This window comes from Platalea leucorodia, assembly GCF_965183815.1.
Source record: "Platalea leucorodia genome assembly, chromosome: 1".
NCBI lineage: Eukaryota > Metazoa > Chordata > Aves > Pelecaniformes > Threskiornithidae > Platalea > Platalea leucorodia.
In genome coordinates, this window is record NC_138823.1 from 95805064 (window position 1) to 95877152 (window position 72089).

General features: G+C 37.6%; 1 protein-coding gene across 4 annotated transcripts; it reads right to left on the reverse strand.

The window, feature by feature from the left end:
* Positions 1 to 6757: 6757 nt before the first annotated feature.
* SLC35B3 (solute carrier family 35 member B3) lies at positions 6758 to 34700 on the reverse strand (the record flags this gene model as incomplete). Of its 4 annotated transcripts, none has more annotated exons than XM_082313540.1 (11): positions 6758 to 7215; positions 13723 to 13792; positions 16911 to 17022; positions 17440 to 17532; positions 20395 to 20492; positions 24527 to 24634; positions 26189 to 26343; positions 28265 to 28386; positions 29754 to 30032; positions 33864 to 34040; positions 34536 to 34615. In XM_082313540.1, 10 exons carry the CDS (start codon positions 33993 to 33995, stop codon positions 7161 to 7163), a joined length of 1224 nt encoding a protein of 407 aa, XP_082169666.1. In that variant the 3' UTR covers positions 6758 to 7160. The 4 variants fall into 4 exon arrangements, with proteins under 4 accessions (XP_082169666.1, XP_082169664.1, XP_082169663.1 ...); XM_082313538.1 differs by lacking the exon at positions 6758 to 7215 and adding an exon at positions 8097 to 12601; XM_082313537.1 differs by lacking the exons at positions 6758 to 7215; positions 33864 to 34040 and adding an exon at positions 8097 to 12601 and having other exon boundaries at positions 34536 to 34700.
* Between the last annotated feature and the right edge of the window lie 37389 nt (positions 34701 to 72089).

A 72089-nucleotide genomic window follows, 5' to 3' on the forward strand; every position in this document is an offset into this window, starting at 1 on the left:
GTAAGGAACAGATTCTCAGGTATTGATGCTCCAGCTACAGCACTGGGGAAATATAAAGAATAAAATTGAACAGAATCATTTGTAAATGTGCTGATTCAATTTCATCCTGTAAACCTGGTAAGATACAACGCGCCGTTTATAGAATACCTATATAGAAGACCTAATTCTATTATTTCACTTCTCTACTAGCTAAAAAAATGCCCAAGTAGATTGCATTGTACCATGTGGTGGGTAGTGTCCCTCCATCTTTCCATCCTCATATTTGAACCTACTCTATAAATTAGTATCATCTCTGGCGACATTACAGCCTTCTCAAGAAAAAGGGACTGAAAGAGACTCCAGCAGTCAAGATGACTGGGCTGGTAACTAGACCACTGGGTAAGTGTCTCCTGTTCCAGCACTTCTGTCAATCCAGTTCTTTGTTTCTTTTGGCTTTTTAATGGTATCATTAACTAAAAATGTAACATCTCATCTTAGATCGAACAGTATTTTCCATTAAATGCAAACTGTTCTTCCTTGGGTTTTGTTTTTCTGGAGAAACCTCTACCTCTCCTACCACCAAAATGTTCCCTACGCTTTCGCTAAGGATTCAGTCTGCCCTCGGCCCAAGCCAAATATTATACATGCAATTGCTTCAGTTTGGCTGTTGAGTTTGAATGAGTTTAAATTGCTGAAACTCAGCCCCCAGGAGGAGCTGGTTGATCTGCTCTTGCAGTAATCTGTACGTTTTTGCTCTTCAAGAATTTCTACAAATCTCTGTATTCACAATTTCTTTAAACATGATTAATTGTTAGTTATTCTGCATAAAACCCTAATTTCATGCATATTAAACCTATGAGCTCATAGTAGTGCCTTGTCCTTCATTTGCAAGGAAAGGTCACAAATACTTTCTTTTTCTTCAGGAAAGGTGTTCTTTTTTTGGCAGAACAGAAGCACTAGCTCCTCTGTTTCAACAAGAAATTCCAAAGATGTGAGATTCTGTTATTCTGAGGTTTCTGTTCTCTGAAATGTAAGTAGCAGTTACAGTCTTCTTGCAGTGAAATAACAATAGATCTGCAGTCCATGCTGCTCCTATGTGTCAACAGGCTTTATGGTACACTGTGCAATGCACTACATTCAATAGAATTTGTACGAATTTGTAGTTATTGCACTTCTTGCAAACTAACAATATAGATTTTTATAGACAACTGTGGAGAAACGGGGAGTCGTGACTGAACAGAACTTTATTAATCCATTGTTTAAAAAATAATCTGCAGTAGTGTCAGCCTCAGACTTCTGAGTAACAAATCCAAGTAAATCACTTGGTTTGCTTTTGGGTACCAGCATTCCAGAGGCAAAGAGACTAAACTAAGTTAGAGTCGTAAGTGTCAGTTATTCCACACTGTCAAAACAGATCATCAATTGACTACACATATTCATTGAGAGTTAAGAGAGCCAGGAGGTAGCTCACACATTAACCGAGATGAAATTACACCTGTTAGAAAAACGTGTTGTTTTTATTTATCAGTAGGGTAATATAACAAGTATAAATTCATGCTTAATATTAACTGGTTTAGCAGAGATATGGTATGTTCACCCCTACAGCAGTGTGCAACTCGCAGGCTACTGGAACTGGTGTTTTGGTAGTTGGATATTAATAGATTCTACAAGCAATGGGACTTTGCTATGATTTTCCTTCATCTTTTCTTATAAAGAGAGTTCTGAGGTCATGAGGCTACACGTGTGTTCAAGGAAGTCTGGCTGCGTCTCTCTGCTCAGTCCCAGATTTACTCCAGCTTCTTGCAAAATATAAAGGAGTTCAGATCACAGACACATGAAAGTTACTGCAAGATAGGGAAGAATGTGATCTTATACTGTCAGCTATTCCACAGTAACAACCAATGTGCCCAATACATACGAGATAATTTATGGGTTTTTTTCAGTGAGAAGTGTGCGCACATGGGCAGTTTCTACTGAATTTACTGTGTGTCAGCTTTCTGAGTCTCTTGTCACAGAAATTTGTGGACACAAACTCTTAGGCATCCATCATCCATTTAAAGGAGCAAAATGTTTACATATTTTTGGGGGTCTGGTCCTTATTTTTTTCAATAATTCAAGACCTTCTTTGCATAAAGAAATAGTACATATACCCTTGGCTCAAAAGGATAACAAAAGAATAGGCTTATGAACGCTCAATAAGGTCATAGTTGTCATGGTGAAAGGAATGCAAAACGATAGAAAAATTACTTGCATAGTATAAAACTAGTAACTAGGATGACAAGTTTTTAACTGGTATTCTCCAGTTAGACTACAGGAATGAAACAATGAAAAAGGTGAGGACAGAGGAGCAAATATGGAGATAAAACCATAAGCAATCCAGTGTGGGTTGCTCCTCTGACTAACAGGAACAACGCTCTCCCAAAGGCACACGTCCTCATGTAGCTGCCTCAGCTCTTTTTCTGTTGCTGCCCTACAACATCCACAGGCAGAAAAATTAAGCTTTCTGCGAGAAATAACAGAGGTAATGGATGTACTGCCAGCCCTCCCTGCTGTGGCAATTTGGAGAGGATGATGTGTTATGCACCATCTTATTTGCTGTTGTGATAAGCTTCAGACATGTACCATTATTTACTACATGAGGCTGAGAAAATAACATAGGTTACCAATTCTGTTGAAGAGAGATTACAATAATAGAAATGAACACAGGGAAGAAGAGGTGCAGACAGCTCTTACTGTGAGTCTCAATAAATAAACTAAACAGAGAGGATAAAAGGTCAATATTGAAAATTACCTATGAAGAATCCCCTGCACCACAGATTATTAATTAGGAAAAATACAAAGAAAAAAAAATCAACCTGAACCCCCCCAAACTGTGCAAAAACCAAGTATCCGCGCTTTCAAAAATACACATTTTAACACTGTAAGTCATTACCAGAAAGAGAACAGTTAAACTGATCCAACAGTCATAGCTCTGGCAGAAGAAATCTAGCAGACCGAAGGAATCGCACACTAAATCACACACAGCTCCCTTCAGCCACCTGCCTATCTACCAAACGTAGTTTGATCATTTTCGGTTTGGCACAGCTATTCTCAACTTTGAAGGACCTGCAATGAAGATGACTGACAGGAGCCATCCTATTTCCGACCACGAAGTCTCAGCGTACCTAAAAAGAGCGTCTTTGCCCATCATTCAAGGTATACATTGGAGATGAATCTGTCTTCACAGTGGATCTCCACAGACAGCAAGGGAAGCTTTGCACAGAGCGGGGCAGTCTAGTGCTCTTCTGTGGTGATTGAATTTGGTATTTTCAGAGCAGTAAAGCAGTTAAGGCTCAACAGGATTTCGATTGTCTTCCATTGCTTTGAAAAATCCCTGTCCCCAATTCTTAGTCCAACTACTGAAACCTGCTTTTTATCTGTTGCATCCAACACTACGTAAAAGAAAAATAGGATAGCCGAGAATTAACACTATTGCTGTCCAACGCATCTGGATTTTCATTTCTTTCCTTTATTGATGTTCTTTCCTCATCCTACCACAGTGCACAGGGCAGAAATATAATCTGGTAAAAGATACCACATTGCACCTTTCCGCTACACCGCTACACCAGTTCTCCATACAAATTTAGCTCTCAGTAGGAAAAAAGCTAGCTCTCCCAACTAGTGACATTTCTATGTAAAAGTCAAACATCTCTCATTTGTACACAGTCTCTGCTTCAACTTCTTGGAAAAAAATGAGCTCTTATCTGAGAAAGAATAGATTATATTGAAGCTGTCTTGCAATGCAAAATTCACCAAGTCTAAGATGGTCAATTCAAGCTGCCTTTACCTATGTGCCTGGGGATCCAAAAGCTTTTAGCAATAACTGGTCTCATCCCTGGCAAGCATGATTGCTTAATCTCAGGCTGCTTTAATCCCAGGAAAGATGGAGTTTGCAAATCAAGCTTGTACAGCCAGGCATGACTCGTTTATTAAGGATAAGGAGTCTAGGGAAATCAGGTGTGATTCATAGTAAGGATTAGCTACTTTTAAATCAGTTCTTACCTATGTAGTTATGTAGAATTTGTTTTCTTTTGTTAAACTCGAGGATGCTGTTGTTGCCTAACAGCAAGAATACAGTCTTCATTTGAAGAGGCCAAGCACTCACATCCAGATTTTACTATTAGCTGCACTGCCCAGGATGATGTAAACTAAGGATAGAATACTACCAGCTGTTAACTTGAACTGCTTATTAAGGGCAATTTTTAGCATACTTCTCACTAAAATGATTTTCCAGTACCAAAATTCGGACAGCACACAAAATAAATAATCCTAACTTTAGGCTAGAGCAACAAAAGATTAAAGGCATGTTAAAGCCTAAAGAGCTTAAATTCTGCTTAGTCGCTGCCTGAAGCCTATATGAACTCTGCTTTATACATTAAAGCCTTTCAGGGGCCCCAAATCCTCTTTGTGGACATGTCCATGATTGTCCAAATCCTGTGGCTGCAATGTCTATCTCAAACTGAAACACCTGTCAAGTTCAAAATGAGTAAGTGTACCTTTACCTGTTTGTAAGCATAAGCAGATTTACTGGATTAGGCATGAGACTATTCATACAGCAGGCTACATTTACAGACCCAGTGAGCAGAGAAGGCATTTCCATCTTTAAACAGCCCTGTTCATCGTTGGATGATGTGGCTTTTCTCTCCTCAGCCACAGCAGTGAGAGCCACATCTCCCCCTCAGCTCTCTCCTGAAGGGGTACTTTTAACTTTTAAACTACAGGTCATTCTGAAAGTTGAGATGGGGCACTTCCAATTAGTATTGCTACCACTGTTCTGCTCGTGAGGGACGACTGTTTAGCTGGACCTGGTCATTCAAATTAAGGCTGAGATGGGTTCGAATAACTCACCTATCTGCAAATTTGAGTCTCTCTACGTTCTATAGACAGCCCATAACATAATCCACTTCCTAAGCATAACCTGTAGCGCCCTTAATTTTTTGTGCTGGGGGCTCTTTAGTCCTGCAAAACACTGCGATAGTTCTCATGTAATGGAACTACCACGAGGGCTTGCAGGTTTTGAAGTCACGGAGAAGCATGCAGCGAGGAAGCACCTCTGTGGCGTGCAGCCAGCGACATCCCGTTATACGCGAGACTGGGCTGTGGAGCTTTCACAACGCTTCATCACCAAAATGCCACTGCTGCGTCATTCCTGTTCCCCGGTTGTGGACAATAGTGTGAAAAAGATCATCCTCTTCAGAGGTTTTATTATATCCATAAGCATGTTAGCACTGGGGGCCAACAGTTACTGTCGTGCTGTGGGAATAGAAAGGAGTTCAGGAACTTAGAATGAGGCAAAGGTGAAGAAATAGGAGTTCCTGTTCCTTGTCAGGAAAGATTCATTCTTCTACAAATGCTACCAGTAAACAGATCCTATGAGTGTGTCTAAATTGTCAAAGATGATTTTGGGATTTGGGGCCTACTGAAGCACTTGCCAATTGCTTCACAGACTGAAACTGAAACGATAACCTTTCTCGTATAACAGCACTGTGTTTGTCCTTCCTTGGGAGAACAGGGAGAGCTCAGCCTATTCCACCATGATCTAAAAACCACCTTCCATTTTCTTACGAACGCTAGAGCCTTCTGGGATGTCTACATTTCCTCCAGACGTAGACGTCACAAGAAGTAAGCACAAGCACTCTTCTTAAACCATGTGTACGACTTGGCTTGGTAAATCCAATTTACTGCCAGCGCTACCTAGAAAATTCAGCAAGCTGAGGACTGATAGACTTGCTGTCTTAACAGAGAGCAACGCAGACGTGCTGGCAGCATGGAATCAACCAGACCCAGCACATAGCCAAAGCCTGCTGTCTTGCAGCCCTCTCCCATGCCTGACTGGGTATTTCACCCAGAACATGTTGTCGCCAAGTCTATTCCAGGAGACAGTTTGCAGCAGAAGCCAAACGTGCAACGCTCTGCATTCAGGTGTACCATACTAACAGAAGCCCAGGGGATATTTATTTGATCCGTTTTCCCTCTACTGCTGCAGTTACAGGTAAAACAGATCACCATGTGACCGAGAGGTTGTACAATGGTTTACAGCAGCATTTATTGTGCGTGTGCATGTCCCCGTGCTGGTGGGGTTCAAGTGTTCAACCTGACATAGCAATTTTTCTTCAGTTTTCTATGGAACTACGACTGCTATACAACAGAGATTTTTGCATAGTTACGCTTGCATAAATGCCTGATACTACAGAGCTGTATTTATACTTGGGTTTTGAACAAGTAGGATGGCATCCACCACAGCTGACCACGTTCACGCAAAATGCTGAGAACTAACAGGCAGCAAGCGGTGTGGCCACACTTCAAACAGCAAGCTGAAGATCAGATGCTGTACTAACACCCAATAGCATGGTAAGAGCTAAATGCAGAAAAATCGAAAGCAACTTTGAACTCCTTAATGAGTACGTTCAAATAGTTCTGTGTTAACGGCATCCATTTCATCTACCAGTTTCTAGCATTTGCTCCAAGAGATTCACATACTCTCATTTTGCACTGAGCAGCCGTTACCAAATGAAGGTCTCTCTCAAGGCAATTGTGCTTTGAAGCTACTCACTGTTCACCTAGAATCACACCACCGGGCATTGTCAGCGTGCCTTCTTCAGCTTCAACGAAGTTGCTGTAGCCAACCCAAACAGACAGAGATACTCGTTTTAAGTATGTTTATTAACGCTTTGAAAACAGGAGAAAAAGTGGAAGTATTAGAATCTGGACAAAGATCGTAAGATTTACGATCACAGAATGACGGAGGTGAGCAGGGACCTCTGGAGGTCACCTGGTCCAACCCCCCCTGCTCAAGCAGGGCCACCTCCAGCCGGCTGCCCAGGACCGTGTCCAGATGGCTTCTGGGTATCTCCAAGGATGGAGACTCCACAGTCCCTCTGGGCAACCTGTGCCAGCGCTCGGTCACCCTCACAGTAAAGAAGTGTTTCCTGATGTTCAGAGGGAGCCTCCTGTCTCAGTTGGTGCCCACCGCCTCTGGTCCTGTCACTGGGCACCACTGAAAAGGGCCTGGCTCCTTTCTGCACCCTCCCTTCAGGTATTTATAGACATTGATGAGATTCGCCTGAGCCTTCTCTTCTCCAAGTTGAACAATCCTGGTTCTCTCGGCCTTTCGTCATAGGAGAGATGCTCCAGTCTCTTCATCATCTTTGTGTTCCTTTGCTGGACTCTCTCCCGTAGCCCCGTATCTCTCTGGTCCTGGGGAGCCCAGAACTGAACACAGTATTACAGGTGTAATGAAAATTACACGGTAAAACTTTACACTCAAAATAAAAAAACAAGAGAAGAAGAAGCATAAAACTGAGAAATCTAACAAAAAAAAAATGTTTAAGTATCCAACTGTAGAGAAGCAATACATTACTATCACACCTCAAGAAAAAAAAACAGCAAAACAGCAGAAATTGATCCAGATATAGAAAAGAAGGGGTAAGTCAGCATTACAGTCTAAGCTGAGTATTTGTGCGTGAATGTTACTGTCTTTGCTTCTCTACAAGTGAATGGCAAAAAGATACAGATCGGGCATGACATCGTTACGCTCAATTCCTCACAGTTTTCCAATGGCAGCAGCTTTTGACCAGTAGCAAGGTGGACTAAATTCAGCCCAGCCACCTGAAAATGAAGGGTACCATGCTTCTCCTCCGACCGTTACTCTCTCTGGCTTGTTTCCATAGCAGTCTTCACAGAAAACAGAACAAATCAACAAGACAATAACAATGCACACAATGCAAAGAAGCTTCAAACAAAATGCAGGAAACCTGTTCTATGGCTGCCTTAATTTCACTTTAAATTATGCTAGTACAGAACACAGAACAGAAACAATTTAAAATGTCTAATACCAGCGTAAAAGAAAATGAGCTTGCGATGGTACTGTTTTCTTTCAGGTACAAACGGGCTCTGCTAGACTTGGGGCACAGAATAACTGAAGGTATTAACATCTATTCCCTGCTCACCACAGACTTACTAAGGCAAGTTTGGGCAAGTTACCGTCTCTGCTTCATCACTGAAATGGAGATAGGATTTTTCTGCCTCATAGGCAAGACTAAAATTAATGTCTATAAGCTGCCTGAATAGTCAGGAGTTTTACATTAAATATTAAAATTAATATAAAGATTTTTAAACAGGTAAAAATGTAAAAGAAAAGAAACCTTTCGCTAACAAATTCTGAGCTATTACCCAAACCATATATAAAATCCCTCTAGAAAGAAAAAAAAGTATGAATCCATTTAATTACTTCCTTAACTTGTGAAGTTTACTTATTATTTCCTGCCCTCCAGAGTACACATGCAATTCTAGACATCTTTCCGGAACAGCAAAGAACTCAAGAAGTTTCCATGACTGAACAAGCAGTGGTCAAACATAAGAGACGGGCTTGTTTGTGCCTGGGAGCATGGGAGGCAGAAAGAAAAGAAACAATTAAGACAAACCAGTTTAGTAAGGAAGGCACTTATTAAAGAAAAAAGAGCACTTGCAATAATTTATTTCGTCTTCCTTTAGTTCTCAAAGGCAAGCAAGGGAGAAGAGTGATTTTCTTGGAAGATGGAATGAGGTCAAGGAGTTAACTCATCCATGTACTCATCGAGACCTTTCCAAAAATAATGGAAAGTATAAAAGGAAATATTTTTTCACGGCGAAAAAAGGATTTAAAAGAATCATCTAGACAGTCATAACTGGTATGAAGCAGAAAATATGGGATGTCACCAATCTGTAATAGTATGACGCAAGCCCTTAAATGCAGGAGTAGAAACTTGAAACAATGCATAGTGCATCAACTATCCAAAAAGTAAGATAGGCAAGTAAGGAAGACAAGTAGGAATGACATATGCCTGTTTTAGATTAAAATGTTTGGTAAGTTCAAAGCATGAGTGGTAAAACAAGATTAAGAAAAACAGTTTAATGCAGTATCAGGAACCACTGTAGGTTTAGGGAGTGTTTCAGAGCATTAGTTCTTCCACACTTGTATTCACATACACGTGTCTGAACAATTAGCAGTTTGATGATCCTGATGTACTGAAATACTGAAGAAATCCACTGCACAGTCAATTACTTCGGTATTCAAGTGTGCCAAATAAATGAAAAGATGTAATGTGAAAGCAACTGCAAATGCTTACTAACTTAGGAAAACAGAGCTCCCTCAGTCCTCCAAAGGAGGCAGAAGTAGAGGGTGTCACAGAGGTAGATTGCTGACATCAGTGGAGACCTTGGGCAGCCTTAAATTTTAGTGTGAACTTCAATCCCATTGTAACTAATTCTTACATCACAGTTTTTCTATAGAGAGGAGAAAGTTGTGTAGCATAAGAATAAGAAGCAAATCATTCACATTATATTTAGGTAATAAATTTTATGGTGACAGAATGAATGTTTTTTTCTGTAGTTTCATAATGCCTACTGTAAAGAGTCCAGGAGCCAATGAGTATAAAATGCAGAGGTTATTATGATCAGCCTACATAGCAACATTAGGAAGGGTTAACCAACACCCCAATATAAATGCTCTTACACGAAAAAGAAAGAACTTACAGTTAGTTTGTGGACAAGCCCTTATTCATATTTCATCGACAACACAAAACCAACATACAGATACAGTACAGAAGATGCTAAAACAAAATTTTGTAATACGAACACTTGCACGTTTGTAAGGTTCTCTTACTTGCACGTGCTATAAAGCTTACTAAAAAAACCCCACAAACAGCATTCATTGAAATGAAGGTTTTCTTAACGTCTCAATGAAAGCATGAAACTGCGCAGACTATGACAGGTGGCAAAATATGAACTACTCTCACTTGTGTGTGCATTTTCGTTAACACGCTTACATATTGTTGATTAGCAAGTACTAGACTCACAGCTCTGAAAATAAAAATCTGACTCTTAAATTTATGCTATTGACACTAAACCTACAATATTCATTTGTCTATAAAAATCTTATTTTAAATTACACCTGTAAAACAAAACATACATTTCTATAGTTAAGGAAAAGAAAATTAATAAAAAAATAAATCAAAACTTCCCCTAATGTGTGCTCCATTAACTCAGTCATGTATACAATAGAGAATAAATTAAAAGGTGAATTATTGTGAACACTACGCTCTCCAAAGAGAGAAAATAGAGACAAAACTGGATTATATGAACAGTTCGGCAACCTACATACTACATTTGAATTCTAGTCAGAAACTTTGGGAGTGACTTCTCATCTATTTATATAAAACAGATGTCAAAAAAATTATATTTACTATGACTTTCTGCATATATGGTAGCTTTCACATAATTTGGTTTCCTGAAGTTCAATAATGTTTAGCAACAGACAGAGTTTACAAACGGCAAAACTGAGACTGAAAAATTGCCAAAATGATGCTCAAATGCTAATTACCAAGTTCCACCAAGCCAGTGAACAGAGCAGTAAATGCTCCATAATTACCTTCTTTTCCGTGGTTCAAAAACTGTCCCTCTTTTAAGCTTGAAAGGTAACTTAACCTCACTGGAAAGGGCAACTTCATTTAGTGAAAAGAATGCAAGAAAATATAAGAGTTAATAAATATTATGAGGAAAGAAATGTGTATCAAGCCCCTTGACTTGGTCAAATGCACTCTTGCATGAAATTCGAAACTGTAACCCTTTTTCATATTTTATCATAAAACTTTGGCTGCAACATGAAAATGGATAGCCATGGCAGGCCATCCTTCTCTTTCAAGGTGTATCTGTTCGTCAAATTCACACCCCTCTACCTTATCCAGGACACAATCACGCAGCAGCTGGGAATTTAAAAAACAAAATTGTCACACGCAATAAATTCTCATAACTTGGCAACACTAGGCATACGTGGGTTGAAAGGCTCTGCTGACACACCAGAGTAGCTTGAGTGCTGGCAACAGTGCAGTTAACGTTAGTGCAGCTCTCCACTCCACCTATGTGTCCCATCGTGCTAAGATGGCTATGTTATTCCATGTTGTATTCTATAACATAATACGGCATACGCTACCTACCAACTCAATAAGCAAAATTTAAGGCACATTTTGTGTCTGTGCTTTGATTACGAGCTCCTTGGAACAGCAATTCTTCCTAAATGTCGGAAAAACATTTTGCACATTTTGAATGCTTTCATAAACCAGTATTTTTAGCAGAAGGCAATTCTATGAGATATTTTAAGTCTTTGTACATTCTTCCTGACTATACAATTCTACTATTCAATTTACTTTTGTCTAAGTTGAAAGAACACACATCAAGATGCATCTAAGGGACACAACAACAACAACAAAATCATGGCCACGTGAGAACAATGAACTGTACGGTGATTAGTATTTTTAAAGTGCTATTGTTAAGTATATAAAATGAAAGAGACGGGAAGCGATTCAAAAGTGAGTTGAATATGAAAGTAAGAGAGATAAATGGACTTAGTCTTCCTAAATCCAGGATGAAAAAGACACACTGGTAGTACATTGTCTCCTCCTGTCATTAAATAAAGAAAATTGTAATCTGTACCCTAATCCTCTTAAGTTCATCACAGGACCACACAAAGACTGACACAATACATATTCCAAATACATTAGCAGATGCTGTTATTCTTCACTCCAATACTGAAAATGAAGAGTTTTGATTTGATGATACTAATTCAGAGGACTTCCACGCCTCTTTACACCACTATGATATGGAGGGCCCCAGGCCACTAGAAATTTTGTATTTCACCACAGAATAAGCAAATAACAGCTTCTTACACCATCGTTTCAATCACGACTTTTTCATTCTGTGTTCTCACCCTGTTCAGGCCTAAAAGCCCATTACCCCCTTGTAAAAGCATGGGTGTCAAACACAAACTCAATCTCATTTTTGTTACTTGCAAGCAATAATCAAAAAGAGTAACACCGTAAAATTTCCATTAAAATTTCAATTATTACAATAAATACCAAGTTCTGTGATGACCTAATCAATAACTTAAAAAAAACCCGAACATTTTTATTTAGAATGAACAAGAGTGACAACATACCATATTCTAAACCTTCCACCTTTAAAATAGCAATTTGGTCAACCAGTTGCTGATTAGGTTCCATTAAACGTTAATATGGTACTACATTTAAATTACCCTGCCTAGACAATTAACAAAGAACCACTAATCTCAGATCAGCCACATGGCCAATATTATTAAAATGCCCAAGTTAGTCTTCTACTCTGTCCCACTTGGAGTGCAGCTTCTCAGCAGTCTGCCAGGAGCTGCTGTCCTTCATTGCCTGATAATGCCATCTGACAGTGGCCTACACCACCTTTTATGATGAACTCAAGTGCTCTGAAGAAAGGGCTCACAAAAATGTGCATTTCTAGCAATCTGCAAGCAGACAACATGCCTTCAGCTCCTTTGGTTTTAATAATGTTCCCTTTGGAAAGTGAATCAGTTGAAGACTGTTCCAATAAAATAATAAGTCATAGTCTAGACAAGGCATAAACCACTGCCTATACAGTTTGTGACAACGTCCTTGTTTTTCTTTCTTCCACACTTTTTTTCCAAAGACCATGCAGCGAAGGCAGTTTGATTTTATCCATATTTTTACTGTAAACATTAAGAAATATACCAAGGACAACCAGTAAGCCTGACCACACGTACCTAAAGGGGAGGGAGAGGAACAAAAGTTACCATTGGCACTTTATCTGTAGCAATTACATAGCAATATTTGCGGATTAAATAAAAATAAAGCCCCTACATTAAGGAGAGAAGAGTTTAAGGACTCCTCCCTGCCCCGCGCCCCCCCCCCCCCCCCCCCCCCAATCAGTGGACTCTCAGAATTTGCTTGAATCTTTGTTATTACTATCCTTCCACCCTTCTTTTTCTCGTCCTGGCTGGAGAGTTTATGAAGGCACACTTATAGTTAAATAGTAAGTAAACAGTAGCTGTTCTTTCTCACATGAATAAAGTAGTCCTGAGGGGTTTTACTATGTTTTTCCTTCCTATGGTTATGAGAGCTACACTCTCTATTACTGGTCCAAAATGTGTTCTCATTCAGTGCCTTATATCCATACTTCCCCATGTAAGCACATTTTTGTTTCAGCTTTCCATTATTTTAAGCCTCAAGATTTTTAGCTAGAGTAAATTCCATTTGGGCATTTGGCTGTAAGCTTTGTTCTTAAATCTCAAACAAATTTACACATAGCAATAAAATTGAATACTATTCTGTTTCAAACCAGAAGCAATTAGGATCAATGCAGCAACTTAGCTGCATTTTTCAATGTAAGCTCTTCCTTGAGATTAAAAAAAGAAACTCAAACTCAAAAATCTTGCAATTTAATATATCGAGATCATAGAAGATTGTAGTTATTTAAAATGGCTAACTAAGAACTCAAATCTGAGCTCATAAAAGGGGAAACAATACTGTAACGGAGAAAATGCCTTCCTTTAGCCAAATCTTCCTCCACAGAGAAAGTACTCAAACAATTTATTAAGTATCCTAAGCAATAGGTACTATGTAAGATTTTTCTTAAAAAAAAAAGCCAACACATGGAATACCTTGTCTTCCAGACCTTCAGAGAAATGGAAACTATTTTCTCTAGCATGATTAGCATCAACAAGCCAGTCAATATTTACAGCAGATGGCCAACATTTGTAGACGATATGAAATGAAAAGCATTAAAGCCTGAATATGATTAATTACTGTTGTTATATTTCCATGATCAAGAACATAATTTTTTTATAAAACATATAAAAACCCATTTAAAACTATAAATACTTACTGGAATGTGAATGGCTTTGCAAAGAACAAAAAAGAAAGCACAATGGTCATTGCTTTTCTTCCTGTTGTTACTGCAGAGGAAAACAAATAAATTTCTTTAAGAATTCAGTTACAGCAAAAGAACATAATATAGTCGCCAATATTAGTAGATAAACTCATTACATAATTAAGTGTCTGGCTAAAACGATGATCACCCTTGGTGCAAACACAGACTGCAGATGCACCAGTCCAGTGCAAAATAGCGCTAGAATCGTATGCTCTTTGAAACCAGTACATTGCATCAGTAGTATCAGCTCCAGTCACAGTATCTGCAGTAGCGAAACTTCCAGAACAAGACTTGCTATTTAATAACTTCACGCTAATCAATTCACAATAGCTGAAAGCAACAAACAATCCTTGCAAGTAACTGATGATATAACCTAATCTGTTAAAGGAGGAAAAAAAATGGTATCACTATTCGGATACATCAAATATCTTTCCATTTCTACCTCATGTTATTACAGTTCAGTGGTGTTTTGGGCTTTATTTTTAAGTGAAATGGGATCAGCATCTTGTCATTCTTTTGAAGATACTGAAAATTTACCTAACAGTGTAGAGAAATACAATTTTGGTTAGAAAACCAAGAGACCAAGGATATCTGACTTCAGTGATTATGCATTAGGAAGTTTTCACCAAAACCATTAAGAGACCTTCTTCTACATGTGACCTTATGACTAGAAAGAATCAAGGTAGCAAGAAGAGTTGAGAACACAGTGCTGTTACCAAAAATGGAAGTAAACTATCTGTTTGGGTTATTCTCAAATTAACTATAGCTCCAACAATTATTTGAACAATTTCAATGCTATCTGCTATGAAGAAGAACACAGTGTTGCTAGCAAATTGTGTACTGGGAAACCTATATAGTTTATCACTGAAACAAAATCAATAAATGAGTAAAAGTTATAGAAAATGTTTAAAAAATAAAGTAACAATGCAGCCAGGTGTACAAGTTTAGCTGTGAAGGTTAAGGGCCTGAGAAGGTGTTATATGATAGTGCAGGCTTCTCACTTAAGAAAGACGCCAGGTACAATTGTCTGCACCAGAAGAAAACTATGTTTTGTATTAACAGAAAATATTCTGCTTACCATGAAGTACCTTTTACTATACCATACTGGAAAGCCCTACTGGTATAACTACATCCGCATTAGTCTTACTGTAACATACTGACAAAAGTAACCAATGACTACTGCTGTATTTTCATGCTGTTATGGCTAGTAAAGCAAGTTTTGCTCTCCCCAAGCCTCCCCCACAAACAAATATTTACTTAAAAGCATCTTTTGAAGTGGAAGAAACAGCCTTCACCATTGCTTTATTGCCCCCATCTCAACTTTTGAGTAACAATTTTCTTTACATTTTAAGAAATTTATGCGCATCAAATAAAATTATTTTCTATTACATGAAAAATTAAAGGAGAATGAAAAAGAAAATTGAGTTTTAATTAGAAAACAGTTTACAGATGAATAATTTAAAAAATGGTTAAATTACTTCATTTTTTCTAATTACGATTATTTCTATTCTTTCAAATCAGTTATTAATTAAAATATTTATGTAACCATTTCCTTCTAAATTAAGTGCCTTTTCTTCTTTTTCCCAATTAAGTCTGATAATTTCTCATTCTGCTAATAGAAATACAATTTTCATTAAACTCTTTCACCCCACTCCCCCCTAAGAAGGGGGAGGATGGATGGGGGGTGGGAGGGACAGTAATGAATGTGGTGTTCTTCCAAGGCACAATAAACATTTTCACATTGCTACAGGCAAGATGGAAAGGGCTCAAGTGTTAGGATTGTCAAGGTCAGGCATAAGAAAACCTGGGAAGGTTTTGCTATTCCACAGCATTTTAAAACATTTTTTAGCACAGTAAGACTTTTTTTTTTTAAAGAGATATTTTAATACATGAACCAACCCTCTCATCTGGGCCAATTTCCAGTCAGGAAACGTACTGAGCTTTGTTAAAAACAAATGTGAAACAGAAGTGCTGCAGAAGCAACAATTAATAGGAGAGCAGAGCATGCAATCCTCAGGTCAGAAAACAACAGTCTGTATTTTCCTCTCCACTACGGTGAATGAAGTAGGGCATCAACTGATGGAAACCAGCTTTTAGGGACAGAGGGAAGAGAGGAAAGTAGCTCCAAGGCATCTTGCTACACCTTCCCCCCACAGGCCCTTGTGACTAATGTTTGTAGTTTTAAGAAAAGATAACCTCAGGAAGGAACAAGCCTCGTGTAACTGTTCTTGACAGACTACTGTAATGACTATATAAATAATAGATGTAATAGGCAATAACTGACCTTTGAAAAATACACTCAAGTTACATTTTAAGTTTGGAAGCAAAAATTTTCTACAGACAATTTTATGTTCTATAGCAGCTGCATATAGTAAAGAGTAATAATTTTAGGGACAGCCTGAAAACAGGTGTACAGGAAGATGCTGAAAAATGATCAAGTGTAGACTTTTCCTTGAGTGTTGTTAGATACATAAAAAATGTTAACATTACAATTAACTGCTGTTAGAATGAACAGCAGGGTCATTTCCCCTTATTCGAACAGTTGAGGATATTCGTAAACACTTCAGTCACTTGCCTGTTTTACAAACTGATAATGATACAGGTTAAAAGCATTCACTTGTAATACAGTTATGTCATCACTTGCCAGCACAGTGCTGACACTCATTGTGCTCGCTGGCTTCCTCATTCATAGAGAGCCAGACAATCTCAGCTAGCAGGATTTCAATCCCTTCGCATGATTTTTGCAGGTGACTGATTACTCAACATGAAGAATATGTCCAGTTGCATACAGCGTAAGAGTCAAGTCTGAATATCTACAAAGGTTGAAAATCTATAATAGTTGTGACTGTCTCTTCCTTCATGTCCTCCTTTTCCTCATCCATCACATACCTGCAGTATGTCAGCACAGATAGGTCTGACTTGCATTTATTGCTAGGAAATTATTATATCACTAGGTGAGAAGGCCACATCACAGAAACTTTTTATTTGTGCGTGAGCTATCACAGAAGCAGAGAAGATGGCATTTGGTGACTTTCTTAGCCTGGAGAGGATTCCAGTAACTTTTAACATACTTTAGGGACTTATATTGTTCCACATTCACCTGCGGCTAGAGACACAGCAGTGACACACATATTTGTTCATACCTGTTACAGCCAGAAGGGCACCAAAGATTTTAATCAATGCTAGAACAAAGGATATGCCAAAATACCCAGTCAGAGAGAAAAGGAATGCATAACCGTAAGTCTGAACTGGATGCTGCAACAACAACAACAACAACAACAACAAAAGCCTGTTAGGAAAATGCAAAACAAACCCTGAGGTATTGCAAAATGACATAAGACTACACACTTTAATCAGTTGCTTGAGCAATAATAAGCTGTTCAACAATGCATTCATGCAAAGATCCTTATTTAATTTTAGTTAAATAATGGAAAAAGAATAACGAAATTATAAGCTCATAAGTCTGGTCCTATGATTTTATTTTTTTTTTAAAACATTACCCTATCTTATACATCAAAGACTGTAACAACTTGCGTAATGTATGAATTATACAACTCAACCGGTTTACATGATGAAAATATAACCTAGAGAAGTGGTGAGATTTTCTAAACCATACAGAGCAATGTTTTTCAGTGAGGTTGTTCATAGAGAAAAGGAAATCTTTACACCTACCTTTGAGCAAAATGTTACTGCAGGGCTTAATCCACTAGTGCATGTTAATCCAAATAAAATATACACAAAACCTATTGAATAGGAATATAAAACCTAGAATAGTTCAAGAGAAAATAATTACCAGGTGATACTATACAAAAGGACAAAATTAAATGCTCTCAAATGTTTGGCCCTGTTAATATGTTCAACTTCTCAGAGTTGAATTTGCCGTGTTTGAGGATATTTTTACTAGGATTTCTATAATAGCTGATGTACAGTGAAAGGTGAATAATAAGTGTTAGAGACATTCTTCCTACCCACAACTACATAAAAAGTTTGTATGCTAGTCAGTTAATAATATCCTGAGGTCAATGTTGACTGTGGTAAATCCTTCAAATTCAGGATTTCACAGCCTAAATAAAACTTCACACAACTATATAATTAAATACTTTGAATAGTATGTTAAACATATTTTGTTCTCTGCTACTTATCCTGCACAGTAAAGATCCATATTATGTTACATGTGCAAAGGGTAGCACATAATCACTATCAACTGCCAGAAGAAGCGTCACATAAGTTTCAACTGTGTCACTTTAGTTCACGTACATGGCGCACCTGCATTGTGGTCATAGGATACAAGGTTTTCACATATGACCAGCTCTAGCCTAGTTCAGTACTCAGAACTCACTATATGCAGCAAACAGGCAAGCTCTTCATTTTGTCTGTACTCTTATTTAACTCATAGCTTCATACAAAAGCAACAAAAGAATCTTCATCCTATCTTTTTCCACGTAGAGGAAACAACAGAAACTGGAACTGCCCATCCATACATCCTCCCGTGCAGTGGGAGGCATCCAGCTGTTTGGGTAACATTTAGCAGCCTTTTCTTGTGAAAAAGGGAGACGGTGAACAGGACTATTCTACACATTACCAGCTAGAACACGCTGATTTACTACACTTTCAAAACTCAGTGTAAATTACAGGCCTACTTCTTTTGATACAGGTTTCATCAATTGTTTTCTTGTTATACTAATCTCAATCATTCACAAAAATAAATCTATTAACAATTGAGAACAATGCCATGAGATAACAAAATGCTTATCACTGCTCTACAATAAAGGAGGATGAATATACATTTCAAGAGCAGAACTGCTTTCAACCTCTTAAAACCCAGTGACCTGATCTTCAGAGCTCTTATTTTACAGTGTTTATACACACAGAAGTTAGTCTCTAGTTCTTCATTTGCCTCTTCATCCAGCTTTTCTCCCAAACTGCCCAAAGACCTGACTTTTCACAACAGGAATGAGCACCACATTGCTAGTTCCTTGTTAGGCAGTGTGACAGAAGTCACTTCCTTAGAATCACACACAAGGCAAAATCAGGTGTAACCTTCCAGAGCAGCGGTTACTATTTCAGCCTCAAGAAATCTTTTCGCTTTTCAGAATTGTTTAATCCAGGGCAACTTCCAAATTCAGCAATGAAACAGAGATCCTGTGGATGACAGGTTCCTTTACTATGCAATTTTATTTCCGGATCACTGTCCATTAAACATGATCTCTGATTCAGAAGACCTCTTAAATTTTCACCCACAGTCTCAGGTCTGGAAAAATTATTTCTGAAATTCTGCTTGTACTTCTGCACTGAATTCTCCAAACAAAATCCTGGAGTGTAATCTCTAGGCCTCAAACAAGCAAAACCTTTATATCCTTAATCACTACACTGATTCTCTGCAAGTAGTATGAGTATGCAATATGAAGACCAACATATGTCAGACTAACACAGAATAAAAAGCAAAATTCTGGAGATAACAGGAGCATCGCAGGTGAGGCATTTAACAACCGTCAGATGATTGCTGGCAACATGCAAAGTGAGCAAGAAAAGAGTTACAGGTTGTACTTTGTTTAGGATTTCAGAGATTACAGCTATAGAAGACTGCACTGGGTCAGGTGAGGTCCATCTAGCTAAGATCTCTGCCTCTGGAAGCAGTCAACAGTGAATACTAAGAAAAAGTGCAAAAATAAAAAACAAGAATACAGCGACACTTTTCAGGTATAGTCTTCCACTTTCCAGAAACTTGCAGCTCAAACTTCTTGAGCCAACCTCAGTCACTTTCAGTTATAAATGAAGCTTCCTTCTAACTAATTTTCTCTCCATTTATGAAGCTATTCTCATAAATGAGAAACTAGATTTTCCATTTAAATGTCAAATACATGCCAAATATGCAAGTTAAATTTCAATAATTTTTTACTTGTGGCATATTCAAATGTCTGTTATAATAAAAGATTTTCTTGTATTTACTCTATTTTAGAGGAAAAGATGCCAAATTCAAATGTAAGTTTTGTCTAAAAAGAAAAAAAAAGTCAGACCATATGAACAGGTAATCCACATTCCAAATAAGTATGTAAAAAATACTCAGCAAGAGTTTTTCAAAATCATGTATTTCAGTGAATCAGGAACACACACATTCACCCATTCCAAAAGTCAGAGTTTTACTGATTTCAAAAGGTTAAAAAAAGGCTGCCTCTCAAATGGTAGCACACTCTAGAATCGGAAGTCTAGCAAAGTAAGAAAAGCAACATGTTCCACGCAACACATGCTTATCTATACCAGAAGAACAGTATATATTTTTCAGAGATTAAGTGCATGATCATACAGAAAACACTCCATTGATTTCAGGCCTGCAGGGTAGACAAAGAAATTGTTGCTAGAATAAGTGTTTTTGTAGCTGCAGTATACATTTGAAGTTGCACACAGAAAGCAGCACACCTGAAAGGTTAAAAAACAAAACAAACTAACAAAAAAAAAAAAAAATCACCAAAAGCCCCCAAACAAAGAAACAGAAAACCCCAAGAATAGTACACCAAGAGCCCTTCTTTACATATGCAAGAGAAAAGCAGATTAAGTTTCATGTTTTGTCATTTTATGCCTTGTCTATGATAGAACGTGTTCTTTTAAAATTGCAAATCTGGTATTTACCATTTCTGAATTAGAACCATTGTGCAACTTCATAGCTTTTTCCTGTACATTTCCTATAACTGCATCTGCGCAGAGGGCAAGGGATATTAGGACCACACCTAATATAAGAAAACAAACAAACAAAAACCTTTTCAGAATATTTATCAGCAAAGCAGAGCAGTGATGAAAACCACTCTGTACTTATCCTGAAAAACATAAAAAAATCTCAGGAATAGAAAAATAACAATAAAACCTCTTCAAGATCATATTCTAAATGTCAGCAAAACTATTTCATTATACTAGTATAAAGCAGTGTCCACCCCCACTCCCTCAACCAATTTAAGCCCCAAGCACTGTGTGTCCCTAAGCTTGATAGAAACATCTGGACATTGCTATGAAGAAGCTACTAGCTGTAGTTTTTGTAGTAACAAGAGTGAAAGAATGTCAATTGCATTTATTGAGGTATTTTTGATGAAGATAAATAACAAGAGAACATATTCTTTTGAGTAGTTAATCCTAGATTATTTTTCCTGACAAAGGCAAATAGAAATGTTAGATGTAAAATGCAGGAGGATTCACAGTGGAAATATTTCATTGTTGAAACATTAATTTCAAAAAAACTATAGTTCAAGTACAAACCCCATGCTTTTACGTTACCATATATGTTCACAACAAAGTCACTACACAGCCAATAATGTAATCAGCTTTCTAATAACAAAAATTAATAACTCTTTATCCATACCAGTCACAATTCATTTCTCAACCTCCAAACTTCCATTCTTTCATGACTGTAGCAACTGTTTTATTTAATGTTGCAAGAGTTAGAAATTAATGATGCACACAGGTTGAAATACCACTTTTCCTAAGTATACAACATTACAGAAGATATCACTCATCAAAATAGTATTTACTGTCTGCTCTAGTCTTGGTTCCTTAAAATATCGTATCAGGGAAGAATGAGGAGTGGAAGACTAGAAACAAGCAGTGTTATATTTTCTTAATATTAAGTCCTTACTATCAGAGGTCTCAAAACAGGCATTCTGATGGACCAAATGGAGTATAAGCTCCTGACAGAGAAAAAAAATCCCAGCTCCTAGGACTTTCAGAATTGAAAGATTTAACATTTTTAAGACCAATGAAGTTTAAGGTGGCATCTCCTTGGCCAACTTCTGGATATATGGGAACTTCCAAATCAGCATTTTTACTTTGGGAACCATTTCCTTTCCCAGGCTAGACTTATGCAACCGGAGCAACAGAAAAAGACTCTTAATTTTTCAAAGTTATCAGGCATTGGAAAAGGTATGAGTCAACAGAAATGACACGATAACCTGAATAATATTGGTTATGCTAAAGACCACAGTATAGAGATATTAATTCCATGGATTCAGCTCTAGTCCGAAGGTATAATAACACCTCCAGCTCAGCAACAGCCTTGTTGCAGATCACTTCTGTGAAGGGACTAAGCATGTCTTCCTCTGCGTTCAGAAGTTCACGCTGGCTCCAGCAGTGCTTAATGGCCCAGGCACATCACTGGACAAATACATGGGTTCAGTACTGGATTGAGATGAAAAGGTTACCTGGAATCCGAAGCGCAAGTGCGCACGGAAAGGAGATATGTAGGGACAAGACACATGTTAACATTATGTACATGCAGTTTGGAGTATGAAGAGAAGAATTGTTCCACTCATTGTGACAGCACTGCACCTGCCGAGCAGCAGCAGCAAAACCATGAACGAGACCAGTAACATGCAGTATGTAAAGCATGAGTAAAAATGATTGGAAGAACTGGTCCTAAATTAGTCCTGAAGGAAAGTAAACCTGGACGTCTTACACCAACAGGCTTAATTGAAACACTACATTACATTCTATTTTACTATCACTATTAATGTGATGCTTGAAGTCATTAAAATATTAACACTGCTTATACATTTGTAAACTATTGGATATTTACATAAGTTCCTCAACAATACATTCTCACACTGGCAACGCCCGCCATGCAAATGTGTTAGACGAGTGAGTTGTTTGGAGTTTACCTGCCCATTAAGACCTCCTTAATACTCCACATTTTAGAAGCCTGCCATACATAAAGTTAGAACACACAGTAGAGGTAGCTAAACAAGTAATATCATCTTAACAACAGTAAAGCTAATGACAAAACACCTCAGTCTGCAAAAGACTAAACTGCACCTGTACCAACAGTCTAGGGTGGAGGGATTTTCATGCAATTGATATTTTTACTGTGTCTTCACTGAAAATAGTTAATTTCCACTTACACCTGTAATGCCAGAACAGTGGAAGTTCCCCTAGCACCAATGTTTCAAGACCGTCTCCTTCTGCACACCCTTCTCTTCTGGTTTCTCTTTTGGAAGTCCTATATCTAATTATTCACAGCTATTTAGGATATCTACCACTACCTCTCTAATCTGATAATGCTAGGAGATACTTTGAGCTCTTAGCACCAACTCCATCTTGAAAAGTATACCTCTTCCTTAGTTACAAATATGTACCTGTTCTGGCAGGAGAGAGTTTCTGTTTTCTTGGCTGACCTCTTTCATGTGTAAACAAAATCTGTGTAGATTCCTTTTTTGGCCCAGCAATACTGAGATCAGATTTCAAGAGCGGGGGGGGGGGGGGGGGGGGGGGGGAAGGACTTGTAAAATTGTTCATCCAGATAATATTTTACGTCTGCTCATGCTCCATTTGAATTCTAATTCTATATTCTATTTTCACAAAACTAACTTCCTCCAAATGGTAGTGCTCTAAACTGCAAATATATACAGACTTGTTTGAAGCGTTCAAAATAAATTAATAATGAAAGACAACCCTGTTTATTCTCTAAAGACATTTAAAGTTTTTTATCTTGTGCTTTGCGGATCTTTGAGGGTGTCAGGACTTTGCTACATTCGCTGCACTTTATCTTATCCCATTCAGTTGAAGAATCAACTTTCTCAATCTTTTCAGAATGAAGTCATAGCACATATTTAAAACAATTCAAATTTTACAAAAGGAATATATTAACATGTGAATGCACTGAGAGGCTATAGTCAAAAATAGCTGTAATGGTAACACATATCTATACATCAGAAACACTAGAATATAATTGCATGCATACCAACGTCATACTGCACCCAAAATATATATTTTTTTCAAGTAGCCACCCAGTTACAGCACACATAAGCACATTAAAAGGACAGCAAGTTTTGTAATTCACAGATTTCTGTAATTTCTTCCACTACCAGTAGCACTAAAATTATATTAAAAGGCATGAGAATTAATTTATGAGCAAGGCAAAAGATACATACAGTTTAGACAACATCACAAATTGATCATTACTAACATGAGATGATATAATATTTTGTGAGGACAGAAAGTATTTCCCTTAAAACTGAGAATTTATTATTATTTTTAGGAACCAAACTTAAAAATCAGTGCCTCCACTATTAAGAAATACAGATGTCACACTGAACATCTGTCATAATGGTTGTAACTCACCTCAGAATTTCAAAAGAAGAATACACTAAAGGTTGAGTATTCAAAAGTTTTCAAGGTTCATTATTAATACAAACACTGGCCAAGTAAATAACATGCATTTTATGAATAACCAATTCTCCCTTGTCATTTGAGAAAGAAATTCAACTAAGGTTTTAAACCCAAACAGGTTAAAATCTTTTCTTTGCTTCTTATTTTACACAGTAGAGAAAATTTAGAATATGGGCACTCCAACTAAGAACTACAGCAAACCCGAGTGAGACTGTCAATTGATATAAAGTAAACGGTTGTGAAATGGAAAAAGACTTAAAGGTTAACTAGAAAAGACAACTAATCTTTTGAAGTTTTAAAATGGTCAAACTGAATTTTATCATATGTACTTTAACATATCTAGTGGGAAGTAAGTATTTCTTGAGAACAAGTGCAAGACATTTCAGCCTAAAGGGTGGAATTTCCAGAAATTTTAAGAACCTAAAAACTAACGCTTAAAATAAAGGCCTCTTCTGCCACAGATATAGTTCTGCTAGTGCAAAGCTACAACGCAAACTGCATTGTCCATATGATACCTGAAGGCACTCCACCAAGAACTCAGAATTTCTATGGAATGCTTATTGTAGGAAAAAACAAGCATTTTGTTAAACTCTAAAATATAATATATCTTTACCTGTCAAGTTGAAGTTTGGTGCAACTGTGCTGTCAGCTAAAGTAAACCATATTAATCCAAGACTCATACACAGGGCAGCAGACACATCTGCGATATTATAACGTTTTCCTACAAAAGCAATATAAACAACATGAATGGACAGTTAACACTCTCAGAATTTCATGTTTATGCTGTTTAGCAGACTAGAAGGCAAAGGAAAAACTGTTCCAATGTCATTCTTTTACTTAAGCAGAAGACTTAATGCTCTGGCCTTTCATGACTGGAATTATTTTCTTCTACAACAGCAGTTCCTATAGAGGAGGAACTTAACAGATACTATCTGATTCTTGTGGTCAGTTTTAGTTTTACTCCTAACAACATAAAGCACATTCTCAATGACATAAAGCACATCCTCCCTGACAAAGCACCATCCCAGCAACTTCAGGACAGCTTAGATGTTTTCTTAAGATTTTTCCCTCATGCAAGACATTTTGACTGCCTTTACTGATTAGACAGAAGTCATTCCCAAACACTAACAGATGATTTGGGTACTTTTAGAACCCTGCATTGTCCCTTAGTTTTGGAGAGATGGGACTTGGAGGGGGGTGGAGAAAGAAACAGAGTAGAGAAGTGAAAAGGCAGGAGTTAGTATATCTTGTTTGAAATAACACATTCCTTTCCCAGAAGCTGTACTTTTGATATAAGCTTCCAAAGGAACTTTTTCTGAACTGAAAATTTTTTAAAATAATAATTAAAAAAAAAAATCACAGCTTCTGAGAATACAATAGTACTACAACACAATATAAAGTTTCACAAAGCTGTAAGGGAATACCAGCCTCTCTGCATTAACATGATACAAAATGACTCCTAATAAAAGGTAAATACCACACGCACATGTGCATATGTAAACTTGTAACCTCCTCAAAAGTTCAGCTTTTTATTGCAACTAGAAGGCCAGAATTAACTACAGAAACAGAAATATATCATTCTAGATTCTGTTCCATAACACTTGGTGATGCAGAGCTTTACTGACTTAATGAATCCTTGTGTATTGAACAAACAGAAACTTTTATAATATAGTTAAGTCTTCTAAATCCAGAAATACTGAAGTATGTTTATTCACATAACTATAGTCTTTATCTGTTGTTCTCCAGATCCCTTTTTCTGTTCTTGGAATATTAACTATGACTTTAGGACTAGCCAAAGACATGTCAAGTCAGGTGTATTTCTGATTAAATGTTTAATCAAAATTTAGGAATTTAGGAATCAAGCTTTTCAAACAAGAGTAGGGGATTTCTTCACAAATCATGGCTGGATTTTTATTTTGTTTTCCATTTCAAGTTTTTCATTTCAGTACTGAATATGTTTCATTTATGAAGTGATTTGGTTTAGAAAACAAAATTACATTACTTAAAAATTAAGAAAGCCTGCATAAAAATGAAGTTTTGCAAGTGACTCGCACAACTTCTTTTCCCCCACATTTTCTGTTCATCTAATTTTATCTGTGTATTTTCTGAGGAGATGCTTCAGAAATTCACATTTTTCCTCCTATAGGAAAAATGCTACCTGTCCCTCTCTATCCAAGAGCCTCACTGGAATTTAACAAAGTGCAGGATTCCATACATGACTGCCTCCCAAAGAAACAACAAAACCAAATCATTTAACAGCAAGACTAACACTTACCTTGTATAAAAACCCCGCCTATCATAACTGGAATCAGTTTACAGCACTTGAAGATGACTTGAGTAGGGTAATTCAGATATCCTAAAGAGGTATTGGACAAACCCATAGTTCCCACTGTTAAAAATGCTATTATCATGTAGGTTTTGCCAGGAATTCTACAAAATATAAACATATAAATCTTGGTATTACAAACTCATCTAGAGATTTAGCTTGGAACATTTAGATAAAGGAACACATTTGTAATACAACTTGACCATCTTTCTCACTGAATTTCATTCCGTAATAGAAATTTAAAAACGCACATAAATGATTTCAAATTTCATTTCTTTCAATTACTGCTAATAAACAGCATTCAAATAGAAGACAATAAAAACTTTATGGCTCATAAAGTATTCAAGCATTAATTCTTTAACCTCCTTCTGAGAAGGTATATTATTTACAGAAGAATCAAGACAAAGGCTTCAGGTTATTTGTCAAAGGAGACACAGAAGACTGGTATACCAATATATCCTGAATCTTAGTCCTGTCATGGTCACTGTGTCAATTTATTTGGTGAAGTTTTCACATGAACATTGACATTTTTAGAATGAAGAAAGTTGAAAAAAGTACCATTGTTTTATAAAATGCAACAGAACTAAGACAGAAGTGATTCCAATATCATGAACGGAGGGGCTCGTCGAACATTTTCAGATGCACTGTTTGCAATTTGATGAAATTATCTCCTGACAACATTTGATCCAACAGTAATCTTTAGCAATCGCTGTGCTCACTTTGTGAAGTGATTTTTTACAGTTACTGCTGTGCATATATTCAGCTGTTTTTTATGCATACTCAGAGCCACATCAAGCAACATAAGGAGATGTCTTGCTGTAACCCTGTCTTATCCATAACTCATTACATGACGTAGGCATACTCTGAGGCATGCAAGGAAAAACTTAAAATTTAAGAAACAGACAACTCTGCATAAAAATTAAGAAATAGGTTTTTTAATGTCTACAAGAAGATGCCTAGGTTATAGAAAATAAAATGTAAAATATATTTAAGATCTTCATTTCCAGTGTAACTTACTTATAGGATCATAGTCCGTAAGCACTAGCAACTACTTGGTAATCAAAACCTAAATACTAGTTACGGAACACCCAAAAGGTAACTACACAATATTACCTGATGCACCTCAAAAAGTCAAATAACTTGAAATATAAGCTGTCAGTGTTTAAAATTATTTATCAAAGCTATGTTGTTTGGCTACAAAAGAATGCTATTACCTAAAATCAGTATATGCAAAATCAGCCAAGATTGACTACAGCTGAGGAAAACTACTTATGCTCAACTAGGATATAATACTTTAAAGCAATTTTAAAATTCATAAACCCCATGACAGCCTCTACGCAAGCTTCCAGAGTGCCTCAATACACAGTTTGCAGAGGCTGTAGTTGGGCAGGAAGCCATAGAATGGCTACACTGAGTCAGATCAAACTATCCCACATCCACAGGATTCAAGACAGCAAGAATCTCCTTGGTCAACTGCAGTGAAAACACAGAATAATTTTGTGGCAGGGTGTTATAAGTGCTATCTTAAATGAAAAATGCAAAACCTAAGCACATCCTTTGAAGCAAACCTATACAGCCACATGGCAAACAGAGCAGACCTCTGACACTCTCCAAGATGCACAGCACGTTAGAGGAACCTCTTGGTGAGGAGGTGCCAAGGTTTGAGGAAAAGGTATTCATTGACAGATGGCTTCAAGTGCTGCGAAGTGCAGTTGGCCCTATTCTAGATGTGATAATCCCAAGCAACAAATACATGAGTCAGTCTGTATCAGCTACCTTAAGGGTAGAATATGCTCTGTAAGTGAGACAAAGTGACAGCAGAGTCAACAAGACTACTTACAGATCTGAAATCTAAGCGGGTGCTTATAAAACATTTTCTATCATCGTCCAGTAAATTCACATTATTTTAACTACAGAACTGCTACCAATGCCTCACAGTATTCACAACAGAAGTTAAATTTACCATAAATATCAAATGCTTCTAATTTGATGGACAGTGGGTAAAATGCTTGGAAAAACACATACCTTCTCCTTTTGTCCTGAACCAACTGCAATTCTATTAGTCCAAAAATGGAATAAAATCCAAATTGCACTAAAGTGAGGTACCAACCAAAAGGTTTAAAACCTTCCACTGAAAATATCAATTCCTATAAAAACAAAAACCCACCAAGGTCACATACATACAACAAAATATTAAATCAAAACAAAATCGATGATTTTTTTCTTCATGTACATGCAAATCTAGCCTTTGCAGCTGCTGGTTACTAACTAGAATTTACCTGCCATATGTAACTTGCAAAGTATTGAAAAAGACAATTTAGGTTCTCCAAAATGCAATGAGAAAGTTTACTGCTGGTGTAAATCCACTGAAATTAATGGATTGATTAATCAGGGGAATACATTCGATCCATTAATATTTATCTCAAATTATAGAAGGTTTCCTGGCTGCTTTTCAGTTGGTTTTCAGTTCATTTACTTCAGCAGAATGTTTTTAATCCAGAATTTATAAATAGCTCACAATAAATTAAATACAAACTTTCTCTAACAGACATATTTACTGGTAGTTTTCATCTCTTAGGGATGCACACCTAATATTTTGAGTGCTCACATTAAATAGCACTTATGAGCTTATAAATTTGCAGGCTATAGGAACATTTAAACCCAGAGCAATTTGTTATGGAAAACACATACGCTGCATAAAGAATTATGTAGATGTGTCAGTTCTAGAAACGAAAGGCTACCTAGTATTTTGCTTTTTGAGATTCTGCTTTCAATTACCGATAACTTTGTCTAACTCTTTGGAAGTAACTTTATTTTAATAAACTTCTCAACTGTTTTAAAAAAACGGCATTGGAAACATGGTGATTTTTAATTATCAACTTTTTAAACCACTGCTTTACTGAGAAGACTCACTGAACTTAAAAAAAATAAATAAATAAAAAAAAAGGAACATAAATGTAGCTGCTCAAGATAAAAGAGAAAAGGTTAGCAGGAAGAGAAATGTTTAACTAAAATGGCATAAACATTATGTGTCTGCTTAACAAACAACCATAGTACACGTTTCAACTCTGTCCTGAAGGGAGAGCAGAGAGAACAATAGACTACTGTTACTGTATGGCACTCACAGAACTCAAGGAGATCTAAAGGTTTCAACACCAATGAAGACTTACATGTCAGTCTGTATGGTTCTACAATTTGTTTGTTTTCAGAAGATTATGAAATCACATTCTAAAAAATACACATTCAAAACAATATTGAAAGGTATATCTTGCACACAGAAGTAAAAGATCAAGTTATGAAAGTCCAACTGAACCCAACCTTGTAGGCACATGAACTATAATGGAATCTTACATTATACAATTACTTACTGCTCCTAAATTCGGAAAGCTTGACTTTGCAATCAATATCTATTTTAAATGCCTATACATATTAAAATACATACTATATTATCATGCTATTGAAAAAGAAAAGTGGTAGGAGGAATTGGCCTAAGACACATGTTCATAGCATTTACCTGTAAATATCCATAGATTAGATAAAACATAAAAACTCCAGAAACACAGACGAAAAATTGAGTAGGTTTGTTAAATTTGCTGAGATTCATGCCAAGAACTACAACATCATCTACTGATTTTATATGAGGAGACATAGTTTGAGATTTGGAAGGTACACTGATGGAAATGTATTTTCTTGATGAAGTGAATTTCAGATCCATGATTCCTGGTTCGCTGCATTCGGTGCTATTGTTATCTTCTTTCTGCTCTTCTCTTTCTGTGTGTCCTTTAACTGAAAGCTGAAAGAAACGCTAAAATCAGATAGGATGCAACATACAGCCTTCCAACAATCACAGTAAACGAATGTGACATATGGAAAATATAAAGGTTTAAGAGTTTTGTTGGATTGTTCTTATTCACAAATTTTATTTATCTTTTCTGATGTCTAAAGTTAACATCAGTTAATATCAGAGGCCAACAGCGCTTTATGAAAGCACTTTTGCTTCACGTGTGAAGTAGTATTCCTACACCCTACAAAACCAACCAACCAACCCACCCACCCCAAAACACCAGCAAGAGAAAACCAGCTTCAGTTTCACAATAGGTCAAATTAGCCCTTTTATGCCAGGAGCAACTGCTTGGGAGAGAAGTGATCCCCATGATCAAATCACAATGAAAGAACTGGCATTGAAGCACTGTGGTTCTGTCTACTTCATTTTCACAGTGAAATGTACCAGACTAGTCCACTACATGGGACGCCTTGCTAAAAACTACACATTTGAGCCCATGATTGGTTACAAGCATTGCACTGGAAGAAGTTATCCCCTCATTCTCACATTTATTCACTATTTCTCACACACTTCTGAGGAAAAGAACATGAAGATGGAAACAAGAAGATTAAGAAGCCAGTCTCAGACATTAAATTGGTTATCTGATGAGGTCTATGGTATGGCAATCCCTTTAATATTAACCACATACAGCCATTTCCACATGTAATAGAAAACAAAATTGGATAACTGAATCCTGGAGAAGGAGTTTAGGAGCTTAATAGATTGACAGACAAATAATTCTTTTCTCCAGCTCAGCAGAAAGTATGATGTTTGAGGCTTTTTTTTTTTTCTTTTCAGCCTCAAGATAAACACACTGGTCAGACAGTCATCCCAAGATTTTTAAGTGTAGGTCACCACCTAGTTCAGCGAGCAGTCAGTAATTAAATTCTGTTTGCCTCAACTATTTAGTGTTTTGTTTTCCCCAGCTCGAAATTACTTCCCCTCATCACACATGTATGAAAAATGCTTTTCCCACTGTTTTTAAATGGAAAATGTGCTAGTATAGAAAAGCTAGATCATGCAATAAAGGTACTAAATGTAATCTGCATGGACATTGGTAATTTATTATACAATACAAGAAGTGACAAGTTTAGCTGAAAAATTAAGGATTAATATAAAACTTTCAATGGGGTTATGTTTTCTTTTTTGATACAACCTACTCTCAGGTTGGAACAAGATTCTTATTAAAGTTCTGAAAGAATAGCTTGGGGATTATAACAGGAGTTTAGGGACTATAACAATTATTTGTGTTTAAATTCAGAGCTCTTCAGTTGAAAACCAAAAGCAAGAGGTAGAAAGTTTACCCTTGTGGATTGCCAGCTAATCCCAAAATGAGGTGGCCATAAAAAAATGGAAAAAGTTTAAGTAGACTCTTTTCAGCAAAAATAGAAAAGTAACAATGTCATGCAATGAGCCACTAGTGGGCCTTCATGCACATTATCATACAGAACTCTGATCACCCTCAAAGACAGATTCAAAGAACAACTGTAAAAAAGGTTATCAGGATGGAGGAACAGATTGTCCATCTTATGATGAGGTAAGATGAGTGTGTAACTTGTCTAGACTAGCAAAACCCTGATGAAAAGAAAATAGACTTACTTTCAATAAAAGTATCACAGGGATTACCACTTAGGAGGAAAAATAATTATAATTTTAAGGACAGTAGCATGAGAGCAAATGGGCATGAAGTGATGATGAACAAACTCTACTAGAAACTACCTTTTCATCCCTAGACTATCTGTGTTCTAGAGCAGCCTAAAAATGAAAGAAGGAACACCTAAACTGTTTTTAAGGGGAAGTTTATGAAAGCAATTATGTAGAGCTGTTAAGATGGGCCCGATGACTGAGCAGTCCCCTTTAGTCCTGTGTTTCTAGCATTCCATCACCACGGAAAGCAGAGTAAAGGTGCCTGCAGAAGATACTTGGTGATCCTTACTTGGTCGCTCAACCAGGATATGAATTACTACTCTCCCCAGAAGAACTGCACGCAAATCACCATGAAGGAAAGACAATGTATTTAGAAATCTATCCATCGCTGACGTCTTCGCTGAACTTGTATTTTCACTGCTGCCTGTTCAGATCTTTCCTGTCCAGTGTACACTTCCTCTTGATAGGCACACTGTATTTGTTAATGTCACACTTTCTCAGCAGGAACAAGAGCTGCAGAAGTAATCTGAGCCTCATTTTTCACCTAAGCTGAAACACAGAGAATGACATATGCCCAGCAGAAGACACAGCCATGTACTGTCATGTGTGCTTCAAAACTCCAAAACCAGAGTGAACTGTATAATGCAAAGTTTTGTACCTATATTTTCCACTCTGGCCACTAATTTAGATATTATTTGTGTAATACCTGTGTTAGGACCAGAAGAATTGGAAGTAGAGGGAAGAAGAAATAGTAACACATGTATTTATATATTGGGTCTGGCTGGGATGGAGTTAATTTTCTTCACAGCAGCTTGTATGCTGCTGTGTTTTAGATTTGTGATCAAAACAATGCTGATAACACAGTAATGTTTTAGCTATTGCTGAGCAGAGCTTGCACAGCATCAAGGCCTTTTCTGTTTCTCCCTCTGCCCCGCCCTCCCCCAAGTGAATAGACTGCGGTGTATTCAAGAGGTTGGGAGGGGGCACAACCAGATAGATGACCTGAACTAACCAGAGATATTCCATGCTATAAAGCGTCATGCTCAGCAATAAAAACCGAGGGGGGGTTTAGGGAGGTTAGCCATGTTTTGTTCAGGACCTGGCTGGGCACCAGTCTACCTGTGGGAGGAGTGATTGCCTTTACATCACGTGTTTTGTTTTTTGTCTCTCTTTTTCCACTTAAACAATTTATCTCAACCCATAAGTTTTCTTCCTTTTCCTCTTCCTCCTCTGAGGATGGGGGGGAAGTGAGCAAGCGGCTATGCAGTGCTTAGCTGCCTACCAGTGTTAACCAACACCACAATTAACAAAATTTTTCCGATTTTCAACTCTTTATATTCAAAATATTTCCTTGGGAACACCATCAATTTTTACAATCTGTCCATTTAATTTATTGCAGATTACTGAGTCTACCACTAAAGTAGTAAGAAACAACACTGATAGCTCTAGTCACACCCAAGGCCATACATAAGAAGGTGATGCAGAGTAATTGTTTTTTCTCTATTATGTTCTAAAGAAAGCAAAGAATTTACCATGTTCAAGAAACATTTCAAGGAACATTATTTAACAACTGAAGAAACTATAAATGTATGTATCCATTTTAACAACAGTGACAGAACTCTTCTGAAGTCCACTGTGACTTCTTAAACTGTGATTTTTCTAAGTATCAAAAATTCTATTCATCCTCCTCTCCCCAAAATCCTTCAAGCAACTGATTCACCTTTTGAGCAAACATGCAGCAAAAATCTGTTTTATGAAGAGTCAAGTGTCTTAAGAGCTGCCCTGATGTGTGTAAAAAATGTAAAATATTCCCCTCCTTTTCTTTCTCCTGTGTGTAAAAATGTAAATGACACGTTCTTTAGATCAAAGAGTTTTTGTTCTTTCCCCTTTAAAAAAAAGTCCCAAGCAGAGCAAGATTTTAACCTAAGACACAAATAAAACAGAGTAAAATCAAAGAGAAACAAATAAACAAATAACTAGAAAAGCAAAATTTCTTTGGCCTCCAAAAAGTTAATGACTTGTACCAAGCATGGAAAAAACATTATGAAGGAGCTGGGGCTTTTTTATTTAACCCTGAAGAACATCCAGCAAAAACATCAGTTTGGCAGAAACTAGCATCTCAGTACTCCCAGAAAAATCGCTCGCATGACCCACGCAAGGCATGTTCCACGCTGGCCCCGGCCAAGATCCATTTCCTTTGGAACCAATTCCACAAACGCTCAGTGGCAGGACAGCAGCTGGCACAGTAACAAGGATGCTCCGTGTTACAGGGACGCAAACGTGCATCTGTCGGAAACCCGAGCAAATCCTTTGCTTGGCGGTACCTGGCTCCTGCCCCGGAGGCACAAGAGGAAAGGGGGACAGGGACCAGCATGATCCTTGAAGCCTCCTTCCTGCCCACTCGCCTGCGCCCGGCCCTCTGCCAGCCGAGCTGCCGGGAGTTGGCCCACGCCACACCCGGAGACCAGGACCGACGTGGCTCTGCCCCAGCAGCTGCCAGCTGCCCCGGGCCGGGCTGGGACAGAGGCTGTCGAGCCGCGACAGGCCGCCATTCTTCGCTCCTCCCCCCGGGGAAGGGAACGTCTCGCTGCTTACGGACCCCGAGGGCCCAGCGCCGCGGGACACCTCCTCCTCGGGCCAGCCCAACCCCTCCCGCCGGTCAGAACAGGCCTCCTCCTCCTCATGCTCCAGCTCCGGTTCCTTCCCCCGCCCGGCCCCCCGCGCTCCTCACCGTCGCGCCCATGGCCCCCTGTTGCCGGGTGACGCTCCCCAGGAAGCGATCCCGCCTCCTCCCCGCTCGCCCCGGTGCGTGGCCCCGCCCCGTACCTGTGTGGCGGGGGAGGAGGAAGAGGGGCACGGCGGCAGCGCCCAACCGTCCTCCTCCGCCAACGGCCGCTGCGCCCGACCCGGCCGCTCGCCTGTCTCGCTTCCTCTCCAGCCTCCCGCGCCGCCGGAAGTGGCGGGGGGGATGCCAGGGGTCGGCGCGAGCATCGAGCGCATCGAGAGAGCGCCGCTCGCTCGGCGTTCCGCTACTCGGCCTGAGGCGGGTGGGGACTCCCTCCAGCTCCCACCTCCCCCCGGCTGGGGGCGGGGCCTCTTTCTTAGGAACCGCCCACCGCGGGGGAGGGGCAGGGGCAGGGGCAGGGTGGGACGGGGCTACCCGCTCCCGGCGGCAGCTTCCGGGCGGTCTCCCAGCGCGTCCCTCGTAGGCGGGTGGCGCGGCGGGGGATAACACCGCTGCGCGCTCTGCCCCGCCGGAGCACAACCGGGGTGCGAGTCTCCCGGCGTGGGGGAAGCGGTCCCGGGCGGCAGGAGCGAGGGCTTTTCCGCTCGGGGCGCCGCGCCGCCGAGGGCCTCCCCACCCGCCGGCTCCCTCTGCGGAGGAGGCGGGTAGCGGCCGCCTGACGAGGGCGCGGGCGCAGCGGGACAGGTGCAGGGGGCGGGGCCAACGGCCGCCCTCCAACGGCCGCCCTCCAACGGCCGCCTTCCAACGGCCGCCCTCGCGCCCGGCGGGCGGGCAGGCAGGCAGGCAGGTGTGCAGGTGTGTAGGTGTGCAGGTGTGCAGGTGTGCAGGTGTGTCCTGTCAGCCCAGTCGTGGCTCGGTCAGGCGCTGCTCCGGATCGGCATGGAGCGGGACAGCCTCAATGCCCTGGAAAAGCCCCAGGAGAACGCGGCCGTGTTTCACACCACGGTGAAATCGAAATAGTTGGGAATCCTTGACAAAAAATTTTGTTCCAAGGTTTGGCTAATGCTGTGCTATTCTAATGTTGAGTAGTAAATCACCCACGTGAAGCGGCTGCCTTCATAAAACTCGCAAAAACGCATTTTGCTTTGCAGGGAGGCTGCCTTGTGATCTTGCCATGTGAGACTGCAGGAAGAAAATAATAAAAATATTTAATAATGACAAGCGCAAAAGGTAAATGAGAGCAATAACAGCAAAATGCGTAGAGAACATAATGGCCAAAAGTATCAGGTAAAAAGCTTAGAAGAAAGGTAGCTAAAGGCATTTTTTGGAAAATATATGAATTAGATGTAATTTGAAAATACATAAAATCTAGTTATTAATCATATCAGGCTATAAAATGGAAGTGCTGTGTTTCTCGTAACAACTTGCAGAAATACTTAATGTTATCCGTAAATATATATCTGTTGTCCTGTAGTGTCTGCGAAATTCAAGCCTTTATGTTTGCAGTGTTTTAAAAGTTTACCTTTTCCAATGCTAGCATAGTAAATCAGTATGTATTATGGATAGTGGCAGCAAGAGCAGCAGCATTTAAAATCCTATTTTTAAGGATATTTATTAAATGACAAACACCGAAAAGAAAGTGTGTGCTTGAGGTTGACTTTATTAAAAAAAAAAAAAAGTTTTGCCCCCCCCCCCCCCCCTTCAGCAAAATAGCTGTTTCTGAAAAAAGGGATTAGTGATTGTCAAAGAAAATACTGCAGCCACCTTCTTGAGAAGTTCCACTGCTTCTTGGTTTGGGTTTCCTCTGTCTGGGTTGAGGGATTTCACATGTAGCAAACAACGGTGCTTTTTTGCAACAACAGTGATGGTGCTTTTTGCTGTCTCAGTGGTAGAAGTAACTAACTGCCCCACTAACTCAAGTAAATAAATTCAACCTTGCACGTGGTCAGCTGGGATCTTCTAGCTTCTTATAAGTAAATTCTCTAGATATGTCATCTATAATGAACTTTACTATTACGGATACAAGTGGAGAGGTTACTTGTCCATGATGTTATTTTTTTCCAGCTACTGCTAGGTAGGAAATAGGTATCAAGAGGCAGCGCAAAGCTTCCAACTTTAGTTAGTTTGAAGGCAAGTTAAAATACATAGGAGGCAAGATTTGGAGTGTGCCTGAATAACTCAATGGAAGCAGGCAGATAGGAGGGAAAATCAAACCGTCCCACTAAATGCGATTGACTAAGTAACCCGTAACTGGAACGAGGAACCTGGGGGCGTGGGGCTCTTGACTAGGAAGAGCGTTGAGGAGAGACACACTGGCAAATGTGATTCTGATATTCCCTAATATTTGAGACTTCGCAGTCTTGTTGCTGTCTTATTGTAACATTTTTTTTATTCAGCAATGTAGAAATTAGACAGCTTGATTTCATCTCAGAAGGTCTCCTGCCTATTTGTAAAGAACATGCATTTTGCCATTTGCAATGCATTTTTTGTATTTCTATTATCCATATTCCATCATTCAAACTGGAGAAAGTGCAGAGCGGGGTGTATGCTGTGGAATGTTCTCTTTAAATAAAGCAGAAGAATGAACCACGAGTAGGATGTTTATTATTGATCTCACAGATGTTTTTGCAGTCTGCAATATGAACGCGTATGGATTACTGGTAAAGCTGGAAAGCAAATTACATTTTCTTTTATCGTTTTTAAAAATGAAGTTAGGGCTTATGAAAGGTACTGGATTCAGACTCTGGGGACTTAACTTCTCTGTTTATCCAGGAAATAGATATTGTACATCACAAGCAGAGGCAGTGGAAGTATTAAAGATCTCAAAGTTCTCATGCTGCCTCTCTGTACTTCTCCTTCTTGACCAACTCAAGGTACCAATAGGGAAGCTTACTCTGTGCGCAAACTTAATCCTATGTCTTTCTTCTGGAATACGTAGGCGAGGATACACAATAATGCTGTTGGCTGTAGTTTTATTGACACAAACTGTTGTTCACTACAGTCTAACTTAGAAATGCCAGCTTTGTATTATTGTCATCTAGCCTAGATTGTTTTTCAGCTCTTTGAATATGAGCATTTCTAATTTTTCAACTGTGAAATGGTACGCCCATACCCATGCCCTATATAGTAGGTTGGGAGTTAACAAGGACAAAGGTGTTATGCATTTCTTGTTTGTCGAAGCGAACACAAATATGGAATATTTTTAACAGGTGCACATCTTGCTTTTTGCTGGTGGATTATGGATGGTGATATCTTTGTGGCATAGTGTGTGTTCCTATTAAGAATTTAAAGGAGTGAAAAATATTTCCTATGTGTGCAAAAATTACCCAATACAGGTATGTTTCCTCGTGAAACATGTAAATAGGTATACCATTGGTGACACAAGTATCCACAAACATTTTCACCCGGCTGATAAATAAAATGGAGTTAATGAAGCAAAACAGTGAGGGTTTTTTGTTATATTTCAGCATGAAAGGCAAATTAATACCACTTTCAAAAGCTTGAATCCACCTCTCAGAGCTGTGTGGTTTTTAGCTTTGAATAAATAATTTTAGAATCTGCTATGTTGACTAAAACATGATATATGCAAATGAGGATGCAGTTTGTGAGTCTTGATACAGCTAAAACCAATGTAATTTACTGGTTTATTGTCTTCACAAAAAATGGGGGGAAATTACAGGCAAAGCCTCCTATTTTTCTATGAATTCTGCTTTAGGGTTTGCATTCAAGACAACTAAGTATTATGCAAAAGTAAGTATTTTGGTTAGATGAAAGCGCGTTTTGGCTGTCGTAACTTGTCATCTGCTGAGTTTGTGGGAGTTAGGTGAACCTAGAAACTTGATTGACAAAAAGAAGAGAGGCTTTTTATCTCTGTAGCATGGGGAAGAGGGGGGAAGAGCAATAGCTCTCTTCTGTTGACAAATATGATGGTGTTACTGATAATTTAATACCGTATGTTTCACAGTAAGGTTTTCCTGCCAGCTCTGTACAGATTTTTGTTGCTGTTACTCTGAGATGCTGTGGAATGAGAACAAAATAAATAAGGTACATGTAGAAGAAATACTTGATTGGCTTTTTGCTAGGAATATTTTTTAAATTAGGAATAAGTCCCTACCCAAATGGGGGATGGCTAGTTAAGTATCACAGTATCAATGCAATTAAAAAAGCACATATTTTACCTTAAATTCATATGTTATTTAGGCTTCTCTAATAAATGTTTTCTGAATCCTTTCCTATAATTTTCTGTACTTAAATTTCAGCTGCAATGATTTTTCTTAGTATAATTTTTAAACCCTTTTCTAATGTATTCCTTGTACTGCTGCATTTTACCGCCTCAGAAACTAAATTGCAGTTTTAACAGTAACAAAAAGCTCTACGATTATAGAATAGTCAGTTTGAAATGTGTGATACATCACTTCATATTCAAGGGAAAGCTATTGTATCTAGAATTATAAAGTTAAATTAAGGTTCTGCCTCTGACATTACAGAGTAATGTAATACTGATTTTTAAATTTTTAAATTGCACTTAAACCGTGGAACATATGATCAGACAGATAATCTATCAAGTGTTGATAACTGTCTAGATACAACTTCATTATTTCTGTCTTGTCACTGGTGCATACACATGCTGGTACTTGGAAATGCAAACAGTAAGTAATTTCTTCAGAGAGAGTGGGTGTGCAGATGTGAATTCTACCACTTGTCTGGAATAACATCCTAGGGAATTTTGCAGTCATAACTGGTTGATATCAGAAAAATTGTGCTTAAGCCAGGATGTATTCACATTATTTTCTACTTTGTGATCTGAAGGAGTTAAAGTAACTTTACCAGTTGGTTTAGGTCACAAGCAGCCTTCTTTAGAATAACTGCTTTTTATTCATAAGCAGTTCTAAACACGTGTTATGACCCAAAATTGACAGCGTTACGCTGATGACACTCCAGAGCATGTGAGTAAAAGCTGTCGCGCTTGTGCCTGCAGGTCTTGTGCTACACTGGAGACAATGGCAGAGTAAGTACTAGTGAGGCAGGTTGATTGATAGGATGTTTTCTATATAAAAATTTCTCACTGTCTTATTACATGATTTCTGTAATTGTTTAGGGCCTTCTAGACTGTAAATAATAGGGTGTATCATGGCTGTGCAAAGTTTGAATTCAGGCCCTGCTTCTGAGAGGTGAAGATGTGATGGATGTTCTTTCTTGAAGTGGAAGATTTGCCACCTTTGCTGAGTAAGGATGTGGCTTTTTATATGTCCTGAAGATACGTGGTGTGTGCTTTGATGAAATGTTGAGGGATATCTGGGCTTGAGAGCTAATCTAAGAACAAATATTGGGTCAGATCAAAGGTCTGTTCACTCTCCCTGATGGAGTTTAGGGAGGAGCATAGGAGCTGGGGATACAGTGAGCAGTCCTCCTCCTAGCATAGCCCCCGGCTTGCGCTAGTAACTTGTGTGGAGGTTGTGTCTAGATAGTGTAATGGCCACTAATAAACATCTCCTCCATCATTTTGTCCATCTTGCTTTGAAGCCATTTAAGTTCTTGGCCTCTGTAGTATTCAGCTAAGGAGCTGCTGTAGGGAGCTTTAACAGATTCTCAACTTGGATATATCTGGGACTGAAGAGTACTGTAAAGGTCACGGAATGGGTAAGTGGAGACGTTATACAGTATTTTGAGATACATGAACTTGAAAGGTAGGTGTTTGACAAGCAAGGTATGTTCCTGGAAGACAAAACAAACAGTTTTGTTGGTGTCAAGTGGGTACTGGAAAGGAAGGATTGGTATCTCTCAGAAGAAGGAAAGGAGAATATAAGGTCTATTTTATGCTTCTAATTGGTGGCCTTAGGGAGAGAATAGGTTTGCACAGGCTTGGCTGGAGAATGGTAGTTCTAGATAAGCATCAAAATATTTTATATCGTGTTGAAATAAATTTGAATAAAAATTCTTGAGTTTCTGAAGTTCTTTCATCATTACATCTTAATTCCTCTTAAAAGAGGGTTGAAGTAATTTTTACATTTCAGTGGTTTCTTCTGCTGAATTAGTTAATAATATCAGTTAATAACTTGAGTCAAAGAACTCTGTATACTTTGCTGATGTGCTAGAAAAATAAAATCAGCTGGGAATTATCCACAATTGCCATTAAAAGCAATATACTGTATTTATTACTAAAGACCTGGTACTATAAATAATGCATTCTCAAATTTTCTGAAGGCAAGAAAGATTGTGAAAAACTCCATAACATAATGTAAGCTGAAGAAACTAACGTGTTACGCATGGGCAGGTTTTGAAATGAATTCTCACATCACTTGTTTTGTACTCATGGGTGTTTTTTGATATTTTATAGTGTCTTATGAGTATCTTGCAAACATGAATTCATAAAACAGCACTCCTGTGAAGTAGTTTTGTCACTGCTTTACGGGCATCAGAACTGGTACGCTACAAGACACAATCATATGTCTGGTTTATATGGACTTCAGTGGCTGAGGTAAGAAGGGAATGCAGATCTCCCTCTTGTGTTAACTCTTCCTCTTGTTTTACAAGGGTTGAGAACTTGTCATCCGTGTGCCAAACCATTTTTATGAAAAGTTCTGTTAAGCTGTCCTAATCTCTGCCCTGCATTTATCTGGGAATGGATCCATATGGCACACTATGGCAAAGAATAGCCACTGAAAATGTTTTATGATTGAGCCTATTTCTCCCTGCCCCAAATCAACATAAAGTTATATCTTCCATGCATTAAAATATATTTTGGAGACTACAGGGAATTTACTAGAGTAGCCAGAGAGTCACCGTCAAAGATATTCTTTACCTGTCATTGGGTGGAATCTCTTTTGAACTGACATGTGCCAGGTCCAGCTTCCTGTGGTCTTGTTAGTGAGAAATGTAGTTCAATTTCTGCAACAGGCAGGTGATCAAAGCTGTCAAAGCCAGAGACTTCTGTAACTGCCAGCTTCACCCTCTGGCATCTTCTCTGTCAGTGTGGAACTGATGAGGTAAGAGTGATGTATTGACCACGTCCTTCCTTCTGTACAATCTCACCATTGTTTGCCATAGGCTGATGATTACTGTGTAGGCTGATGATTACTGTGTAATCAGAGGGCTGGACCAGTGGTGCTGGGCCTGCAGGAGAATGGCTTTGCTTCTAAGTATTTGTCTTATGCTGAGATCCTAGTATTCAAGATCTTACCCGCTCTTTTATACTAAAATGGCATGAAGACAATGAAAACGACTAAAACATCTTAGAAATGTGAATTGTTCAAGTTTCGGAGCTGTACAGAAGAGGAGTAGAGGCAACTGCAGAGCAGGCATTTGTCTCTTCCGCCCCCCCGCCCCTGAAAAGTGTCATTATTTCCCTCAAGAAAGTTGTACTTAATCTCCCAAATGCTGTATCGCCTTTTGATTTTTATCTGTGTGATTTCAATGTTACCATGACGAACAGAGACAGTAAGCAGAGTTAGTTGATGCTTTTCAGTGTTATATTGTCAAAGCACATTTACTGGCATGGCCTACTTTCCGCTACAGTGAACAGGACCTCTGCTTTCTTGTGCTAATGGTCTGGTCAAGCCAGCTGGCAATAGTCTTGTAAGGCAGCAGGGTGCTGTGTGCTTTCAGACATGCACATGATCATTGTGCAGCTACTGACTACTATAGACTCCTGAAGAACCATCTCTTTCCCATCTAATAGCAAAAGGCTGCCTGTATTTTCTGACTAGGCGAAACCCTGTGCATTAGAATAAATAATCAGCAATACTATTGCAGATAGCTATCTTAAGAAAGTTGTGACTGGAGAGACAGGTTTTGATCTAAAAAAACCCAAACAAACAAACCCTGCCCGCCCAAAACCCCAAGACCCCAACCCCCACATTTTACAAGCTTGATTGTAGCACCAATAGAAGTATAAAATGTCTGTTATGTAGGTATTTCAATGTATGAAGAATGTATGTCAGAAAAGACCTCTAAGCATTTTATTTCCATAGTATTGTCCTTTTATAGCAATATTTTTTTTGAAATTGTGCTCATTAGCATAAGTATCTTCTTTTTCCCATTAGTAAGAAAGTCTCCTAATCATGCTTGAATCTTCTTTATTATTACTACTATAGCATCTAGAGTCTTCAAGCAAGACAGGGCTTGAGTTGTGCTTGAGTTTGTATAAACTTACAGTAAATAAACCTCTCTAACCAGGGGAATTTATAATGTGGAATAACTTAGGGAAAAATAGAAATAAATACTAATTCATATGATGTACAGTCCATTTGGTATAATACACCTTCTGTGGGGTCACTTTTTATTTGGGCAGCTTTTACTGTGCATGGAAAGAGTGCAAGCATATCATGTATAACGTTCCAGTATACAGCAATTACCAACTGCTAATATGCATGGTGGATAGCTAGGGCTAATGTGCCATGAGGTGAAGCACTAATATCTCACCGCTTTCCATGCAGACATCTGATGAGCTTTCCAAAAGGTATGGAAGTGTTGGTCTCCATTGTTCCTCGGAACAGGATGATCCTTAGTCTGTCAAGTGTCTCTTCTGACTTCAGGTTTTTTCTTAGGCTTTTGTACTGTGTCATGTTGGTATTTTTCACTTCAGCTCTTGAGTTATTATTACTGTTTCAGCAGTTTCACTTTAGTTTATGTTTTCCCTTTTCCTTTCCTGCGTGGCTTTAGCTTACGTAGTCTTTCATAACTTAGTAAACCTGAATAGACATTACACAGTGTGCTGCTTAAAACCTGGCCTTGACTCACAGATATCTGAGCCCCTGGGCTTTGGATTACACTGGGAATTTTATTGCTTCAAGAAGTACCCAGTTAAGAAGTTTGGTTACATTCTTCAGTGTGCTGACAAGCATTACAGCTCTTAGCTTGTAAATATATGATTTTAAAAACCAACCAAACAGAAATCAACCTTTCCACACATTTTGGTAAATAACTGGAAGGATTTGTATGTGTACTTTCAGGCAAAGAGGTGTCTCTTTGAAGGTTGAGCTTTATCAGCATTATTGGTGTTATGTTGACTTCTTTTTATTAGGATTAAGTATATTGGTAAGCTTTCTTTTCTCCTTCTAAAACATTGTGTATTGGCTTTTTGAAATAGGGTAAGATACAATGTGTCTAGAGTCTATCTAAAATGCTTAAACAGAAAAATATTTTGTGGCATAATTAATGCAGCTGATAAAGATAAATTGATATCTAGACAGTTATCTTCAATGATGTCGTAAAAATCGTCTCATGTCACATGTGACTTCATTGCCTTCGTTGGAAATCCCTATGGATGCATCCAACATTTAACTTCATGGGGATGGTGCCCAACTTTGGGCTCAAATCATTACATAAACTTTCAGGAGAGGACAGTATAAAAACTGTTTTAAGTTCTAGAAGATAGCAAGAAATTGGAAAACCCATAGTAGAGTCATAAAAACATTTGGGTATTACTTATATTAAATTTTGAATGTTCTATTTTATAATTTCATTTGCATCATTTTTATAGCAACTGAGTTACTGCTGTAGGCATTAAGTAATTAAAAAAGCATTACATTCCTTTGAGTGCTTATTGAGTCGTCATAGGTACTTCATTTTTTATTTCATTTTTATTAACAACTCATGCACTAAATAGAAGTGAAAAGTTTACTGATTTTGCATGAAATTGCTAATTCCACAGTCTGTGAGTACCCATTACACCATGAAGCAAAGAATACAATTCTCTTCAACCTTCTACAAAAATGAATACATTATTTTTTTGAAAAATCACCATAATTTTTGCCCCTTAATTTTTTGCTGGAAATAGTAATTGCAATAACATAGCATACTGTCTCCAAATATGCTGAAATGTCAGACTATTTACTGCCATAGTAGAGATGTATAAAGAAACTAGTTTTGCTTTACTGAGTAAACAACCAAGAACATTTTGATTATGAATATATAAGCATCATTTATATGTGGGGTGATGGACTTTTTCCTATATGTCAAATCTATACAGATTAAGAGTCTGATGTAAATGTCAATATGAATCCAGGTATGACAGCTCTATTTATTTCTAAACATGATGTACAGTGCAGTGCCTGTTTCTGTAACCAAGTGTGCCTGAAAATTAAGTGTGTCATATGCATTCATTTAAAGAAACAGCCTACAGTCTGCTAAAGACATCATATAAAGAAAAATATCCTTTTCAAGAAGGGAATTTGTTACTCGGCTATTTTAATGTGAATTGTTTCTTCTTTGCAGCATGTCTACTATGTCTTTGGTAGCCAACCTGATTACCCCATATCATAAAAATTTAGTACCTTTCCACTGCAGTAGTTACTGGGTTATTGTTCATTTTGAAGGTATAATCAAGTCCATAAATTGCTAACTCTGCTGCTGAACTTAGGCCAATAATCTAAAGTCTTTTTTTCCCCGTGGTCCATCTTGCAAGCTTTTTTCCTTTGCTAAGCAGTTTAAACTGATATTTACGAATAAGTTAAGTAGCATTATAACATGATCATTATTCTCAGTTTATTGCAGTTGTATTCCAATTGCTTCGTTATATTGAAGGTGGTGTGTTTTTGTGGGTTTTGTGTTTTTTGGTTTTTTGTTTGTTTGTTTGTTTGTTTCTGAACCTACACAGCATTATTATTTGGGGTAATCTGGCCAATTCTGCCAAGGCCTTCAGCATGTTCTTTATAGACCCAAATCACATTGCAACATGGCTAGGTTGCAGTGTAGTTGGGCTCCATTAATTATATTGTTTAGTGATACCTGGAGCAGTAGCATTATTAATGGTGTGTGAGAAAGATAAAAATTACTTGGGGCACAAAAGCTGGTGGCAGAAAATCCTTCCACAAGTAAGAACCAGCAGGGTTCACTGTAAAGGATTAAAGGTAGTGTTGAACAAATTTTGTTTAGATAGAAACTAGTGGCCTTTAGTTCCCGTGTACCCAGTGCATTTAATTTTGAAGATTAATCAATTCTTTTTTTCATATTTGCTGCAGGAGAGAAAAAGAAATTAGAGGGAAAAATAAATTTTGTAGATTTACTAAAATGACTAACTGTTCTTCTTATGGTATTGGCTGTGGCAAACGCCTTGACTGGTAAGCATGGTTCGTATTATTCTGTTTCTTTGTGTGAGCATTAATCGCAATTGGCCATTCCGAAAACATGCTACACTACAGTTGTATTAGAGGAGCACCTGGTTATATGAAAATATTCATTTCATGGTCCTTTGCTTGTAAGATATTATGCTTCAGCTATCTTAAAGGCCATTCCTTATTGGAAGTAGCTAGAGCTCTGCTAGCTTTGAACTTCCCTATTAGGAACTCTTTGACAGTTCACTCACCAGCACAATTGTTCCAGGGTGCACTAACCAGAATCATTGCTTTTGGCTGAGGTGTCTGGACATATTTCAGTGACTCTTCGAAAACCAACAGATTTTCTATTTTAGATTGAAACAAAGTTCCTTTGTGTAATTTTCCCTTGGATTCTTCAGTCTCTTGATGTTTAGTGTTTTACATGCTGAAGTGCCCATGTGGATGTTTAAATTCTGTGACTACAAAACTGAGCTGAGTAGGAGTTCAGTTTAAAGTGATTGAGTCTGGTGGTAGACATGACCTTAAGCAATGAACAGTGATGTTTCATGACTTACACCATCCATTTATAACATTTTCCATTACAAAAGAATGAAAACCGTTCTGTTTGCTTGTTTCCTGAAGTGAAAAGTCATCTGCATAGAAATGTGGTCTTTTAGTCCAGCCATTTATCTATAATACTTTGAACTAGTACAGTCTTTGATAATTTCTGAAGGTGATGTAAGCTCTCACAAGTAGTCTTTCAACACCATGCTGGTTTTTTTCTAGTGCCTGTTTATAGGTGAGAAAACTGAAGAAGTGAGTGAAGCATTTATAACACAGTGGGCAGTAGTACTTTTACTATTAGAGCTCATTAATTCCTTTCACAGCCCAGTGATCATTGTCCCAGAATGCTTCAGCTTTGAGGAGAGTTTGACTTCATTTTGCAGTCTAAAATGTAGGCTGATTCTTCTTTTTTTTGTTGTTGTTGTTGTTGAAGACAGGCAGATTTGTCTTTGTTCTCAAAATTTTGCTGGCTCAGTGCATTTGTCAGTTTTTTATTTACTCATATATGTATGTTTCTGTTCTGTGAAATTTTTTTTAGAAATCTTTAGGCATGTAGGAGAGTCACGAAAAAAGTTTCATCCGACCTGATTTTAGTTGGATGAGATTCAAGAGTTAATCAGGAGTAGGAAGGCTTCTCTGATCATGAATGTGAACGTGAACAGTACTGTGGGTTAAGTAAATTTTCCTCCTAGTAGTTTGTGGATTGAAGTGCCCATTTCATAAACAGAACATGAAGCCTGTGGACTAAGAAGCCATAAATTTTAGGGAACAAAAATGCAACCAAACTACTAAACAAGCTTTTCATATAGGTGTCAATTTTTGTAATGTTTGTTGAGGAGCAAAGTGTCTGTTTCCAACCACACTGAAAGAGAGTCTGAAAAATTGATCTTTGGTCTTGCTCTTTTTGTGGCCATGTGCTCAAATGCCATTAGGCTCAGCAAATATTGCCTGAATTTAATATTCTTTGGCAAAACTATTTTTCATTTCAAGCAATTGGATTATCAGCGTGAGGTTACTAAAAATTATGAGGTGTTTTCACCTGATACTGAACTGGAAGTCTGGGAGCAGGACGAATGGTTTCTGTATCCCTGCTGCACACAATGCTTGGCAGTCTGTGCCTGGACTTGTGCTAGATTTAATTTTGCTGTACTTGAGCCTTGCTTGGCACTCACTGCTGCTCTGCAGACATGGAGAAAGACTTTTTCATTTAGCTGTTTTGTTGCAAATACTTTTTTTTTTTTTTTTTTTTTTTTTTTGGTGAAGTGCTTTTTAAATCTGCTCAGGGCTGCACAGTTTGATTCCATGTTTTCTTGGGTAATAGATTTGGATACATTATTTGTTGTTCTTCAGAGTCGGGAAGTGACTAACCTTATTTCAGCTTTGAATGTATTCTCCAGTATTGCTTGTTCACTTAGGTGCTTTGGATATTTGGCTGGTTGAAAAAAAGGGACAGAAAGATTAGGGATGCATTTTTCCATGCCCTGGAGAGATGCTTCTAGAGGCAGGTTTTGTATATTTTCTGGTGGTAGCTAAAAGTGGATATAATACTGACTGACACAAGGTATTCTGCTCTATGTTTGTCATGAACATATAAGAGAGTGTGGACAATCTCGAAGGAGCAGAGAAGGTTAACTCAACAGTTATATTCATAATGTAATCTCTTTGTTACAAGCACGTCCAAAGCTTTCCAAACTCGTTCAACTCCTGCTGTTGTTGACCTGCTGAATAGAATTTGAGGAAGAGAATACATTCACCGTGAGTAGTAAATACTTTCTGTTTATGAAATGAATTGTTTAATTTTATATCCCTTTCTGCTGTTAGTAAATCCTCTGCATAAATATAAACACACTGTTTCACAAAAGCTTGTCTATGAAGTGCTATTTACAGGAATGTCAGTTGTGATTTTTTTATTAGTGCCAGTTTGTTAGAGGAAAGGGTGGACTGTGAGAGCTGCAAAAGTACTTCCTCTAGGCCCTCTGAAAATTAGATACAACAGTAGTTCTTAATAAACCTTCTTGGTTAAACTAAAACTGTATTCAGATTTTGAGCATCAGAAGTGCTAGGGGCTGGATTGAGGAGAATTGTAAGCCAAGAGGAAGTGGTATCCCCAGGATGGTGGCTGAACATGACTATTGAGAGAGGTGACTTATACCAGAAGTCCTGTGCCCTTGCTCTCAGGGCAATGGCTGGCTAGGAAACACTCTTTTTGGCAAATACTCTTGGCAGTGACAAGGAGACCTTGCATGCTTGCATTTCTCAACCTGATTTTGATTGCTAGATGGACTAAAGTATGCTGGAATGGCTGATAACTAAATTTTCCTCACTAAAGTAAGACTACTTGGACAGCCATAGTACATTTTAAAATCTTTGTTAAACTTGCATATTGGTTTTGTAATTCTAGTTAGTTCTAATAGTCAGGATAAGGATTTGTTAGACCTTTAAAGGATGCTTTTCTTGTGCTCAGTTCGTATAGTGATGCTGCAACCAATTGCTTAGATGGTCTTTAGCTCTCATTGCACTGTCATATGTTCTGCTTTGAGGTAATAGTGAGCAAATTTTTTGTGAGGAAGGCAGCCTTAATTAATAACAGAAAATAGTTTTAAACATACAAAACATCAAGTGTGAGCCCACTGTGTAATTCACCTGTGTCTTTGTGGGTCACTTTAAGGGTGCATGGCCATGCATGATTTTTTTCATACTAGGCTTCACTGGTGTTGCATCTCATTGTGAATGATGTAAACGTAAGAGGCTTGTGCCCAGTAGACATAATCTACTCCTGGGCTGTGCCCATCACCTACATAAAGAGTGGTCCAAGGAAAATTTTTGTCTTGTGTAAGGAGAAAAAAAATTTGCATACTCCTATGTGACAGAAGTATACTGTATGACTTTCACTGCCTCTTGCTTGGCTAGCATGTTACTAAAGACATTTAGGTCAAAGCAACCTTGTTAGACTTGGTATGGATTATTTCCTCCTTGGTATAGTCCTCCCATATGGTTGTGTCAATTCCAACAGTGCAAATTTTTGCAGCTTGTTATTTACTGGAAATGCCAGCATAGCTTCATAGGGAATTGACACCAAGGAAACCAGATTAAACAGTATGGTGTAATATAGACATATGTATGAATGTAACATGGTATATAAGTCTTCCATCCCTTTTTGAGTATTAATTGCCCCAGAAGACTGTCCATGTTCTATCACAAGGATGGAAACAGAGAACATTTATAGAAATTAATGCTGTGTGGTTAGCCGGCACCAGGACCTTAAGAACTTAAAAAGTATGAGTAAATGTATTCCAGTTACAGACTAATGCAAGTAATGGGTTTATGGTACTTAGAGGGCTGGATCTGTTCCCTGACAGCCTGCAGACATTAGGGGCCCCTCATGACCAGCCTGCAATGTAGGCATTATGGAGTGATTTTTACTTTACTGCCTTTTCCATCAGATCATCCCCTTTCTTTCACACACAAGGTTAATTCACTTCTTGATCACATTATTTCCTCGCTGCTCTTTGACAATATAAAAATTCTGAGTGGACAGCTCAATCCCTCTTCCATCTCAGATTTGATTGTTATGGTATTGCCTGGCGTCCCTCAGAGGCCTCCAGCAGCCTTTGCTGCACTTTATGACACTTAAATGGCTGGGCTACAATTTCTCCATCTATTCACGAAATGCTGTTAATAACTCATTTCCAAAGAGGCCCTTCTTTATGTCTTGGCATTAAAGGATTTTTTATTAGGTGCCAGGATAGGTGACACACAGCCCCAGTAACCAAAGAGTTAATTAATCTGTTGAAATTTATTGCCTTTTATACTGCACTCAGTGTGACAGTCCCTAAGAGAAACAGATACTATATTTACAACCGAGCTGAAATATTCAGTAATATAGTCTGCATACTGACCCACTCCATCAGTGTATGCCTTTCGCTGGAGTACCCATTAATCAACTAAAATGGATTTGTGTAATCTGTCTTCTTTCTTATTCTGAGATTCCAATAAATATTGAAATAATAATTTATTGATTACTCTGCAATATAAATGTGTAGTAAAGGCACCCAAGATATTTGCATAGTAATGCATTTCAAAGCTCTTGGCATTCTGTAGGTATGAGGAAGAGAGAGATTGTAAGGGTGGTTAAGAGTGATAGAATTCCTTTGGAATGCAGAGCACCAAGTTCAGTGTTAGCAGGATGTGGTGGTCCTCTAAGGTAATTTTTGAGATTGGTGAAGTATGAACTGTGACAGAGTTACAGTTGTTCTCTAAAATCTGTGTGTTAAGGGTAAGCCTATGTTGTGTTACTGGCCTCTCATTTGGGTAACAATAAATACAGGGGCATTTGACTGTTTTGTTTTGTAAAATAAAATCGTTTCAATTCTTTTCAAGTGAGGTGTTTATCAGAAGAGACTGGCTTCGTTCTTTCCAAAAATAACAGGGTGGACTGCCCACTAAATTGAAGTCCTGCTGGAAAAGATGTGTATTCCTGTAATGTACATGACCCAGTGAGGTAGATCATTTGATGCTACTCTCCTAAGAGGTGAAATACAGAAGGCTCTGTCAAGAGAGGGATTACGACAGCTTCTGGCATAAATTAGAGAATTTCTGGGGACTGCTATAATTCATAGCAGCCTTTCTTTAGCCAGTGTGATGCAGTATACCATATATTTTCTACAGCACTGAGATCCAAGTTTTCCACACACACCTAACCATGCTCTGTACTAGGGCCTGGCATGGAGTATAAGGCAGTTTTTGTTGATTCTATCTGTGCTGCCTGCCTGTGGTAATTTCTCCCTTTCTCCTTGCAGTTTACTCATTTGTCTTGTTTATCACTTTAGTGGTGGATAAAGGCCATGGCAGAAACCCAAAGCAGCTCTGCATACCTATCGAAATGTCATGTACAAGTAGAACAGTTTGCATTCATTTACAGAGCAAACCTCTGTGTTGTTTATGACCTTGTATCAGATATGGGACTAAACAGGACTAAAACTGATCAGTTTGAATTCTGTTTTTAAAAACTGCTGCATCAAAAAGTTAAGGATGGACAATCAACTTGGAATATTACCTGCTGAATATTGACTACCTTGTGAGGTAGTCACAATTTACCTCTTTACACTTTCTCTTCTCATTTTCTTTATTTCTTTCTGATGATGAGAGCTGGAAGCAGCCTTACAATAGACAGTAAGACTGTGGTATTTCTGCCAGAGAAAGTTGGAAGAGAAAACCTGAGGAAGTTTTTTTGATCACTCTTGGAGAGGTATTCTTTTACTAACTCCAATTAGGATTTTTGCCCTTACTTCACAAAGGCTCAACCTTTGTAGACAATGGAGCAATAATTAGATAAGAGGATTTCCTGGGTGCTGTTTAGGAAAAACAGATCATTGTCCTTTCTTTGAGAATGCCTACAAGAAAAAAATCTGCTCTGGCAAATCTTTTTCACTGAGGAATTAGAAGAACCAGTCAGTATGGCTGATGGCTTGCACTTCAGTTTCTAGCATGGCCTATATTTCTTTTAGTTTCTGGCCCATTTAGGAGACTGTAGCGTCTCAAAAACTGGGAAGAGGCAATTTTCATGGAATTAACACAGAAACACATCGCTCTAATAATGTAGCGTTCTTATTAAAAGATTACTTACGGTTATCAGCATGACCGTTGCATAGTGTATGAGAGATTTATTTTTGCTTATTTCTTACGCTGTAAATACAAGGTTTTTCTCTCTCATGTATATGGATAACCGCTGTGTGAGACTTTCAATGTAACTGTTATTCTGTAGGATAAACATGTCTGTTCAAATGCAAAATGTCATTGCTGCTTATTTTTTCTAGATCCCAAATAATTTACCAAGACTGGAATATTTGGGGTTTTTTGCTTATGAAAAACTTTAACCTGCTTCTGGATGCTCTGAGCTCTTCTCTCCCAATACCAGTACCAACCAGTATTATCTATTTGTCTAGTATCTAATGTAGCATATTCTCACTCATGAAAACCATGATCATGAGTAGAGTTTTGTGGGATAAGTTGTTCCTTGGAAAGTGCAGGAGCCCTTGGTTGAATTCAGTCACAAGTGGTTTATTCAGCACATTTCAAGACTCCATAACAATTTTTCATAGTTTTGGATAACTGCTTGTGATCAGAATAACTGAAGTATAGAGAAAATTGTACTGCACAGGATTTGTTTTCTAGTGTCTTGCTGATAAGGTTAACCAGATGGTGAAGTATAATCATCTTGGCAGTACCATAGATCATCACAAAAAAAAAAAAAAAAAGGACAAAAATGGAGTAGGATGATGAATTTTCTGTTAGTTTTCTTTGTACATAATTTCAGAAAGACTCAAAACCTACAGAAAGCCAACCTTTAAAAACTAAACAAAACCAGTGCTATTGTTTTCTATATTTCTATCTATATCCCAAGAAGTCTAAACCTGTTGGTTGCACTTTTTTCCTTTAATGAAATTTCATCTATTGTGAATTTGATATCAATTTTCAGGAGTTCATATTCTGTTCCATAATTCATGACATTAAGTATCTTAAGATCAAACACAGGGGTTTAAAATATAAACTACTTAATGTGTTTTGTTTTTTTTTTTTTAATACCACATTGCTTTTAGTCATCTGAAGTCAACTATTGTAGGAAGATCACAGAATTAAGCTGCTTTGCAGCATGATCTGGCTGTTAACCCACAATTGTACGATGTTATAAATATACAATGCTTTTTTTTTTTTTTTTAATTATTTGATCCCTGTTGTCTGGAACAGAGACTTCAGTGGCAGAGATTTGTGTGATAACAAACATGCCAGCATGGTCCTAGGGTATCTAGTGAGACCTCTCATTTTAAGTTATCAGTTGTTTCTTTAGTCAATAGCATTCCCCAGGGCTGTCTAGTGATTACACGGGTTTGATATAAAAATGATTGCAGCATGCAGCATTGCAAGATGCACATCACTCAGTAACTGTGCTTCTTCAGTCACAAATTAAGTTGTATATCACTTGACTGTACTGATTGGATATGATAGACTTCGGGTGTTACGAGACATGTTGCTGCTTCCACTCAGTGTAGTGGGAATTTTGGTTCATTGAAGCACTTTTTGGAATGCAAGGTCAGGTCTGATATCACACATTTGTAATTATGTTAAATATTGCGAGACTGGGGTTTGCAAGCTTTTCAGGGGTATGAACTTGTTTTTTACTGTGAGTGCAGGAATGAAAACACACTGCCTGACTGCTGTTTCAGTGCAAATGATGATAAACAAAATGAATGGAAACAAATTATAGCAAAGTATTGCCTGTGCAAGAAGTTACGTGAGTTGGCTGTTAGGAATGTGCTAGGATTTGACTAGAGGAGAGGAGTCATAACAGAGGAGTGTTGCAGGTGTAGGGGTGAGAATCGTGCAGCTGCAGATTATCTTCCATTAGCATATTGATAATTTTAGATTGTCAAAGAGTTTATACACGTTTTAGATTTGGTGATTTTGAGGCTGTTAGTGTAAATGAGGGATTACTTATGCTTCTAGTGTCTCTTTGTGTTTGATTTGCTATTGGGTCAGAATCATACTATTAGACTAAAAAGTAAGTTCTTTCAACATTATTAGGACATTGCAGGCAAGCTGTTACTATGAACAAACTGATGGTCTGAACAAAATTTAAGCATCTTTTTATCAGGTATGTTAGAAAAGTAATTTAGTTGAGCTCTCTGTATGTTACAGATGCTTATAAGTTGAATAAGAATGCACGTGTAACAAGGTACATGTGGGAAAACATGAGAAAATACTGATCGATATACTACTGTTTCATGATGATTTCTAGGAGGAAACCAATTATTTAAATTTCATAGATGATTGTATTTCTGGAAATATTTCTCCAGTTCTATGCAGAACTTTTTTCATTGTCATCCCTACTCAGATTAAAAATATTATCCATTATAACTTCAGAAGTTTGTATATCTTCTAGTATTTTCAGCAGTTGCTATCTATTATTCAACTTGTGCCTGAAGAATAATTTTCTAACCAATTATTTTTGCAGAAAATTTACTATTTCTATTTCCAGATGTGTCTCTATATATGACATTTTTATTTTTATTTACTTTTAGAGAAATTACAGTGTAGTAAGAACTGTTGTGGGTGATTGAACCCATCATTTAGGCACTGAAATAGCGTATATGTTCTGAGTGAAGATATTCAGGAAAAAGCCATTCGGTGGCTTAAAGGTGATTTCTGCTTCACTCTACTTCAAATGCTTTCATAATAACCCTGAAAGAAATGAAGGTTATATAAATATATGTCTTTACTGTTATGCCTGTGATTAACTCAAACATGAAGTTTTTTTAAAATTGATAGTCATTTCGGACCATGTACAGCTATGGTGTAAGGAAGTGGTACACCATCCAAAGTCAATGGCAGTTGTGCCCTTATATGCCAGGCCTGACTGTGGCCTCTGTCTGTTTAGCCATACTATATTAATATAATTTGGATATTCCCAGAGGTTATGTTTTCTTACAAGCTACATATCATGGTTGGCAACTTGTGACAGGTGCATTCTGGTTCTCATATGTCTTATGCAAAACTGCTGGAAAATATATCCATGCTTTTCACATCAATATGCCAAAATGTCAAGCGTCACCTCTCAGTATAAAGACCCTCAGAAATACAAAAGAAAAGTGCTTGGCATCATCCCTTGTAAATGCAGGCCTGTTTGAGAAGCTGTCTGTAGAAATCCGTTTGTCAGTCATTGCAGACTATTGTGTGTGAGGGAATACCGTCCAACGCTGCCGCAGTTTAAACATTGCACCTTCCTTCCATGTAATGGTGCATCTGGCGTGCATGCCAGTTGACCACAAAACTGAATGACACTCAAGGTGAGTCTGTCATTTGCTGTTGACTTTTATTAAGCCACAATCTAAAGGCATAGAATTAAAGCTGGGCAAATTGTAATGAATCATCTATAATTGTAATGAATTAATCTATCATCTATAGATGATATCTCAACATATCTTCACATTGCTTAGGTTTGCCTCTTTTAATTTTTGTAAATTTTGACGTATGCATCTGAACTGCTTTTTCTGGTCTTTGTTCAAGATACAACCTTATAAGTTGGTGCTATGTAGAGTTACGTTAGACCCCCTTTGGAAAAAGCAAAAAGCTTAAGCTGGGTGGTAGTATCTGTATCTGACCCAACTCTGAGTTTTGGGTTGGTTTTTTTTTTGTTGTTTCTCCATGGTTACTACTAATTAAGAATACTTTATATTGCATTAAGTTTAGAAAGCAAAACTGAAAGGCAATATGATAAGATGCATAATATTTAATTTACATGTGTGTCTAAAGAAATTGAACTAGTGGAATCAAATTATAGTTTACGTTAATATCATCAGGAATTACAAGTTGAATTATACCAAACTATAACATCCATGAACTTGACAGAAAGGTGAACTCCTGTCTTTTAAAAGTCGGGGCAAACCTCTTAATGTTGTCTGTAGGTCTGGGTTTGTTTTTTGGTTTTTGTTTTTTGTTTTTTTTTTTTAAGATACGGTTTAATTTTTTTCTTGAAAATTACGAGAAACTGACGTGTGGAACATATACGGGACAAGTAGTGTCATGGCTGTTTAACAGAATTATTAGTAGCTTGTTTCGAAGTAAATATTGATTGATAGAGCCTTTTCTTTAGAAGCTGCTTTTTTAGGTTGTAGAGGTAGATCTAAATACCAAGTTTTTATCTTTCACGGAAATTTGCTAGTCATGTGACTCAAGTTTTGAACCTTCTGCTCATGAGATCTGCCACAAAAGCAGTGCTAAAATCCTCACATGCTAAACTGTTACTTGTTTAAAAAAAAAAAAAAAGGAAATATTGGTTGAGGGTAGCATGTGAAAATTTCAGATTGCCCAAGTGTGTAATTTTATCTTTTGGATTTGTTGTTCTGATTTCAGTTATGGTAATAAAATTCTATGTTTATTTGGGGAAATGTCAATATCAACCTTAATACATTCTGGTTGACTATTTTTTCCTGCACCAAGAAAATCCTAGAAACTAGGTAAGGAAGGGTATAAAACATAATAATTATATATGATTACTCTATAATAGTAATTTATGTAATGTTCCTCATACATTTAGAAATGTAGAAATTCAGGGTTCAGTTTGCTCATACTTACTTTTGCTAACTATCACTTTCTTGCCTTTATTTTTGTCAGGTAACTGCCTTACTTTGAAGTACTGCTTATTATCATCAAAGTTGGCAGAAATTTTCATAATTCCTCTTTATTCAGCTGGACTCCGTGTGTGGGGAAAGATTGTATGTCATCTAGTAATGTTAGCATTATTAATGTGAGCATTGTTGGGGAAGTTAAGATTCAGTAAGCAAATCATATGAGACAAAGGAAATTTGCAAAAGCTTGTTTTAATATTCAGAACATTCTGATTCTCTGTGCCTTGTCTCTGCCATTACTTGTATAACAATAACAAGTGATGAAGTTAAGCTCACACAAAAAGTAAAGTAGTGTTTTATTTATAGATTTATTCCAAAAAGTTGTGTTTTGAAAAGCTTGCCATTGTATGAAAATCTTGGTGCTATATAAATGGCACATGTTTAAGGAAAACCTTTTAATTTTAGATCATATATTGAAATTCACTGTATTTCAATGCAAGAGAAGCATAAAACTAAGTATCATTAAAGTTCCATTTTGTCCCCTAACAGAAATTTCACCTGCAAAATATGTTTTCTTTCTAATGTTTCTGAATATTTCATAACTTTTTCAATGAAAAATGATTTTATTTTTATCAAATTACGGATTGCTTTGAACTTCAAGGACAAAATTGTTATGGGAAGCCGAGTGATTTTTTTTGTTTTTCTCCTGACATGATTTTTTTTCCAGGTAAAAAATAGAGGTGTATAAGCTACTGTTCATATTGAGAGTGACAGTACTTTAATATTCCAGAAACAGTTCTAAGGGTCTTTTAAATAATTTGCTGATATAAACATTAATATATTAGCATTCACAGCACCCCTGTGAGTGCTGTGGCAGAACTGGTTAGAAAACTGCAACTACACACTTTTATGTCAGAAAATGCAGCTCTTTTAAGATCAGTCTGCTTCATGAAATTGTTTCTTTTCCTGAAAACTTACTTTGAAAAACATGATACTTCGATAGTGGCAACATCTTGCTGTGGCAGGAAAGATTTTGCTTTTTCTTTTCTTGTTTTTTAAATTTTATTTTTTGTGTAGACAGACACAGCCTGCACTAGAAGGGAGCGGTTCAAGTTAAGGAAGTTTGTTCATATACAAATGAATTTGGACTTGTCCCTCTACAATGTTGTAAGAGATGGTGCCTGTGGCCTCCACTCCATACTAAGGTGTACTAGTCCCATATGTCAAATAACAATACTCAGGGCTCATTGGCTATGTTTATATTTGGCAAAAAATTGGAAAAAGGGCCATTCTCTTGACCTGAAGGTGTTACCCTCCTCTTAGGGATTACCTTCCTCCAGGGTTCAGCATTGATAAGGCAGTGTAACTTTGGCTCAGACTAGAGAAAATTTGAGTGGTGAGAAAGTGCTTAAACTAGAGCTGCACAAGACAGGAAAGGTAAAATTGCAGAGAGAGGTAAGATGGTTGAACTGGAATTAGTTAAAAGTTTTCAGGGATTCAAGAGGAGAACCACTAACATGGAAAAATAGAAAAAAATGGAGATGACAGATGGTAACTCAGCAGCATCAAGGAGCAACCATTCCAAGGAGCAAAAGACACCAACCTTTTCCCACCTGGCTGATGCCTGTCTAGCTGGAAAATACTCATTATTATTGAGGTATATTATTAAGGATGGTGATCATATTAATGCTTAGTCTAGTAGCTCATCTGTCCTAGCTGTCTTTTGTGTGTGTTTGTTAGCCAATAAATACATGGTTTACACTTCTGAGTTGCATGTAAAAGGTGCCCGAGCAAAGTGACACAGAGAAGGGAGAGTTACAAAGGCAAATTAATGGTTGTGTCCCCAAAACTAAACTCATTCTTATCCCTTCCTTGCCTGCCTTCTCACAGCATAGGCTGCCCTTATCCACACTGTGCATGGAGAACAACCCCTGTCCTGTGCTGGCCCTCAGACACAGTCTGGGCGTTGTCTGTGAGGGTGCTGCTTGGCACGGCATGAAGCCATAGCGGACAACATGCAGCAGCTCGATGTTATGGATGATCATAGGTTAGTACTCGATCCTGTGCCTTGGCTGTGCTCTATTTGCTACTGTAGATGAAGCTTTTCATTCTAAGCAAGACTTGCTCTTTTTAACCATAGCTCTTTATGGAAGTATTTCAGTGGCAACTTAATTTTTTCCAGCTGCGTGCTGACAAGATTGCACCTTATTCAAAATCTTCCTTTTCTCCATCCATGTTCTTGCTTCCCAGTTCTCTGTGGGCTGCTGCAGAGCCAGAATGGTATGCTCTGTTTGCTTTTAGCTCTGTTGTTGTTACTGTTTTAACACTAAGCTTTGATTGACTTGCTATGATTTTCCCTGAACAAAACAAGGTAGGATTTGAACCAGAGGTAGTAGACTCAGTGTCTGAATAATAAATGAAGTGAGGCAAGTGAAGGAAAAAGGAGAGTTATTAAAGGAATTCAGAATTATTTGGCCACATCAACTTGGGGGAGAGGGGAAAGGATCCTTTTATGAAGAACTTGGGTGCTGTGAGTTCGTACCAAAATCTAACAGAGTGTAAGTCCTGAAGCACAAGAGAACAGAATAAATATTTTATCATGTCCTTCCCCAATTTGTCATCATTAACCAGGTAACTCTTTGGCTTGAGTGACGTGTGCTGCACAGTGAAATATCTCTATTGTTTTTTATTGTAGCAGTTAGGGCTGATAGGATTTTCAGCGAATGAGCAGCTGCAAGTCTCATAGGAGAGGCAATATAATGTCCCAGAAAAGTACCAGTTTGGAAAGCACATTGTCTCAGCTCCAAAACTTAATGTTGGCTTCTGTCAGGAATGTATTACAGTAATTGGGATTGCAAAAAAAATTGGATTTCGGGGAATTTCTCCAGGGTGCAATTCAAAAAGAGGGATGAATGTGGGAGAAATGGTGCCCAGAGACAAGTAGATGGTGTTCAAACTAGGCAAATGGCTGAACTTAGTCTGCTTATAACAACTAATGTGAAGCATCAAATACACTGTTTTATGTTTATCCTTACTTCTGCGTAATATCAATAGAAGAACCTGACTGTTAGCATTGTCCCCAAATTCTTCATTATCTGTCAGAGCTTTAGAATCAGAATAAAGCTTCAGGTCCTGTGGTAGTCCTGTCATTTCCATTTTCCCTTCATTTGATGGGAGTTAAGTAGGAAGTATTTTGTTGCAGCTTTTCAGCTGTTTCTTTGTTGTTTCTTTGTCCACTCTTTTGCTAGATGTGTGTAGATGTTCTTGTGCATTGTGTTCCTGTGGTTAACTGTTACCAGTTGTGCTCTGAATGATCTCTCAAGCAGCTTTAACACTGTTTTAAGATACCATGGTGATTCTTAAGATGAGTTTCTTTCTTTGGTATTTTATATTATATATCAATAGTTCTTGCATCTTCTCTGGTTTCTACATTGTTTATTTTGCTGATCTTATTTCCTTGCATGAGGTTTGAAAAAGCCTCAGACAATTATGTATTCAGGTCTAAAATTATATTATTAATTTAAATATTTTTCACTGATTGCCCAAGGAGTTGCTCTTTCAGTTCAGCTTGGTATTTCCTGACTTCTTGATACAAATTCATGTATTAAATTATTTTTGTATTTACCTTGTGGCAAAAAGACAATATATGCTCTTGAATGAGCACTGGCACTGTTGGTGGTATAGTTAGGTTCTCAGGTGGAATATGTAGAAAGGAGATATCCTGGTTTGGGGCCTTTTTTTTTTTTTTTTTCTGTTGAAATTTATCATTATTGAGCTTGCATGCCATAGATACCAGCAGGTGTTTGGATTGCAGCATTGGTGGAAATTACAGAGTTAGTCAGGGTCAACAAGGGAATGACTTTTTTTTTTTTTTAAATATGCTATTAAATAATCTTTCAGTTTAACTGTTTTTTTACAGTTTCTTTCTTGAAGAATGCATATTCATTACGAGAACAGTGAGTTGGACACATGTTTCTGAGACCTTTGCTAATATTTGTTTATCAGTAGGGTAGTCTAAACATGAAGTTCCACAGGCCAGATATATGACCTTCGCTAAAGAGTTTTCTGAAAATTACCTGATCTCTGGACTAATTTTGGAAAATATATTATAAAGATATTTAGATGAATTTGTTATAAAGTAAAATTAGACTGATGTTTTCATTTTTAATTCTACAGATTATCCGTTTTCAATTAAAAAAAAAAAAAAAGTTTAGTCTTCTCCAGTTTTGGCCAGAAGAGGGAACCATCTCACTGTATCAGCCACTTCTGTGACTGCACTTAAAAAACTTCTTTGCTTTTGTTTTTATTCCTGCATTGCAACTAGCTACAAATCTAAGACTGCCTAGCCACCTCAGGACTCCTTCAGAATCATAAAGATATTTATTTACCTTAGGGTTTATTAACACCTTGTAAATCACATTGAGCTTATTGTGTTCTGCATTTACTACCAGGAAAAAAAGAAAAAAAAGAAAAAAAAGTTGCTTAATATTGGCTTGTTAACTTGATTGCTTTGCATGTTAAGAGCTTACATCTACATTGTTTATGCACTGCTAGAATAATACCATTTTCAGTAGTAGTGTCTTTGAGAAGTGCAGTGAATGGGGGAAAAAAAAAGTGAATATGATAGGTTGAGTCATCCAGGGTGTGTATTGTAGTTTTTGTTACACAACTAGTCCACACATCCAGAGGATTTCCAGATTGCAGAGAATGGAAAGTACTAAGGAATGACTGATACAGTTAAGGGCTTTAAGTATGGGAATCTTGCTGCCAAAAACAAGTAATTCCTCTTCACTGCATAGAAACCTCCTTGTAGATAATTGCAGATACTGGGTTTCATTAATTGAAAAGGGGCAAAAATTATATGTTCCCTCAGCACACAAACATTATTGTTAAAAGATATTGTAATCTCATTTACTTTGCTTGGGTTTTGGCACGGGGAACCTCCATCCCGTTTCTGCAGTTGTTAGGAGATTGGCAGGCAGAACACCAGGTGTGATTCTCAGGCTTTCATCAGCTACCAGGGATTGTTACAGCCCCTTCTGTGCAAGTAGATGGGTGGAGGGAGAATGAATTCATGGGTCAGTTTTTCCCATGTTGGGGGAGGATGTGACATGCAGACAGGCAGAGGTATACAGTATTGTTTCCTTACGCTTTTTCCCCATATTCCAAGACTCTCTGCAAAGTGGTTCTGGCACCTGGGAAGTGGAACATGCCATGGTGGAGTATTTTGCAAGCTTTCTAGCTTTAATCCGCAGCTTAAGTAATGCTAGTGCCTAAATACCAAGGTAACTGTTAAAAAAGAATCGGCTTTGAACTGGTCTTTACTTGTTGAGTTTCATTGTGTTCCTGAGATTATTCACTTGTCAGGATGCCACTTTGGTCTGAGATGAGTTGCAGAAGCCCTTATACGTTGCGCCCTCAGGACAGCAAGGCTTTACATTTTGGATGACACTGGAATGCATTAGTGTGTTATGTCAAGGTGTCTTTTGTTTTTAATTTTGCTTTCGGGCTTCTGTTTACTAGTTTGCCTCAGCTAATTTGAAACTGCTGGTAATGATAAGAGGTGATCCACACCGAAATGTATAATTTGACTGATCTACTGTTTCGTAGGCGCAATGGCTCTGAACTGAAAACAGGTAGAGCAGATTGATGGCTGATAAAATTCTGCCATTGCATTCATTGCATCAAAACATCCCAAATTCCATGAATAAGTAGTCTTTGGACTGAGATTTTGTCATTCAACATCAGATATTATTCATAGTATACCAAAATTATCAAACTTATTTTAAGAGAAATTTAATTTTTTAGTTGCACTGACTACATTTCCCATGTACGTTTACTGGGGTCAACTGGAGCTGTAATGCCTGGCATTCAGGGGAATAAAATTACTCGTAAGTTCTTAAACATGACTGTAGAAGTATAGCTTTAAGCACCTAGTTGTAAAAATGTTAAACATACTGATAGATATAACATTATGAAGTGACATAGAAACACTCTTAGAAGGACCATCCACTTTAAGAAAATGGAGTCAAGGAAAGGTTATGACCAATTGAAAATGCTGTACTGAGCTTAAGCAGGAGAAAATTTAATTGTCTGAGATGTACATTTCCTAGGGCACACGATTAATTGTAGTGGAAATGTTCAATTGCTTGTAATTTTGCAGGAAATTCCCTTCTGGGCTCTGAAACTTTACATGCTTAGTCATAGACTAATGGAGCATTTTCTTAGAAAGTTCAGCTAATTTTTTTTAGTTATACATATGGGAATAAAAACAGTTTTGGGTTCTCAACTAAAAATTGCTCAAACTGACAATAAAAACTTTGGATTTACATGAGACTAATAGAGATCAGAATTAGTTTTTTGGGTTTGGGTGGGTTTTGGGGAGGGCGTGGTTTGTTTTTTTTTTTTAGAATCTGATGTGTGATGTGTTCTGCTGCAGGAATACAATTTTGGGGAAAAAGATTAAGCAAGAAGCAATAAATATATTTGTCTAAATAAACACATAATATGTACTGTAACATTTAGTTCATAGCTACAGCAGCTTCTCACAGTGTTAATATGGCATATGTACAATTGTATGCTGAAATATGTACTCAGTGTCTCCTAGAAAAACTTAAAATATTCAGAATATTTGTATATTAGCAGTATCAGCATGTAGTTCTCACTCAGTGTTCCTTTCTTTAACAAAGTCTTGGGAAGTTTTGCTTGAATAAAGGTACTGGCTAGAACAGCACACCTTGTGTGCAATAGGTAGCTTGTTGGACTGTTCAAATGATGGTATTTGTTTATGAGAATACCCAGAATGGTGACTTTGGGTTGAGGTATGGTCTCTGTCTGTCCCTTCACTGACATATGTTCCATTTTCAGTTCATATCACATTGGAATTAAAGTTGCAGTTATTTCATGATTAATCTTATTTTGTAGTTATTTTCTTTTCCTGGAGATTTACATATTTAACAAACATTCCTTTCTGGCATTTCTTTCTCACAGAACTACGCAGTCTTCTAAAAAGTATTAAGATTGTATAAATGATTGTGAGAAAACTGACCGAGTTGAGGTATACTTGTTTGCCTGTTATATTTGGATTTTGCAGGGTATTTTCAGCATCTAAACTGAAATGTTTCTTGTCTTCTAATGCTATATTTAATTCACATTTTTACTCTTCTATTACATGTATAGTATTTTACAATGTTTTTGGTTGTTCATTGAAGAGCATCCACAGTAGACTTGCAGACAAGTTGTGCACTTTTAATGGTGAACTGATCTTTTATTTTATTAGCTGGATATTATGAAAGTAGAGAGCATGATAGGATGCAGAAGTCCCTCTATTTGTGGTGTATTATATCAGAGTTTATTATTTGATATTATATAATTCTTCTCTTCCTCAGAGAGTATGCCCATATGGAATAATTTTTATTATCTACTTTGGAAGTTTTCACAGTAATTTTGCTACAACTTAGTTAAAAATGACCTTGGATGAAGCTAGTGGATTTTTTTGGTCCTCCTGTGGTTACCTAAGGCAAGTTTCATTGCGTATCCTGCATCAAATCTTGGTGGTAAATCTCTAGTTAATGGAAGAGAGAATTTTGCTCTAAATGCCTGTAATTGTAGTTGTTAAATACACATATGTTAATATATAGTTAGTTTTCTATTTCTCCTTACTGGTTGTAGAACTCTAGTTGCAACTCTTTTATCTGGCATTTTTGCAAATTTAGGTAATGGAGGATTTAGAGTCAAAGTTGCCAGTATTTATTGGAGAAGTTAAAAGTGGCTGGATTTGCACAGAGATTACAGATGGAGAGAGCAGCTATGTTCACAGTGGGCGTTATTTTTCCTCTCTTTTTCAGGTTGCTTTTTTCCCAAGTGGGGAGCTGTAGAATAAATTTTGACCTGATGAGACACCGTGATTCATGAAGCCTCTGTAACCATCACCTCCCTTCACCATCTTGTTTGTGCCTTTGCAGCACATATAACCATAAACACTCAGGACCACTCTGGCTTAAAATAATATTTGCTCAGGTTCTGAAAATGCAGGAAACATTCTTCAGCTGTGGCTAACATTTGTGGAAGTAAAATATTATATAGTTTAGACTTAATTTCTTTCTAAACTTTGCAAAAGCAGTTTTGCTAGTTAGAAAGAAGGCTCAACACCTAGATGTATATAAAACTGTCTACTTCATCTGGGTTTAAATGGCTATTAAAAAGTATCATTAGCGCAAAACAAACTTCTTTTCTCATAGAATGTTTGTTATATGCTAACCGCTACTGCGAATGGAATTAATACAGAATTAAAAAAGAGCAAGTAAACCAGAGTATTTATGGTTATGTGAGCTTTGCTTTTCTGTTTAACATAAGGACCTGTGATTAATAATGGAATTGGAAACTAACATGCATAAGTAGTTATGCAACATGGAGATATGATTTACATGCTCAAACATAGTATTTGCTTCTCTTGCTGTGCTGTTAATTAATGTTAGAGTAGCTAGCAGATTTTTTTTAATAAGCCAGTAATTCAAGAAAACATGTTCAAAAGGGCCCACTATTTTTTGTGCTCTGCTTCTTGTGTGCCTGCGCTGAAAGGTCTTCAGTGTGGTTTTCACGGGAGGTGAATGATCTCAGCTCTTGTTGAGCTCAGAGCAGTGGGTACTGATTACCTTTCAAAGTTATGCTTTGGGAGTCCCAAAATGAGAATCCAGATACTGAATTACTCAAATTTAGCAAATGGTTTTAAATGCATAGACTATGATATCTGTCTTTCAGTTCCTTCATTTACTAGGAGGCAGAACAGCAATTCCCCTGTCTCGTTAGGGTGTTAAAAGGTTTAGTTGGAAGTCTCTAGGACACTTTGAAGATGTAGAACATCATCAAAGAAAAATTTAATATAAGCCAGAATCAATTGTGTCCTGCTTGCTGGTGCCAGAGAATAGAGAGGCTCTTCTTCCTCTTTCACGTAGTAGATAGCAGTTTTGCAAGCTCAGAGGAGAATGGGAGTGTGTAATAGTGTGCCTCAACTCAGATCCCCAGGATAGCCACTGAGTTAGAGGAAATCTCTGCAATGAGTTCTGGTTTGCTTCCCTCTTTCCTTGGAGAAACAGAGACCTTGGAGACACCATTACCTCCAATTATTCTGTATAACAAACTCATGATATAGCTTCTATATTCTTTATTAATTCACATTAAGACTGAATGAAAGAAAGTATTGACCAAAGTCTAAACCCTTTGTTTTAAGAGCTCAGGGTGGAATTCATCTTGTCTTCAGACTATAGTGTAGAACTCTGAACCTGACCCTGTAGTTTCTGCTCTTACTCAATGTAAAGAAATGGGCATCTCTAGGATACGATTCCTCTTGACCTTCATATTGAACCTAGATTGAACCTAGTCAATATTGTGAGTCCCTATGCAATTGCACGCTGCTTGACTACTTGAGGGCTAGATCCTGCTACCTTTGCATGCCTTGCCAGGAATACATAGCTGATGGAAGCTACCACTCACAACAAGGTCATGGACGTCGTTTCTACCTCAGCAGAAGCTTGTTCCTGAAAGAGGCACTATATGTCCCACATAAAGTCCCTTTTATTTCAATGCGAAAATCATTGAATATGCTGTTATTTAGTGTCAGAGAGAAAGACACAATCTCGCCCTTGGAGGGTGAAACAAAAGCAATTTTGATATATCAGATGAGAGTTGATGACAGTGAGCTGTGAAATGCAAAGATAGCAGTTAAATGTTTAAATTAAATCAAAAGAGAGGAGTAAAAAGTTTGAAATCATAAAGAAATTTTTTTCACTCCTCTCATACCTTATGTTGAATAGCCAGATCATTTTATTATTGCAAATACTGTGGCAGTAATCTTTTACTGCTTGCAGTATAGGCCTACAGCATTAAGTTAGTATAAAATTACATATAGTTTAATATATCTGTACAACACCTTTAAACAAGCTTCTCTAGGCAGGAAGGTTATCCGTCTTATAAATCTATTATTTCATTGTACATCTTGATAGCCTAGCATTGCTCCTAGCCATGTTTAAGCATTAAATAGTGCATTATTATTTCACATAAATCAACCAGAGATGTGTGAATTCATAAATTTTGCATTTGCACAGACAGTATTTTAAACGTTTTACGGTTTCGTGGGAACTTGGTATAAGAGCTTGTACACAAATCAGTGCCCAGGAAATTTCAATAAAATTTAATATCACAATTACTGCTTTTCAAAGTCATTGCTTGCATATTTTAGAAATGTTTTAACAGGGTCTAAAAATAAAAACGAAACTTGGAAACAAGGTCTTTGGTCAGATCTTGCTGGATAGCTCCTTTGCTGCAGTGGAGCGGATGATTTTTTTTTTCTGATGTTCCCACTGTTGTCATCTGTGTTGTTTTTTCTTCTTTATTTGTACTTTTTTTAATGCTTCAACTTTTGGTTTCTTTTTGTCTTTCATCTCAATTCTTCTAGGCCACTAAACTGTAAAGAATCATGTGCAAACCTGATTGTATTCATTCAAGAAACTCCACTGATGGGAACTTAAATATATATGTGAGGTTTTTCAGGTTTGGATTCTTTTGATTAAAAACTTTGAAAATACCTTCTCAAGAGATTTTATATTCATACAATATGTTATGTATTTATTAAATGCAATGTAAATATGCTGATGTTAAAAATGACAATGTCAAGAAAGGAAAAAAAGGAAAGAGCTATGGATCATGTATTATGCCATTGTATCATGATAAGGTATCTTTATGTTTTGCAGAGGAAAAACAAGCATATTGGGGCAAGACATCCACAAAAGAGCTGAGTTATTGTTGCTTCTGGAGCCTATTATGTTTCCCGTCTGAAGTTTTCAAAATTTGACCGTTGCTGTATTTATCTGTAGTTAAGCTTAATTTTGTGAATTCTCCAGTTGCAAGGTAATTCAGTATCCCCTGCCACAGGAATTGCCTTTACTTCTTTTGGATAACCCAAAGAGCACCAGGAAGTACTTTGTAGGGAATGAAGCCCAGCTATGTTGGATCTCCAAATGAATGGAGATGGGAGGAACATGGGGAATCACTTACAGTTCTTTTGCACTCTGCGGAGAAATATGGATCTCTGTTTCTTCCACCATTCAGCTTCTTCTGCATGACCCTTGTGTGTACGTAGAAAGGGTCTTACAAACCTCAACTCCAGATTGTATACCAGCAGGCTGAATCAGGCTCTGCGTATTTTACTTACAGATTGCACAGATGATAATTTGTTGCAGAGCCAGTAGTGGAATCTGCATTTAGAAAGACTGAATTCTGTTGTCTCTTAATGGGTCCATCTTCTTTTTCTTTCTTAACACTATCTCATGTTAAAGTGAATGGGAATTTTGCCATAAAATTTAATGGGAGTAGAATAAGATCCCAATATTATCCTTTGTGTCTATGCAGAAATTGTGTGTAATTATTTACCTAGAGAACTAGAGCAGTTTTGACTTTTTTGTCTGTTTGTTTTTTTTGTCTTTCTTTTGCACTCTTCCTTATGGCTTGGAATTCTTTGTGTTCCTTGCAAATTGTTGTAATTGAGGTGGAAATACCTATGCATATGTAAATTCTACCTTCATGCAGTTAGTTTAAACATTCTCAGTTTCAATCATTTTAGCTGTGGTCAAAAATGTGGTTAGATTTTATCTTACCAATTTGGAATGCTTTTTATCTTACTTTCCCACAAATAATAAATATCTGACGAGAATTTAGTCAAATGTTAAAATATTTCAACTTTGGGTAAAGACTGAGCATGGAAACTTTTACCCCAAAAGACAGATGATTTAGAGAGCATGGGAAACTGTTTCTTGGTGTTCATTAGGGCAGACATAACTGAACATATGGTAGACTATTGGCTTGTCTTGGAGCTACACATACAGTACAGAATTAACTTTCTACAGGATGAAGGTTGTGGGGCAAATTTGGTACAGGTTCTGCTCTTGGGTAACTCTGGGCAACTCTTCTATGTTGTACTGATTAAATGGGCAATAAGAGTGACAAAGAGCAGACTTTGCTCCGAGATTTTATCCAGTCTGCCCAACCTGGAACGCGTGAGTCTTCATTTACAATATTTGGGAAAAGTCAAGTGTGACTTGTCTAAATGTTTTCTCCTGAGCACATTGGTCTTTCTTTTTCACTTTTCCACAACAGGTATGTGGTTGCTGGTGAGTGGAGAGAGAAAAAAAAATCACCTGCATACATGCATTTGAATGGGATTGACTTTACTCATAAGAAAAAGCATGTAATATCTGTGTGGGTGGCACAGTATGAGAACTTACCTGAATGTGAAAGAGTAGATCCAACCAGGAAGTTATAAAGGGAAATTTACACTGTTTGGGGAGAGGGGTTGTGAAGGGTGTTCTGAAATTACATAGTGAAAATGGTCATACTTCTCCCAGCCGTAAGTTTTGAAAGTTTTGTTTGCTGCCATTAAAGTTTCATTACCTTAGTATCTTTTTTTTTTTTTTAAAAAAGTTTGTGTTCTAGTGAATGTACTGAAGATGATCTGTGCCTATCTGACATACAGATTATTACATTCAGTTCTTCATTGCCTGGACCTCTTAAGGAGCCGAGATATACTGAATAGAAGAAAACCACAGTTAGTAGTTTTGCCATGCAATGGCTTAAATGTATTAACGCTGCACCACCAGCAGTTCTGAGGAGGAGCACTACACTAGCTCATGGAAAAAGCTTGGATTTGGAAGCAATATAGTTGTTTTTATCTGAGTGAATAGTCCCCTGCTAGACTTGGGCTAACCAGGGTGGAACAGTATTGCTGTCTGGAGAACTGGATCTTCCACCGAATTTTGATTTTAATGAAAAAGGTTCTATATGAAAAAAAAAAAGTTTTCTACTCTGGCTGCAGCTGTAATTGTATTAACATAAATGGAGTTGGCTTGTTATAAAAATGGGGCAGTGATGTAGAGAATAAGGCTGTCTCACCTAGGTTGCCATTTTACATCTATATTGTGCTGCAGTGAAAAATTACTCAAAGTGGAGGGTCCCAACAAATCAGGTCCCTGTTGTTTTTGAAGGAAAGGCATATTTTGTGGTACTGTTCATTACTGGGCAAGAACAACAAAGAAGTTCAAGACTAAGATTAATGGTATCAGCAGATCATTGTCTAAAGATTAATCTTTTTAAAATGATGAGAAAGGGATAGACACAGTGAGCCTCTAGCTGCCTACAGCTACAAAGAGTAATAATAAACATTACTATGGCAGGGCTGGCTCTAGAATACTAACAGAAGCATATCTAGTTATCATCAATAAACACTAATGGTGGTTTTGTGTTGTTTTTTGGCTACTGATGACTATTGAAAATGGTGTGGCTTTTTTCCCCCCTTCCTAAAGCAACAATTGTGTGCTTTCTTTTGATGTCTGACTATTTAATATTCATTTGTTTGGGATCAATTCTCTCTTTCGTGGTATTGCCACTGTACTACTTTCTCTTACGAAAACTTCTACATTATTGCCTGGGTCTAAAACTATCAGGGATTAAAAAAAAGGTTCATTATAGAAATTACATTTGCTCAGTAAACCCAGGAGGCATTGTCTTTCTGTTAGCTCCTCTATAACTAATCCTTGGTGCGTGTATATTTTTGTGTGTGTGCGCTGTTTTTATACTTAGCAGAATATGTATTTATACTGCACAGGAGGTCCGTGGTGCAATTGCATAAATCTGTTTATTTTTCAAAGGCTATATGTTAGCAACTGATGATATAAGAATGGTATGTATAAGCTAAAACACACAAATATTCTTTCTTTCTAATCGCAGCACTATTTATGAATCTCTTGTCAATATTACAAACTTTGTGGTTTGAAAAGGAATTGGGAATTTGTGTTCAGAATGTTTGGAGCTGAAAAGTCTGAAAATTTTGGAATTCATTTATGCCAAAAGGTTCTTATTTCTCATAAGCTTAAAAAGGCAATCAATGATAAAAGCAGTCCACTTTCATATCTGACAACAGCAATGACAGTGATGATCTGAATGTCAGTGAGGATCAGATTCTGCCAGCCTTACTCAGGCTGAGCAGTATGTTACTGCAGGAGCTGCTCCACTAACTTCAGTCAAGCTCCTAGGGTAGTAAAATGTTAGTATGATTTAATAGTGGTTGCAGTGGGTGCCTACATAATACTATGACATGACCAAGTGTAGAGATTATTGTGCTAATTTGCTTCCATGAAAGCAGGCTTCTGTTCTTGCATTAAGACACAATTTTGACTCAAGTTTAAAATCTGAGCTTGATGCAACCAGATGTTTATGTACTATGAAGTTTGAGTGTTATCTACATGATGTCCTGGGGGCTGAATAATGTTCGCTGTCTTTCAGAATTAGGCATAATGTTAGACTACACGAAGTTGTAGCACGATGATCAACTTCAAGCCAAGTATGGGAATATGTGAACGAGTATGGTCAGATGAAAGTAACTAGTATGGTACCTGTGTACATATAACGTATCATCGTATATTATTTATCAGGGCTTGCAGTGTTTCCCAAATGCAGGAGTGCTGCTAATAAGGATGACAAAGTAGGAAAATTTCAATACGTGGTCCAGAGGCGCAGTGTTGCAAAACCGTCTCCTTTCTTCAGGGCTGGATGAAGGCTGTTACTTCCTTTGAAATAACCTGAAGGCTAATTGCTCTGTTTTTGAACAAGGAAAGTTTAAATTTGAATTGTTATAACATGCTGAATGCTTAGCTATACATGACTAACTCAAAGGAGGTATCTGATAGGAAACTTTCTTTATTTCATTTAAAAAGTCTGTAAACTTATTTAGGATGAGGACTGGGCAACGTCTTTCTCTTATGGCTAAACTTTGATTCAGCATTTCATCGTGGGTATGTGTGATAGTGAATTCAGTATAGGGAATTGCTTCAATGAGGAGTGAGTAAAATTGACTTGTGAGTCTTACCTAGCTTTATTGCAGGTAGTCTTAAAACTGAAATGCATGTTTCATTTTGTTGTCATTGATGTAGAGTTAGGCAAATTAGGTATGCGGCTTATGTCCTGGGAAGATCTACAATTTGTTTTAAAAGCTGTCAGGGTGAAGATACTAGCTGGAATAAAGGTAATATTGGGAAGGTATGTCCAGATCATTCCAAAGCTAATGTAGTGGTCCCTTAGATTAGTAGGTCTTTAAAAATTCACACTTATGTTCTTCCAGTGATTTCAGTAAAGTTGCATGATATAAAAAAATGGAAAGATGCAGTCCTTGGGCAGGTCTTGTGTTTAAGAAACCTTTTCTAACTAGGAAGAAAAAAAAAACAAAACCAAAAAAAGTTTACCAGAAGCACACAAGAGTGTTTGAAGAGCTCATATCAGTTTTGCTTGCCTTCTGTCAAACTTGGTTTATAACCTTTGACTGTTACCCTGGTTCAAATTCATATAGTCCGCTACAGGTCAATGCAGAGCGCTCTTAAAACATGTCATTGGCTTCATGGCAACAGTGTAACATTCCCATAATTTTTGTCCTGTGCTGAGAATTGGACAGATTGGGTTGGACAATCTTAAATTGTCCAACAGCATCCCTGTGGTAAAACCTTGTCAAAATTTGGGATTAGGAGTTACTCTTTGGGTTAGAAGTTCTTTGGATGAACTCACTATCAACTGTGAAAGCCACTTCACTGTGTAAGTGTTCATTGCCTGAGACATTGTGCATCACTTTTAAAAAATACTGAGCATTTATATTTGGAAAATATCTCCCTAATTGTATATATTGTTCTGGGTCATTATTTTCTCATTGTTTAAATTACAGCTCATTTATTTAAAAGAATACTTGTCAAAGGAAAGCTTTAAGTACTGATTTAAGAAAGCAGTGTTAAATAATTGAAATGACTGTGATAAAATTGCCTTAGTTTAAACAGACCAGTTTTATCAGTCTGTTTAATGAATTGTGCTTTTATAGGGTGAGATAAATCTAATGTGAATTCAAGTGGTTGCACTAGAAATACAGTTCTAGGTGGGATCT